The sequence below is a fragment of the Berghia stephanieae genome, chromosome 14 (genome assembly GCF_034508935.2).
Source record: "Berghia stephanieae isolate SIO BIC M18660-M18661 chromosome 14, UCSD_Bste_1.3, whole genome shotgun sequence".
In the NCBI taxonomy this organism is placed as follows: Eukaryota; Metazoa; Mollusca; class Gastropoda; order Nudibranchia; family Aeolidiidae; genus Berghia; species Berghia stephanieae.
In genome coordinates, this window is record NC_088373.1 from 424,479 (window position 1) to 496,567 (window position 72,089).

At 36.2% G+C, this 72,089-nt stretch overlaps 6 protein-coding genes across 12 annotated transcripts; 1 reads left to right on the forward strand and 5 right to left on the reverse strand.

Moving 5' to 3' along the window:
• Window positions 1-5,281: 5,281 nt before the first annotated feature.
• Window positions 5,282-19,521, reverse strand: LOC144959380 (uncharacterized). 4 transcript variants are annotated; one of them, XM_078891950.1, is made up of 3 exons: window positions 19,323-19,521; window positions 14,012-14,497; window positions 5,282-10,595 (listed from the first exon to the last, which is right to left on the reverse strand). In XM_078891950.1, exons 2-3 carry the CDS (start codon window positions 14,448-14,450, stop codon window positions 8,713-8,715), a joined length of 2,322 nt encoding a protein of 773 aa, XP_078748076.1. In that variant the 5' UTR covers window positions 14,451-14,497; window positions 19,323-19,521; the 3' UTR covers window positions 5,282-8,712. The 4 variants fall into 4 exon arrangements, with proteins under 4 accessions (XP_078748076.1, XP_078748079.1, XP_078748080.1 ...); XM_078891953.1 differs by having other exon boundaries at window positions 5,282-10,592; window positions 19,323-19,493; XM_078891954.1 differs by having other exon boundaries at window positions 5,282-10,592; window positions 19,192-19,493.
• Window positions 19,522-22,007: 2,486 nt separating this feature from the next.
• Window positions 22,008-34,180, reverse strand: LOC144960024 (N-alpha-acetyltransferase 50-like). Its single transcript, XM_078892967.1, has 5 exons — window positions 33,974-34,180; window positions 28,816-28,952; window positions 27,002-27,121; window positions 25,290-25,356; window positions 22,008-24,870 (listed from the first exon to the last, which is right to left on the reverse strand). The coding sequence occupies exons 1-5, from the start codon at window positions 33,979-33,981 to the stop codon at window positions 24,666-24,668; spliced, it is 537 nt and encodes a 178-aa protein (XP_078749093.1). The 5' UTR covers window positions 33,982-34,180; the 3' UTR covers window positions 22,008-24,665.
• A 7,836-nt stretch (window positions 34,181-42,016) lies between these two features.
• LOC144959415 (phosphatidylglycerophosphatase and protein-tyrosine phosphatase 1-like) lies at window positions 42,017-53,200 on the forward strand. 4 transcript variants are annotated; one of them, XR_013642621.1, is made up of 5 exons: window positions 42,042-42,328; window positions 44,488-44,565; window positions 46,031-46,222; window positions 47,797-48,033; window positions 51,329-53,200. XR_013642621.1 is itself a non-coding variant. In XM_078891994.1 (4 exons), exons 1-4 carry the CDS (start codon window positions 42,125-42,127, stop codon window positions 47,929-47,931), a joined length of 609 nt encoding a protein of 202 aa, XP_078748120.1. In that variant the 5' UTR covers window positions 42,017-42,124; the 3' UTR covers window positions 47,932-50,677. The 4 variants fall into 4 exon arrangements, 1 of the variants encoding a protein (XP_078748120.1); XR_013642622.1 differs by having other exon boundaries at window positions 47,797-48,028; XR_013642623.1 differs by having other exon boundaries at window positions 47,797-48,023.
• A 5,962-nt stretch (window positions 53,201-59,162) lies between these two features.
• On the reverse strand, window positions 59,163-62,644 carry LOC144959626 (uncharacterized). The gene is made up of 2 exons (XM_078892265.1): window positions 60,810-62,644; window positions 59,163-59,244 (listed from the first exon to the last, which is right to left on the reverse strand). The coding sequence occupies exon 1, from the start codon at window positions 62,415-62,417 to the stop codon at window positions 60,855-60,857; it is 1,563 nt and encodes a 520-aa protein (XP_078748391.1). The 5' UTR covers window positions 62,418-62,644; the 3' UTR covers window positions 59,163-59,244; window positions 60,810-60,854.
• Window positions 62,645-62,658: 14 nt separating this feature from the next.
• Window positions 62,659-64,076, reverse strand: LOC144960062 (uncharacterized). Its single transcript, XM_078893009.1, has 3 exons — window positions 64,058-64,076; window positions 63,602-63,833; window positions 62,659-62,874 (listed from the first exon to the last, which is right to left on the reverse strand). Exons 1-3 carry the CDS (start codon window positions 64,074-64,076, stop codon window positions 62,802-62,804), a joined length of 324 nt encoding a protein of 107 aa, XP_078749135.1. The 3' UTR covers window positions 62,659-62,801.
• A 792-nt stretch (window positions 64,077-64,868) lies between these two features.
• Window positions 64,869-66,303, reverse strand: LOC144959627 (uncharacterized). The gene is made up of 2 exons (XM_078892266.1): window positions 66,188-66,303; window positions 64,869-65,222 (listed from the first exon to the last, which is right to left on the reverse strand). The coding sequence occupies exons 1-2, from the start codon at window positions 66,225-66,227 to the stop codon at window positions 64,894-64,896; spliced, it is 369 nt and encodes a 122-aa protein (XP_078748392.1). The 5' UTR covers window positions 66,228-66,303; the 3' UTR covers window positions 64,869-64,893.
• Window positions 66,304-72,089: the final 5,786 nt, after the last annotated feature.

Genomic DNA, 72,089 nt, shown 5'->3' on the forward strand with positions numbered 1-72,089 from the left:
GATACTCGCAGATTCCACTGAAAGAATCATGTAAGAAATACACAGCATTTCAATCACCATTAGGATTGTTAGAATTTAACTACTGTATATGCCATTTGGATTATCGACAGCCGCATCGACATTCCAAAGAATGATGCGTATGTTATTAAAAGACATCCCGTCTACACTCTCATACTTCGACGACGCATGTATTTTCTCAAACTCATGTACTGATCACATGACAACCTTAGAATTAGTGCTTGAAGCATTAAAACGTAATTATTTAACAACAAAACCGTCAAAAACAAGCATTGCATTTTACGAAATTGATTTTCTCGGTCATACCGTTGGTCATGGGACACAGACACCCGAGACAGAAAAACAAACAAAAATCGCACAATTGCAACCACCTAAGACAAAAAAAGAAGTACGCAAAGTACTTGGGCTCCTAAATTTTTACAGGAAATACATTTACAACTTCGCGCACATCGCGACACCGCTAACAAATCTGACAAAGAATGGGTCACCGAACAAAATTGTTTGGACAGAAGCATGTCAGAATAGCTTCAACCAATTAAAGGCATTACTCTGTTCAGAACCTTTTAATTCAGAAAAGTGAGTGGAGCAGGCACTTATGTTGGTAACAACAAGATATGAAGTGAGTAGAAAAGTGCCAGAAGACAATAGAGAATAAAAATTTTTTCGCGGCGGTGGTGGGGTTTGAACCTGCGACCTTATTGGTACGACAACTCCGCCTGGCAGGTGAGAGCGTGGCTCTACCGTGTGAGCTATCCACGAACACAAAAATATTCGTTTCAAACCCAAAGTCATTTCTAGATCCCTCTCCACCACTTCTTGAGACCGCCGATTCGTTCACCACCATCGCGAAGTAATTTTGACCAGCAGTTAAGCTTAATAGCCAATATTCTCATCACAAACATATAACAAAAAAAATATATAAAAAAAAATTTTTATTCTCTATTGTCTTCTGGCACTTTTCTACTCACTTCATATCTTGTTGTTACCAACATAAGTGCCTGCTCCACTCACTTTTCTGAATTAAAAATTCACCCCATACACCGGAGCATACTCAATGTCTCAATCGTTTCTATGTTATATGTTTGTGATGAGAATATTGGCTATTAAGCTTAACTGCTGGTCAAAATTACTTCGCGATGGTGGTGAACGAATCGGCGGTCTCAAAAGTGGGTGAGAGAGGGATCTAGAAATGACTTTGGGTTTGAAACGAATATTTTTGTGTTCGTGGATAGCTCACACGGTAGAGCCACGCTCTCACCTGCCAGGCGGAGTTGTCGTACCAATAAGGTCGCAGGTTCAAACCCCACCACCGCCGCGAAAAATTTTTTATTCTCTATTGTCTTCTGGCACTTTTCTACTCACTTCATATCTTGTTGTTACCAACATAAGTGCCTGCTCCACTCACTTTTCTGAATTAAAAATTCACCCCATACACCGGAGCATACTCAATGTCTCAATCGTTTCTATGTTATATGTTTGTGATGAGAATATTGGCTATTAAGCTTAACTGCTGGTCAAAATTACTTCGCGATGGTGGTGAACGAATCGGCGGTCTCAAGAAGTGGGTGAGAGAGGGATCTAGAAATGACTTTGGGTTTGAAACGAATATTTTTGTGTTCGTGGATAGCTCACACGGTAGAGCCACGCTCTCACCTGCCAGGCGGAGTTGTCGTACCAATAAGGTCGCAGGTTCAAACCCCACCACCGCCGCGAAAAAATTTTTATTCTCTATTGTCTTCTGGCACTTTTCTACTCACTTCATATCTTGTTGTTACCAACATAAGTGCCTGCTCCACTCACTTTTCTGAATTAAAAATTCACCCCATACACCGGAGCATACTCAATGTCTCAATCGTTTCTATGTTATATGTTTGTGATGAGAATATTGGCTATTAAGCTTAACTGCTGGTCAAAATTACTTCGCGATGGTGGTGAACGAATCGGCGGTCTCAAGAAGTGGGTGAGAGAGGGATCTAGAAATGACTTTGGGTTTGAAACGAATATTTTTGTGTTCGTGGATAGCTCACACGGTAGAGCCACGCTCTCACCTGCCAGGCGGAGTTGTCGTACCAATAAGGTCGCAGGTTCAAACCCCACCACCGCCGCGAAAAAATAATTATTCTCTATTGTCTTCTGGCACTTTTCTACTCACTTCATGTCTCTGTTCAGAACCAATTCTTAAATTACCCGACATGTCAAAAGAATTTGTTGTGAGAACTGACGCGTCTGATAAGGGCATCGCAGGTGTACTATTACAGGAGCATGAGGGAACTCTAATGCCTTGCTTATATGCAAGCAGAAAATTATTGGACAGAGAATCACGATACTCTGTAATAGAGCGTGAAGGACTGGCCATCGTCTTTGCTTTAAAGACATTCAGCAGATATCTACTGCTAAAAGAGTTTGTGGTCGAAACGGACCATAAACCACTCACGTACATAAGAAATAACAAAATGAATAATAGTAGAGTACTAAGGTGGAGTCTATTTTTGCAAAATTACTCTTTCAGTATCTCTCACATACCATGCTGTGAAAATATTCACGCCGACCTACTTACTCGATTAGTGTGAACACGTGAGAAGGGTATAACTTAACCTCCCATGCATACTGTTAGTTACCTCGCAAACTATGCCAAATCAGAACGCACAAATTCGATAATTTTATTTGTAAACATGATGACCCAACTTAATATAACATTGAGTATTGTTTGGATATATATACCATACCCATTCATGATTTGGGAAATCTTCTCTTTATCTATTATTGTTATGAATTTTCACTCATTTATGATTAATAATTGAAATGTCAATATTCCATTTACATTTTCATTCATTTCATTCAGTAAATTACCTTCATATCATCGACTTAAATCATGCTTCATTGCCATCACTATTGTTTATCACAATGATTTGTAATCACAATCTTTCATTGTTATTGTCACCCATTCATATACCTACGTTAATATAAACATTTCCATGTCTAGTTAATAAATAATTTAATTGTAGCACAAATCATAACAATGGATTAATGCTAGAGTATCATGATAGTAAATTTACTTCCGTTTATAAAATCTATCTTTCCCATAATGGTTAAAGAGTATATTTTAAACGTGGGTGGGGGGTGTCACAGTAAAGGTTGTTCACAATTATCTTATTAAATTTTATTTTATTAAGAACTGAATTCATCTCACTCCAGTTATATTTCGGTAGGCTTAGATAAACTTTACCTTCTTATATTAGATCGTCTTTCCTTTTATAGCCTTCCCTCGAATTAATTTCTAATTAGTGAATACTTTTCGTTCTACATTCTGTCACGTAGCCACTTATTATAAAAGCTGATAGGTCTAACATTCGACACTCACTTCTCTTCACAATCTATGCCGGACGGCCAGTCGCTCTATTCCTTCTATATACTGGAAGATTTTTATCTTTTGGGACTTTGTAGATATTATATCTACACCATTAAGACGCCGGAGCTTTTAACTTTGATTGTATAATCTTCAAGGATCAAACCCGAGCCCGCTGTCAAAGGATTACACAATAACCCCTTACCAATTGCCTGGAAGTGGAATTTTACGAGCCCGATCCTGTTATCAGAGGAATAGATCATCCAAGCCCATCAACTGCCTGGAAACGTAAACTTACGAACCTGACATATTATCATAAGTTACGTAAAATATTCATATCTCTATTTGTAACTGCCACGATCACTGTTTATCTCTTTTAATTAAATTTCATCATTATTTTTATTTCATTGTAAACAAATCGTTCATTGTTTTTCATTTATAGTAACTAGTAAATTCTGGGGCCTCACTCTACATATATCTTTATGCATAGTCGAGTAGCTCTTTACTCACTTGAGACCATGACAATGGTTCACAATGATAATGTTACATGTATAGATAGTATGAAGTTGACGTCACTCATGTCTTTGTTGTTATTGCTTTTTGCCATCCTCGTGTGATAAGTAATTCTCACTAAACTGTGTTTTAATCAGATTATAAATGTTCAAGGTTACACAAAGTCTTGTGTGTTGGTCCGTTAGGCGATATTACAATTTTTTTCCCCACACAGACAACGCTGTTGATGGCCAGATACTCATTCTACAACTGAGTATGGTGAGAGAATGTGAGTAAAGATCCTTTTCCAGGAACTCAACTATGCGCCAAGGGAGGCTCGAATCCAGGACCTTCTGATCTGAAAGCGAGTGTTTGTTTTGTTGGTTTTTAAGGGTTTTACGGCGCTTGCAACACATTTAGGTTATATCAGCGCCAGTAAAAAGGAAGAAAATGGGATAGTAAAAAGTTCTAGAATTACAATTAAAGCACCCAAGAAAAAGTAAGACAAAGGGGAACTGGGAACAAATAAGGATCAAATGTAGTTTCCAAGAGCATACCACCAATGTACTTAGTTTGAAATCACCTACAAGTCTCATCCAGACACAAGCACAAAATCCAACAAAGAGGAACACACTCAAATGCTTACATTATACATTCAAAATAAAAATAATAATACATAAGAGAGAGATGATTTACAAGGAAAAAAATATCATCTCCCAAAACAATAACTATGCATTTGACTGTTTCCCTCCCAGCCAGGACTCCGACCAGGGCCAGGAAAAAACCAAGTAATCTCATTCCAAGACAAAGGCAGAAAGCATGTTGGAAAACAGATATAAGGGGATAGAAGACACAGTATGTACCTCCCTGCCCGCTATGGGAGGTCAGGATCCCCACCCAGAAAGCGAGTGTCATAGCACAAGACCACATAACCCCACAATATATAAGCTTATGTCGGACGACTATTTTAGTGATTGCAAAAAGTAAAAGACAACTACTCATTCCTAGATATCAAAAGACCAGAAGAAGAAAAAGAAAAAAAAACCCATAAAAAAGAGATTTTATATAGCGTAATATCAACTGAACATGCTCAAAGCACTTTACAATAAATCAGAATCAGACATGCCAACCCTTCACAATCCAAAAGTGAATCAGAACGCCTGAAAATAGCAATTAGAGACAAAAAATAGGAATTTCACCCTTTTAACAACCCACCCCCCCCCCCCCCCCCCCCCCCCCCTTCTCTCTCTTCGCTCTTTTTTATTCTTACCATTATCATCATCTTTTAATTTTAATTTTAGAGAAAATGGCCGAATAGTAAAAATAGAAAGAGTGAAAATAGGAAATGATTCCGCGAAAAAACGGAAGGGTTGGCAGGTATGAATAAATATAATACATACATAATGAGTCAAGATGAACTCAAAATAGAAACAAAATCTATTGTCTGTAATTGCTGGGATTTCTTCGCCCAATTTAAAAAAATAAATTAATTTCATTATAAGACAAAATATATCAACGTTCTTCGTCAATTTCATCCCCAGTCAAAGATTTAAATATTTCAAAATAATTATCTTCTGGAGTATATATATGTAGAATTGATATTGACATTCTGATGTCCATAGTTGACAGACATACGGCAAAAACATCCCTATATCTTATGAATTGAGAAATATGGAAACTTCAAGAAAAAGAAATTGTATAATATTCTCTAAAACAAATATTACATTTCCACCCTTTTTGTTTGTTTTTAAGTGTTTTACAGCGCTTGCAACACATTTAGGTCATATCAGCGCCCATAAAAAGGAAGAAAATTGGATAGTAAAATCATTCTAGATGTACAATTAAAAAGGACTTGAGGAAAAAAAGTAAGACAAAGGGGTATTAGTATTAGGTAGAATAAGGAACAGACGTAAATTCCAAGAGCACACTATCAAAGCACTTAGTTTGAGATCACCTTAAATATCTCATCCTGACACAAGCACAGGTCTCCACTAAGAGGAACACACTCAAATATTTACAAATCATGTATATAAAACAAAATTAATACAGTGCATAACAGAAAGATGATTTACAAAACAAAAAATATCATCTCCCAAAACTCTAACTGTATAAAGTTTCCCTCTCAGCCAGGGTATCCGGCCAGGACCAGAAATCTCATTCCAAGACAAAGACAGAAAGCATGTTGGAAAACAGATATAGGGGGATAGAAGACACAGTAAGTGCCTCCCTGCCCACTATGGGAGGTCAGGAATCCCACCCAGAAATAAGAAATAGATATACACTGAAACCCTGTTATACCGCCATGTTTGGGACCAAGACACAATAGGCGATATAGCGAATTTGGTCAATGTCGTGCAGGACTCAAAACAGTATTTGGAATTTCTGTCTGAACTCGAATTAGAAATCTTACTTTTAATAACTAGGTCTAAACAGCCTGTATACAAAAAAGAAAAACCAACATGAAAATGGAAAGAATTTAAGATTTCTTATTTTTTCATTGTGATAAAAAACTTGGAAGACAATTTTGTCGAGTAGCATTGGTGGTATAACGAGTATTTTTTCTATTATTTTTATATAAAGCGTTCTCATTATTGGGTTGGCGGATGGAGCTAAAACGAGGTTTTTGGCATTTTTATATAGATAAACGATCCAATCCAGACAAAAAGTTGGTGGTATAATAAGGGGCCGTATAATTTATAAAGAAGTTTGTGTGTAATTCAATTCAATTCAATTTGAATGCACATTCATTTTTTAGTATAACAATACTAACTGCGTTCCAATGACTATTCCAAAACTTCTGTTCAAAAACAGTTTGGCCAAATTTAGCACCAAAATAAAAATAAACCCGTATACCGATTTAATCTGTGTTCGTGGCAGGACTTGCAGCAAGAGGTCACCAATTTGGTTACATATAATCTAGCTGACTACTTTTCAAGATATTTAATCTCCATGTGGTTCTTGTTTTTTTCTTTTTGACAGACGAAGTCAGAGTCCGAGTCAGAGGCGTCATGATTCTTCATTTGTAACCGAATAGGATTCAATAGTCTGATGTCACGTCCACCCAGCAACGAGTAGCTTGGTTCTAAACAAACAAAATCGGTACTTTTAATTCTTCATGCTGGCTAGAACTTTTTTATATGTCATGTGATCAGAATACAGTATATAAAAGTCAAAACATGATCAGATTTATAATGATTTTCTCCTTTGGATACACTTTTATGATCGTCGGAGAAGTATTTCATAAGGGCGTCTGCCATTGTTCAAATAGTTTAGAACCAGTTACTAAGTTACTCTGCGTCATTACGAGGGAAGTGACGTTACGACTGTTGAAGCCTATTCGAAATTAGGGCATGAGGTAGAGTCATGAAAATGATAAGAATAGGAACCATGAAGGAAGGAAATGTTGATTTGTCTTTATGGTAGCACTTTATCTTCATTGTTAAATAAATGATTTCATTATATCAATTAAAGCAGAAAAGTCTTCAAATAAGTTGCATTTAGTTGTAACAGTGGACATTTCTTGACATTTTCAATGAAAAGATAAGACGTGTACATTATATATATATTTTTGGTCCTGGAACTCCCTCAATTCGATCATGTGTTTCGGTCCATACATTCTTAACACTCTAAAGGGGTTGGACCACATCTAATTTGCTAGGTTGTTTTTAAGGGCTTCACAGCACTTGCAACATATTTAGGTCATATCAAAGCCAGTAAATAGGAAGAAAATTGGATTAGTCAAAAAATTCTAGAATTACAATTAAATCATCCAAGAAAAAGGCAGACAAAGGGGAATTGGTTGAAATAGGGAACAGATGTAGATTCAAAGAGCACACCATATCAAAGTACTTAGTTTGAGAAGTCTCAGCCAGACACCAGCGCAGGACCCACTAAAAGGAATACACTCAAATGTTTACCAGATATAATCAAAAACAAGAAAAAAAAAAATAAATAAAATAAAATAAAACTTGAGCTTTTATATTGCGCAATATCCACTTAAAGTGCTCAAAGAGCTTTACAAAAGAACCTTATGATCGATTTACAAGGAAAAAAATATCATCTCCTAGGCTAACTGACCTTTGAATACCCGGTGTATTTGTCACTATAAAAATAATCAATAAGAAGTAGATATAGACTGAAACCTCATTATACTGCCATGTTTGGGACCAACACAATTGACGATATAGCAAATTTGGTCAATGTTGTAGGTACGGGACCCAACCAGTATTACTTTGAATCTGTCCACAGAAGAATCTTTTGTTCCATACTTGATATCATTCCAAAGTTTTACAAACTTCTGTTAATAAAAAGAATTTCCCCTTATGCTAGCTTTGTATCTGTCAATAACAATTTTAAACCGGTCTCCTCTGGTAATTTTTGTACTCAAAAATATTTTTTTAAATCAGAAGAATCCATGTGAACATTTGGGGGGCCAGGACAAAACCAAGTAATCCCATTCCAAGAATGACAGAAAGCAACTCAGAAACCCGGCATAGGAGGGAGATAGAAGACACAGGAAGTGACCTCCTGCCCATCATGGTGCCTTTCTACTTTTTGCCGGAATGGGGATTGAACCCACCACCTTCAAATCTGGATCTATGTAGGTATTTTTTTAAAAAGATGATATAAAACACATGCTTTTCTATCAGAATAGAAATCCAGCCACTCACATAACCGTCGCACTTCGTCAAAACGTTGCTAAAAATAAATAAATAAACACAAAATGAGTTGAGATGAATTCAGAGTAGAAATAAAATCTGCCATCTGTATTAGCTGGGCTTTCAAACAATCTTAATCTCCACCAAAGTTTTAAAATAAATTAATATCATGATAAGACATTAAATGTGATAAATCTATCAATGATCTTCTTCCATTTCCTCACCATTCAAAGGCTTAAATGTATCAAAACAAATATCTTCTGGACTATATGTAGAATTGAAATTGACATTCTGATGTCCATAGTTGACATTCTGTTGAAGTTCAAGATTGACATTTTGGGATTGTGCAATGTTGTAATTGACACTTGGACGAAAACCAACAGCTTGAGGCACCAATGGGGTGCCAAGATTGATGTTCATATTTTGCTGTGGAATGTCCATTCCCTCTGAATTCACATCTTGAAATTGATTGTCATCACCTGTATTGTCGTATAAATGATATCCGCCCGCATTGTGGATGCCAAAATGTTGTTGTTGCGTGACTGCATTGTCAAAATTGATACTTTTAGGGTCTAGAGAACCACGAGCACCCTTATTCCCAACACCCTTACGTCTACCACCATCATCATCATTCGCATTGTCCTTTTCTTCTTCACTCCGATGTGTCTTCATGTGTTTCCTCAACGTGCTGCTTTCCGTAAAAGCCCGACCACAGAGATGGCAGCTGTGTGGTTTCTCTCCCGTGTGAGTCCTCATATGTTTGTATAAGTCTCCACTTTGGATAAATTCTTTTTGACAGACACTGCATTGATACGGTTTCTCCCCGCTATGGATTCTCATGTGGTTTTTAAGAGTGCTTCCTTCACTGAATGACCTATGACAGATCGAACACTCATGTGGTTTATACCCTGTATGTGTACGCATGTGTTTGTTTAGATTACTCCCTTCGCTAAATTGTTTATTGCACACATTACACACATACGGCTTTTCACCCGTATGGGTTCTCATATGCCGAACTAGATCCCCGCTTTGACTGAAAGCTCTATCACACAAGGAACATTGAAACGGTTTTTCTCCTGTATGGGTACGGACGTGATTATTTAATTTTGTACTATCCCGGAACGATTTGTCACACATGGTACACTGATGTGACAACTTTTCACCCGTATGGGTTCGCATGTGACTCATCAAACTTCCTTTCTGGCTAAACGCTTTGTCACAAAATTCACACCTGTGAGGTTTAATCCCTGTGTGGGTCTGCATATGCATACGCAGGTGTCCACCTTGTCGAAAGGCTTTGTCACACAGTGTACACGGGTACGGCTTTTCTCCTGTGTGTATCTTTATATGAATATTCAAATGATCCTTCAGTGCGAAATCTTTTCCGCAAACAGAACAGTGGTACGGCTTCTCCCCGGTATGTTTTTTCTTGTGGCTGCTTAGTTTACCACTCTGGGTAAAACTCTTATCGCAAAGGGGACACTTGTATTTCTTCTCCTTTGTGGCACGACTTCCTCCTGGACTCTGGCTATACAAGGCAGGGGTGACAATGTGGTTTTTTAACGGCATTGCAGAAGAAGCAAAAGAATCCATGTACACATTCAATTTATCATCCGACGTCGTGTGAGTCTTCAACATGTGTAATTTGTAAACAGCTTTGTAGCTGAACCACCTCTGGCAGACAAAACACGATGCATTGGATAAACTCACCCCCATCCTAGACTTAATCTGATTCTTCAAGTATTGATTTCTGAACAAATTCCTTACAGACGACAAACACTTTCTTTTCCCTTGTCCTGAACTTGAAGTCAAATGTCGTTTTGAGTTTACATTTCCTTTGGAAGACAATCGATGTGTGGACTTTGATTTGGAAGACCTGAGTTTTCTAGAGTGAGATTTAATATGCCGATTAAGTAGAATTCTAACACTGAATGCCCTATTACAAACGGGACATTTCCTGGCTTTTTTCACAGCAGTGTTGCTGGCATTTGCTGTTTTCATTTTCTTTGGAAAGGCCACACCACCGGTTTTGGTTGATTCACGGTGGAGCTTTACTACATCATTGACACTACGCTGAACTTCTGTTTGAAAAAAAAACAAGAAATGAAAATAAAAACATCTGAATTCCGAACGTATTGAGATTTTGTCATTATTTAAAAGACAAGATGTGTTGAGCTATGGATTGTAACAAATAAAATTTAAAAAACAAACAAATATATATTAGGTTTCTTCTTCTTCATTCGGGTAGCCAACACCATCATGCTGATGACAAGCGCTGCACCAGGTTGTCACATGAAATTAAATAGTAATTTAATAAAGAAAATTTCATTGAAAGATGAAGAAAATAATAATAATAATAATAATAATAATGATAATAATAATAACAATAATGCAATAATAATAATAATAATAATAATAATAATAATAATAATAATAATAATAATAATAATAATAATAATAATAAGAGCATTATCTTCATAGCAATTTGATCTCATCAAAGACACGTTCGAATTGTTCATTGGGAACAGCATATAGTATATGCACGATTGAAAGAAAATCAATACAATGAATCTATTTAAGTTATAGCCAAGGCTGAATTGTTGGAATTGTCCGCAACTATTTAGAACTTTACCTGACTTCATTGCTCTTTTCTATTTGACCAACAGTCCACAACACTTTCATGAAATTTTTATTTTTCGAATTTTACACCCAAAGTGTAAAAATATAAAACATTAGAACTCTATTTTCTCATAAATAAGTCTCAGACCTGCCAAATTGAAAACTTTAAATTTAGTAATTTTTATGTAATTTTTTAGTAAATTGACAAGGAAATTCGTAATTTCTGAAATTGTGTACGAACAACCACAATATTATTATCATAATTATAGTAGTAGTAATAGTAGTAGTAGTAGTAGTAGTAGTAGTAGTAGTAGCAGTTGTTCTTCCTATCATCTTTATTATTATTATCATTATTATTATTATTATTATTATTATTATCATCATTATTATTATTATCATCATTATTATTATTATCATTATTATTATCATTATTATTATTATTATTATCATTATTATTATTATTATTATTATTATTATTATTATTATTATTATTATTATTATTATTATTATTATTATTATTATTATTATTATCATTATTATTTAAGTATTACTAGGAATTAAAAATTCTTAATTTTCCATAAAATTTCGTATTTGGCCATGAAATTTGTCTAAAATTCGTAAAATTACGAAAAATTCGGCAGGTAAGAAGTCTTCTTTCTTTATTAATTAAAAAAAGATTTAAAAACATCCAACTGGGGAGTTGGGGCCCAAGAAAGGGTTAGTTTAGTTCATTCCATGGGGTCAGGTCATGGTGAAACAATAGCTTATAATTAATTTAATTCAAAGTGTTAAAACTAACCCAAAATGATGATCTTTTAAATAAAACAAATTTGATACATACATATACATTAAGAATGATTTCATTTACTGTTGTGGACAAAACAGAAGAAACCGCTTAAACAGAAAAGAAATCAAAATATTGTCATTTTTTCCTCTTTGTTTTTGTTAACCAGTGATTGATAAAGTTCAATTCCATGTGTTTACTGACGCAACAATCACAGCAGTCATGCTTATCTCAAAAACACAATTTTGATGACAGAGAATTCATTTAATGACGAATAATCAATGTGGATTTTATTATCTGTTTAACATCAACGTTTTATTCCCAGGTGACAATTTTTCTTTTCTGAACTGACGCAAACAAAGACAACGCTCGTTAACGAAAAATTCAGACTCTGTGTGGATTCATTAAAAATTCTCTGAAACTTTTAGGATCTGAAGTCTCAGCATAACTGTGGTGATTTAACACTCCTTGCAGTAACTTTTTAATGTTAAAGAAATAGATACGGGTTGTTCTGTGGGTTATGACACAACATGAGGCAGTAACTGATGAAACACACGCTGAATAGTGAGCTCAAAGTTAATAATCAAGACATATTGCGGAGTAGTATTAGTGTCATATACTAAGCATATATGATTTAAAATACATAAAAGTTTCAAGAACGATTGAGCAAAAAAGCATGTTTGTAACTGTCTCCCAGGCAGACATTTTCGTGGAATTGCCCTAAACTCTCGTTAAACCGAAAAGGCAATGCCAAATAAATGAATTCTAAAAATTACTGATACCCTGGGATCTATCTAGGTCCCTTTGCATGTGAAATGATTGATCTACCAACCATACTATCAGGACCACCCCCCCCCCCCCCATCTACTAGATAAAGAACAGAATCTTTATATATTTCGGGATCAACGAGAAGTGTTCATTTTATGCTAATTCTACTGTACTTCAACCACAAAGTCACAAAATCAGTGTTGATGGTGACAAAAATGGAAAAAGGAGGAAAATTATGAATGGTTTTATTTACACCACATGTTTACTTCACTAACCTCCACATTTAGACCCATTGAGATGATAAACTACTTTAGCTATCTTCTGGATAGTGAGGGAAACTGCACCAGTTTGTTCCACCACACATCAAATCTCTCAAATCCAGAAAATTTGATAGAGGAAAATGTCTTTTTTTAAAGGAGGAAATTCCTCCTCTGACACAAAAATCGCGGATTTCCGCGGATCGAGGAAAATCATCAGCACTGTAAAATGGAAGACTTTGATCCAATGCACGCAATACGACATCAGGATGAATAACAGCAATGGGATAATAATGCAGCTTGAAAATCCTGGTAACTTTTTCAGGTCTGCTTGAATTTGAAATAGAATATCAAGTCCCTTTAATTTCGGTTTAATCGGTTTTTACTGTAATAACAATCTCTTCAAAATTTAACCTATTAAAGTAAACAACACACTTTTTTTCATTGAAAATCTTTAAAAATAATGATTGAAAATTATAAATTTCCATCAACACTCTGTACACATTATCTGTCATTGTTAGGTTTTAATAGCTTTTCTAATTAATTTCTTTAATGAAATAATTAGAGCTTTTTATATAGCACAATATCCACTAAACATGCTCAAAGCGCTTTACCATGGATCCCTAGCCAACAGCAACACTTAAAATGTAGGACGAGACATGGTACCTCTTAGGGGATATTACAATTCTTTTCAGACAGATACAACACCGTTAACAGTCAGGTGTTCATTTTTACACCGGAGTACGGTGAGAGAATGTGAGTAAAGAGCCTTTTCCAAGGACTCGACTATGCACCGTTTGGGACTCAAACCCAGGACCTTATGATCTGAAGGCGAGTGTCATCCCACCAGCTGCACAAATACAGTAAAAAATATACTGACAAGTTTACATCTTGGTTGTTTATTTTTACATGTTTGTACATTTGCATATATATTATATATATATATATATATATATATATATATATATATATATATATATATTCTTTTTTTTTTTTTGATGAATAAAGTATGTATGTATGTATGTATTATTATCTTATTTTCAATAACGTGAGATATTGTGAAACATACCCGTCTGATCAAACGAGCCTTTCCCCATAGACTTGGCCATGAAAGGATCTGCAGTCACCAGGTTATTGCCCAGGGACGTATTATCATTAGGATAATGGTCAGGAGGTTCAAGCTTGACCCGAGTGGTGTCTGGGTAAAACGGGATCGGCATGGAATGTCCCATCAGCCTCTTCTCCCATTCTATATCCATCATGACACTGCGATCGTTCTCTGACATTTTGTTGTCAGAATACGATGAAGGTCCGTAAATTGACAGCAAATTGCTTTTCCCTTCCCACTCCTTTTCTGGCTTGATGTTAGTCTCAGAATCAAACTCTTCATTGTGAAGATTGTATGGTAAGGTTGAAGCATCTGCTGTCGATGCGATGAGTCCACCAAAGTCAGAACCTGTTCTCGATACATTTGGACGTTGTATTCCTCCAGGCATGTCTTGTTCCATTTCTGTCAAAATGGTCTAGACCCCCAAAGTGAAAAAGGCAAAAGTGACTGGAAAGAAAGAAAGAACAAGAAACATGACTTTGTGTGGAGAATTTTTTTTTTTTTTTAAAGAATTTAAAATAGAACGGACCAAAAAGCATCATTATGTGAGAATTAACAAGACTTTGAAGAATAATAATGTGAGTATACAACAAAAATGAAAAAAAAATTTTTTTATGAAATGCATTTTGTCAAAACGTTCTTAAAGTCAAGATATGAAAAAAGATATCCTGTGGGGCGGCAAAAACTGGTAACTGGTAATAAAAACAGAAAAAAAAATAACATGGATTAAACAGTGGATTATTCTGTGTTCAGGCTAAAAATAGCCACAAATTGACCAGTGATTAACGAGAGGTGTGAAAAACAAACCACAATCCACCTCACGATTCATCGCCTTTGGGAGGGAGGGGGTGCTTCAAAGCATTGATTTTATTGACCTAAGAATAATTCTCTGAGGGGGGGAAAAAAATAATCCACAGCATTTTTGTTTTTAGGGGGTCCATAACCGCCCAGGACTGATCGGGAAGCTGGGTCCGTCAGAATGGCATGAAAGTACTTTACGAAAGACTAGCATCCTATCCAAATGGTAGTGAGCAATTGTTATTGTCCATTTTACACAATATAGAAAATGGGATAAACTTTGGCTCTATCAACATCATGCCTCAGCAGATGCACTAGACATCTCTCTCTCTCTCTCTGTTTCTCCCCCCCCCCCCCCCCCCCCCCCCCCACCAGTCAGTGGATGTCATATCAATTGGATCCTCCATATTTCAAATCATTTCCATTTACCAAAACATTCATCATTACATGTGTGTTGCCACGATACCAGATACAGATATAAAGAGAATGTGTGACTATATTTTATTAAATTTCTTAAAATTCCCATGTCACCTAATCTAATGTCTTGTAAAGCGCCGTGGAATTCGTAAGGTGGAGATCAGCGCTCTATAAATTTTATTATTATGTGATATTATATTACATCTCATGATAACGATATACTCTTATCATACACATTCACCACCTATCAGTAAGGCATCCAGAAATACAATGAAGAATAAAGGGAAATCTGTTTAACTCACTCAACCCTAACACCAACTATATCCGTTGTTTACCCAGGTTACTCTTACCGATCAATAACAATTGCTCACTACCCCTTAGATAGGACGCTAGTCTCTCACAAATTACTTTCATGCTATTCTAACGGACCCAGCTACCCAAACAGCCCTGGGTGGATATGAGTGTCAGTAAAATCTCCACTTCACACCCAGGATCGAACGTGGTCCCCTTGAGTGTGAAGTGAGTGCTCTACAATGAATCTTTAACTGAGACAATAATATGGGGATTAATTGAGTTATTACTTTTCGCCCTTCTTCTGATTCTCCTCACACACAGAAAGAGTGGTCACAGCAGACATAGACAACAGTCAAGTCACCGAGAAAATTATTTTTTAAAAACCATTTTACACGACAGTGAAATTTCAGTTTCTGAATTTATTTTCTCATTAATTAACAATTTTCTGAGTTGTATTTTCTCATTAATTATCAATGTTTCTGTCATCCACTTGTGACAGTTCTCAATTTGACTAACATCTTGAATACACTTTCTGCCCCCTAAAAAAATTGCCTGGAAATCTGTGAGATGTTTAGGTCCTGTGAGCCCTGGTAAGGAGTCACTTGGACAACGTCCCCCTGAAGCTGAAGCTTTTTCAATACAACATGAGCAAAGATCCCCATTTCCCGGAATATTTTCTTAGAATTTTATCAATTCAATAGGCTGTGAAACAAAACGAAAATTTTTTATTTTTTTTTCCGGTGAAGCGAAATTGCCGGCAAATTTACAGGCCTGATTGTTGTTGCTGTTTACAAAAATCAAAAATGGGTATAGTCTTAAACTATGATGAGAAAATGTCATTAAATCAATGTGTAATTATTTAAAGGTCTGATAACCCATATTGTTATGGGCTCATTGCTGTTATGGAAATATTCTCAAAACAACACAAAAAATTGTCCATTACAACAATGTTAAATCAGACCCATCATTGCCTTCGGTTACTAGACCAGGGCGAGAAGTGATTCGGGAAAATATTTTTCCCTGTTATTTTCCAGGCTCTGGGAAGAATTTTAAGGTGAACTTTATGCAGACCACAACTCCCAACATTCAACAGTTGAAGATCATGATCAGTTGAAAGTTTGATGCTGACTTTGTCATAGAAACATTTGACATTTGGGTCATCCATTGATAGCTGAATCATGTTTGCAGCATTCAGTGATATGTTGCCTCTTCATATGCAGTTTGCATGTCAGCAGCTGGATTTTTCTCATGGTTTTTTCCCGGCCCAAGGCAATTTTCACCGATTTTCCCAGTCGGGAATTTTCAAAATAAAACTCCCGGCTTTTCCTAGTTTTCCTGGCCCACTTCGAGGCCTGCCAGAGCCACTGATTTGTCCACCTTGCAATATATAATGTTGAGAAAAATGTTGCAATGACCTCCCAACAAGAACCAGGTGAATTAAGCATTTGATTTTTGATTTATTGTATGATTTTTGGGACATTCGAAATAATGTGTCATTTTATGTAATTCTTCTATATTTACTCTTTTCAAAATATGTCTCACAAAAGGCATCAACTATGCACTTTAAAATATTCTTCTTCTTTCTTTAGTCCTTCAAAACCATTATACCCATGAAGCCGGAGTTTATCTGGGTTTCTATAGTATTAAATGGACAGTAGCAATTATTGCTGTCCACCCTTTGGATAAGACCTTGTGCCTTGTCTTTCAACTAGATCTAATAGCCCAGCTACCCAATCATTGCTGGGTGGACGGAGAGGTCAGAAACCAATCTTGATTACACCCGAAAGCGATCCAGACCACTTTGCATGTGAAGTGATTGCTTCTACTTTTACCGATTGAGCTATCGGTGACCCCATTTTAAATATTATAATATTCCTATGAAAATTTTGATACAAAACTCTTTGACAGTTAAGTGTTGTTCTTTATTTATCTTAATTTTCAAAGCAATTAATACAATATCTAATATCACCTAAGAATTATTTAGTGTTAACAATCAGGATTTTTTTTTCTTGATCCCCAAAAATAATGAGCATTATTATTACTATTACTCAAAGCCGTTATTTGGAACGCCTCTTTATTGGAATAGCTGCTTATTTGCAAGGATCTTTGAAAGAATTTTTTTCTGTATAATTTTCATTGTTTAGGTAATGGGAATGCATACCGGTTAATTGGAATTGGAACAATTTCAAGCTTGAGCAAATGTCATCCCATGTCTTCAATATTTTTTTTTTTAAGTTGGTCAATTAACAATATAGGAGTCTATCACCACTCATTTCCATTTAATATGGTAATCCGTTATAATTTAGCCAATTAAACTTAACTAATTAAACAACAACAAAAAATAAATAAAATAAATTGCCAGTCTTAGTCTTACTTTTAGTGAGCAACAAATGATTAATTAATGAGTGTACAGATAGTGATCAAATGGTTGATCTGCTTTTTGGCGAGGCATGCCGCGTTCATTCAAAATTATATATATATAACGTGTTGTGGATTATTGAGGAATTGAATTCATGTGTCCTTGTTTCATTTGGTCTCATTTTCGAGACAATGAAAGTACAGTGACAATTCCGTATAGTATGATTATGATGAGCGTGAATGTGTAAGTTATAAATTAAACGGTAACGCATTATTTTCTACTTCTATCTTACTCTTATGGTATGATATGATATGATATAAGTCCAGATTTATGTAGGCTTTTACAGCCTTTTATCTGCTCTTGTGCATTCGTGAACGTATATAATTCAAGTCTCTCAAAACTGGGCATGCCACATGGTGGAAGGAGGTGTCTGAATTTAACTTTACAAACAGTATTTTTCTGTTTCAAAATGAGCATCAAGACAGCACTTGAATGCCTGCAATGAAGGGGCGTCAACAACTGTTGCAGGCAGGCGGTTCCATTTGTCGACTACCCTAACTGAGGAAAAGTTCTGCCTAAGGTTTAGAGAACACCTTTCTTTGGAGAGTTTGAATCTGTGTCCTCTGGTGGTGCTGGTGGAATCAAGATTTAGAGGGCTCGTGCTAACATAGTATAAATTATGTGTGTATTTGTACGCTTCAATTAGGTCTCCTCTGTCTCTCCTATACTGCATGCTAGGTATTCTTATCTTTTTCAGTCTTTCTGTGTATTCTAGATCTTTGAATCCCGAAATGACCCGAGTTGAGCGTCTTAGAACACTTTCTATGAGGTCTTTGTTTTTCTGTAGTCGTGGTGCCCATGCTACATTGCCAAATTCCAAGTGGGGACGTACAAGTGCAGTGAACAATTGTCTCATGTTATCTCTATCAAGATGAGTGAACAACCTCCTAATGAGGCCAACGATTCTGTTTGCTTTATTACCATCATTCATGACGACAAACATGTAAATGTTAAATGTAGCGAAGAATGGAAAATAAAAATATATAGAAACAAATAAAAGACTTGACCCTACCACAATTAATTATATTAATATTATAAACTCTTCCTTTGCCATGCGATCCTCGGACCGTTCGTCGTCTATCGCAATCGCACTGTACTGAACTGCGACTGTACTACTGTACTGAGAACGAAGCGGCAACTAGAAGACTAATGCATAAAATATATTTGTTGTGCTTATACCTATTATCCTAAATATTTAATCAGCCATAATTACCGATGTGTTGACCATCTGCAGGAAAGAAAACTCTCGCATTACCCGTTACCCTCCAACAATGACATGCGGAGATTGTCTCACTCGACCCTAGAGTCTCGAGTTGATGATGGAGGACCAAACTAAAAACTAACCTGTGGGTTTAGCTCCTAACGACACGGGATCAAAGGGATTCGCAGTATGCGGTTTTAAAGCTCAGACATAACAAAATACATGAGTTCTTTTCGAAATCCAACTCGGCTTCCTGATTATCATAATGGCGACCATTCTATCAACGATCGAGTCGAGTGAGAGAAGTGTGAAAGAACGAGACAAACGATGCCAGATAAGTGTGACAAAAAACTGCAAAAGATTTATATTAAATAAATATACGAGAATTTACGAGCCAAGTTTTCGAAACGGCGAATACGTAAGAATTAAAAAGGGATATAAATTGTCAGTTGTAAATATCGACTGGAGTCAGATTTAGATTTAGATATGACTAAAAGAAAAAGGAGAGGGAAGAAAAGAATACCGAAACACCAAAAACAAAATTTATTGCTTTCAATACAATCGATTAGAGTCCTATCTGGCATGTTGGGTCCTTGAAGAAAAAAAATATATCGATACAAAGTCGAATTTAAAATTCGCCTTATTATTACCGTATTAGGTGCTAGCCATGCAAATTGTATCCAAGTCGACGTGTACATAATATGCAGGTCTGGCATCCGAACGCAATTATGGACCTAGTTTAAAATAATTGTAATGGACAATAATTTGCGTCATTTTTTTTTTAGTTTTTAGATATCCTAACAACAATGAGCCCGTAATGAATTGGGTTATCAGACCATGCAAGTCATTAAAAATTGTAGCACGAAACCAGTACAAAGGCAATGGACTGTAACAAGGCCTTCTATATGGAACACTATATAGGGGGCCTTGACTGTAATCATTAGGCATTAGGGTTTATTTTATAAATATATTATCATATAGTTGTCTGGCTTTAAAAAAAAAAGAAAGAAAAGACAATTGATGTTGCTCCATCCCATCGTGAACGAGAGAGCTTGATGCTTCAACTGCATCCCAAATAACAACAGGACCTCTCTAATCGGGAAATGCCAGTGGCCTCCAAAATTGTCCCGATTAGCCGGGTTTACTGATTTGCCGGGAAGGTGAAGATTTCTGTTGTCCCACAAGCTTTGAAGTATACTAAAGCCGTGCTTCACGTCATCGTTCTAAATATGTAGCTTTGAAATGGGCTGGGTGTAAAGACCTGATATACCAACGATAGGCTAGTAATTCTCTCGCTCTCTTCTTTTTTTAAAATAGTAGTAGGAGGAGGTTTGTTTTAAAGGTTTTTACGGCGCTTGCAACACATTTAGGTTATATCAGCGCCATTAAAAAGGAAGAAAATGGGATAGTAAAAAGTTATAGAATTACAATTAAAGCACCCAAGAAAAAGTAAGACATAGGGGAACTGGGAACAAATAGGGATCAGATGCAGATTCCAAGAACATACCACCAATGTACTTAGTTTGAGATCACCTGTAAGTAACACGAGCACAAAATCCAACAAAGAGGAATACACTCGCTTACATTAAAAATTCAAAATAACAAATATAATAATACATAACAGAGAGATGATTTACAAGGAAAAAAAATATCATGTCCCAAAACAATAACTAGGCATTTGACTGTTTCCCTCCGAGCTAGGACTCCGGCCAGGGCCAGGACAAAACCAAGTAATCTCATTCCAAGACAAAGACAGAAAGCATGTTGGAAAACAGATATAAGAGGATAGAAGACAGGGTAAGTACCTCCCTGCCCACTGTGGAGGTAGGGAACCCCACCAAGAGTAGGAGGAGGAGAATTACTCCTAACCGTGGATGGCAAAAAACAACAGACCTGAGTGACGTCAACTTCATTATATCTATATTACTTCATGGAATGTCTTAGCTATGTGGTCTGGAGGTACAACACTGGCCTTCGTATCCTGGGTTCGAGTCCCTTCTGAGCAGTGCATTGCTGAGTCCTTTGAAAAGGCTCTTTATTCGCAAAGCCAGGTGTAAATTCAGTAAATTCAGTAACTGGGCATTAACAGTAGCATTGTCTGTTTTTGTTTTTAAGGGTTTTACGGCGCTTGCAACACATTAGTAAGAAAAAGTAAGACATAGGGGAACTGGGAACAAATAGGGATCAGATGTAGATTCCAAGAGCATACCACCAATGCACTTTGAGATCACCTATAAGTCACATCCGGACACAAGCACAAAATCCAACAGAGGAATACACTCAAATGCTTACATTACACATAATAACAAATATAATAATTAATAAATACATAACAGAGAGATGATTTACAAGGAAAAAAAATATCATCTCCCAAAACAATAACTGCATTTGAATGTTTCCCTCCCAGCCAGGGCCAGGATAAAACCAAGTAATCTCATTCCAAGACAAAGACAGAAAGCATGTTGGAAAACAGTGTATAAGGGGATAGAAGATACAGTATGTACCCTCCTGCCCACTATGGGAGGTCAGGAACCCCACCCAGACAGCATTGTCGATGTCGGAAAAAAATTGTAATATCGCCTTACATTTACATGCATCTTGTCTCATCCTACATGTTAAGTGTTGCAGTTGGCAGGAAACCGACCCCCTTGTAAAGCGCTTTGAGCATGCATGTCTAATTGATATTGCAATATATAAAAACGCAACTTATTTTTTAGACAATGACATCTCAAGATTCCGGGCAAAAGGAAAGGTTAACTTTTTCCTCTTTGAAATAAATATGAAAAACCCATTATGCTGAAAAAAAAAGAAAAACCCAACTACTTATACAATTTTTTAAATAGTCTTTATTATCAACGTCACCATTTCAATAACAATAACATCACTATTGGATTATTGGACTATTGAATGATAACCAGGCTGCCAGTCAATGCCAGCATTTCAACAACAACAACATCATCGTCGCCATGGAAACGGATCATAACACTGGATTGAGGTTGAAACTCAAAGTATGTGTAAGAAAAAAAAAAAAAAAAAGGAAAAGATCGAATATTACCAGACATGACAATGAATAAGACAAATTTAACAATGATGAATATGGAATAATGATGACCCAAGTGGCTATTTGTCAGCACTGACACAATAATTTAAACAAAAATAAAATCAAGAAAAGTCGTAATGAATTTGACTGTTTCCCTTTAGGTAATAGATCTCAGCTGGTGATGGAGCAAAACCAAATAGTCTCAATTGAGATTTTTAAAAAAGCAACAACAACAACAACAAAAAAACCTTGAAAATGACAACGATGTAAGAAAGAATAAAAAACGTAAATGGCATGTCACCTGATATTAAAAAAATAAAAAGTATAACTCACTTCAAATTTATAATAATTCTTTATCACACTTCTACACCATCAACAAATATCCGAGAATCTCATTAAGCCACATTTCAAACCTTACACGACAAAACAATACAATGCAGGAAACAAACAAAAAAAGATGTAGGGACATAACATGGAAATGTAAGAATTGATAGCAATCCAAGTTACTGTACAAATTGAAATTGACACACTCATGTCAGAAATAGAACACATTTCACTATAGACTCGTAATCAAATTTTTTTTCTGGCTGTAAATTCATTTTTCAGCAACGATCTCAACATAATACTGTCTTGAGAAGATTGGTCACATTTGTCAATTCGAAATTTAAAACAAAAACAAACAAAAAAAATGTGAAAAGTTAAGGCAAAATGTCACATAGTTGATTTGATCTAATTTGAACCACCTAAAACATGAAACTCAAACTGGACAGATGTTCTCTGTTGTAGCACAATAACTAGTCCAGAAAATAACAAAAAACACTCGTATTTAAAATTCTGGCCAGCAAACTAGTCTTTCAAATATTGACCGATGAAAATGGCCCCATCTTTGCTAAAAACTCTCAAATCTAGAATTTCCTTGAAGACGTTTTGCAAAAGACCCTACAATGAAATATGAGGTCATTTTAAGATCGATTTTTGAAGGACGAGTTTTATAGCCAAAATTATAAATAAATGTATTTTCAGGTTAGGGAAATATAGTGGTCTGCTCATGCAACGTGGCAGCAGAATTCATGACCAGAGATAGCTGTAATAGAAACCGTTGGTTACACAGTTCTGTGTCCGGGTAAACCATTATCATATGTCAGGGTATATGACATGTTGGGAATTGATTTTAAAAAGTTACTGTAAATGAAATTTGAAATTTCCTTTATCAAGGAGATCTAAATTTCTAAAAATACAAAAACAAACAAAATAAAACAACAAAACAAACAAATCTTAATTTAAATTTTCCCACATTAACTGTCTTACCCTGATTGACCACCAGTTTGAGAGGATGGGTTACATATATCGTTCTCAAAACTTTCGGTACATTAAAAAGGTCCTTGAATTTATGTGATTGATAATGAAATGTAGTGAAAGATGAGGATTATAATACAAGGGATTCAGTGTACAGAGGGTAAGGTGGGGGCAAAAATAGGGAAATACAATGTAAACCGGTTAACCATTTATCTGCTTGACTCTGGAAAAACATGTATTTTAAAATTTGGCCAGAAAACTCGTCCTTCAAATATCGGATCAATTTAAAGGACCCTCGTCTTGGCAAAAAACTCTCAAGCCTGGGAATTCAAGGAGGAGCTCGCAAGAGCCCGGGTTTGAGGTTTGGCCAAGATGAGTGTTCTTTAAATCGATTGATATTTGAAAGACGAGTTATATGACCAAATTTTAAAATACGTATGTTTTCCAATGTATAATAGTTAACTGGTAAAAGCAAAATCTGATGTTCAGAAATTCTCATTTATGCATTGTGAAGTCAAAACAAAACCATTTTGGGGATTTGCTAATGTTGTCTATTGTGCACAGCCTCCCAAATGTTTAAACTATTTAAAAATAAACCATAATTTTGCAGACTCAACAGCCAGTACAAAACATTTCTCAAAACTATGAATGTTTGGCACCAACTGCACAACATCATAAGCATCTCTAACCCATGAAACTTATTTAAAATGAAAGTCTGTTGCATGTTAGTCACGCTGAGGACAAAACATATTCATTAATAAACTGAGTTAAACCGAATATTCTTCTCACAAACCTTGGATTCAGTTGGAGCACAGCCTGTGTTTCTAAAGACAAGCTTTCTTTCTTTCTGATTTCTTGACATTGAAAACAGTAAACGAAAGGCAATTTTATTCAGCTCTAAAAACAATGGAAATTCGTGCGTGCTTTCAGGGTTTGGAGTTTGTTGATAATAATTCAACTAAATGCCCATTGTTTAAGAATTTGTTGGGGTTTTTTCTTGTCTTTCTTTTTTGAATGGTTATTTCAGTTTTTACATTTACTGTTAAACCGGTTCACATTGTAATGAGTGTCATTTGGAAGGAGACTGTTTATGGAAAAAAGAAAAAGTAAAATAATATTTTTTTAAATGAAACATTCTGTTGCCCTTCATCTAAGAACAAGCGGCAATATCACTGCTTTCTTCTATTGGACAGTTAGGTGTGGTGGAATTGGCTGGACTTTCCTTGAAGCATTTCTGTAACACGTAGGCGTCTGCAGGCTCGATTCGCTTGTAGTAGTTTTTCTTCTCCTCCACAATTTTGAATCCAAACTTCTCGTAGAAGCGAATGGCCCCATCGTTATTTACTTGTACATGACTGAAGATGGGAAAAATATAATAAATGTGAGGCTTTATTAAAATGCAACTAATAGATTTGACAAAATAACCCAACCATCCGGTTTGTGGAGAGTGGAAAACTGCACCAATTTGTTCCACCGTACATCAAGTAGTCTCCCACTACAAGTATATTTGATTGGGGGTGGGGGTGGAATGTAATTTTTTAAAAAGAAAGAAATTCCTCCTCTGGCACCAAAATCATGGATTTCCGGGGATCAACAATGGAAACCCATCAGTACTGTAACACATAGAACATTATTTCATCATGAATAATTTGTAAATTTCTACATAAGTATAAACATCTTACTGTGAGTCTTTCTTTCCCCTTCTGAGTACAATTTAAGTAACCACGCACAGAGTCATTGAAAAAAACCACCCCAAAAAGACATGACTACTTACAGAAATACATTGTCTATCTTTCCATCCTTGTCACAAATCTTTAACACGTGTTCTAGCATGACTGTGCCTAGTGGGGAAGACAAAAAAATATATACAGATAAATTACCTATACAGAGGATAGTGTATCCAGTGGAGTTGAAGTCAGAGACAAGAGGCGACAAACAGTCACAGAGAGCAAATGAAGGGGACATAAGCAAGCAGGCTCATTTGGTAAACAACTTGGAGCAGGCACTTATGTATTGGATACAAAAAAAAAAAAAAAGAAAAAAAAAAAGACCATGTCATTTTCCTACAATTTGTTCATTCTTGTAGGAAAGACTGTAAACCATCCCAATTTATCTTTTCTTTACAGCAGTTTATTTTTTTTTTTTGGTTAGGTCCACCCGGCATATTTAAATTTTCATTTTTTTTTCCTCCATAAAGTTTGAAATAGTAGCATAGACTATCCATATCTACATAAAGTCATAAAGTGTGCTGAATATCAACTTGCTAGCATCATCACTATGATATGTAACTTGTGTAGTGAAACAACCTGTAATCACAGATTTGCCCCTCGACAGCAGGGTAAAAGTAGTGCCTGACACTCAAGAGATTAAATACACAATTCCATACTGATTCGCAAGCCAGTAGAATGAATATAACAGCTACAAGTAAGAACAAAATACCCAACAAAACATTTCGGGGTCAAAACCCTTCTTCAGCCAATAGCAAAAATAACAATAAACATGAATGCATCTCTCGAAATCCTGATAAACAAATCTGATTGTCAAGATCAATTTACTTGCAAAGAGGATGTGCCAATATTTCTCTGCCGTCCATCCCGATGTCAAGTGATGTATTTGTGTTTTGATTGTTTGTTGTTGGCTGAAGAAGGGGTTTGAGCCTGAACGAAATGTTGTGTTTGGTATTCTGTTCTTACTTAACTTGAAGCTCTTATATTCATTAATATTCATTACCTTTAACAATAAAGACCAAATTAATAATAATAATAACAACAACAACAACAACAACAACAACAACAACAACAACAACAACAACAACAACAACAACAATAATAATAATAATAATAATAATAATAATAATAATAATAATAATAATAATAATAAATGGCATTTATATAGCGCTTTACCCTGTAGTCACAGGCTCTAAGCGCTTTACAGTGATATAAAACAAAACATATTACAGTGAGACAGGTGTGAAGGAAACGTGATACGAATTCAATTTAACAACAACAAAATATGAAAATAATATTGCAACATTATGACGTAAAAAGATAAAACTTTAAGCGAGATTTGAACGTTGTCAACGAATCCGAGCATCTCACGTTTGATGGGAGAGAGTTCCAAAAATGGGGGGCCGAAATTTGAAAAGATTGTTCACCTATTTTACGCAATGGCTTAGGTTTGACAAGGATTGATTGGTCATTGCTTGACCTCAAGTTTCTATTGGGGACATATATGTAGACAACAGTACAAATCTTATAGGCAACTCTTTTTTCCACAGGAAGCCAATGTAACTCACGGAGAAGAAGAGTTGCTGACGGGTATTTTTTGTTATTGCGTACAATGATCCTGGCTGCGTTATTTTGAGCAACCTGAAGTTTGCTAATTTTGTCTTTAGCTAAAATACTAAAAAAAAGAAAAGAAAGAATGATAAATAAAATGCATCACTGATACTGACATAGAGAGAACACAAACAATTCAGTATTTTACCTATACCAAGCCGTCGGTAGGGAGCCAAACAACCCAAGGTCATGATATATAAACGTCGCTGGTTCTCAGACCTGTCGATACGGCAGCAGACGGCACCAATCACAATGTCATTGTAGTAGGCTGGGGGGAAAAAAATTGATAACAATAATAAACTCAGAGAGAGAGAGAGAGAGAGAGAGAGAGAGAGAGAGAGAGAGAGAGAGAGAGAGAGAGAGAGAGAGAGAGAGAGAGAGAGAGAGAGAGAGAGAGATAAAGACTTGATATATCAAATGATAAAGTAACCATAATAAAACTACACTCTGAGATAATCACAACACCTTTGGATCAACGAAACTGTTACGATAACAGAAGTTAAGTTTCCTGTCAACTTTTCACCAACTATCACCATTTTCACTTGAGTTGACACTCATTTGTTCTCAACATTTATAAAAGTCAAAGAGATTAGCCGTGATGAGAGACTTCAAGCTCTCACCAAACCCATTGGTCACAATGCACAGTTGTCAATCCCAAAACAAAGGATATCGCCCAGTCTCTCTTTACAATTATCATCATCTACCTGTTGTCTAGACTGTTCCCAGCCCCCTCGCCTCCTATCTAATGATCACATGACCATACCGCAAAGCCCCGCCCACTCTCAATTCTTCAACCTGTCATGATTTCACCCATGATGAAATTTAATCATATTTTGCTCTACTGATTTCTTGAATTTGTCACTTTTTGAGGTGATTTTTTTTTTTTGTTTGCGATTAACCAGTTATATAGGACAGATTCCGTTTCTTGGGAAATGTTGTGATTTGCAATTATCCGGAGGACTGTAAAATCAAACCAAGATCACGAACATCTAAATGAAAAACATATTTTACTATAACATTAGTCATGTAATCCATAGGTGGGCATTTAAAATGCTTTGTCTCATAAAGAGAGGTTAAGTGATTTGATATGAAACGAATGAAATCAGGAGTCACTGAGGATGTGCCAAAAGGTCGTATTTGTCACATTTGACACATAAAAACATTGACATGAACTTAGGGAGCAGGCACTGGTGTAAGATAAAGTCCTGAAAAAGTGTGTATGAAACATACATTTTCAGATCTTTAACATTAACTTTAATTTGAAACACGAAGGAAAGATTTTGCTTTTGTAAGTCTCTTTAGGTTGATTTAGTGAAAAATAATTTTTAAAACCGACGGCCTGCTACCAAGTTTGGTTTAACAGTAAGTCAGTAAGAAGTGAGCCTCGGTCTGAATGACGATTGCAGAGAATTGTGAGACTCAGCCACAAAGTTTTAAAATTCGAGGAGTAATGCTGCTCTCTCCATCCATATTGTCAATTGTTTACATTGGTCAGAGTTTTGAGGCTGACAAGATCTTGTGACTTTAGTACGGAAGGACTGCAGTTTTTCTTAGATCTTCAGGGATTAATTCAGCCTCATCTGAATTCAGAAATTTCTGATATGTAGAGAGATCTTGATTCAGTGTAATTATTATTGATAATGGTTCTGTCCGAAAAAAATTGTAATTTCGCCTTACAGGCGTCATGTCCCATCCTACACATTAAATGTTGCGGTTGACCAGGGACCCCTTGTAAAGCGCTTTGAGTACGTTTAGTGGATATTGCACTATATAAAAGCTCTTTTTTTTTAACCCATAGAAACTGACGAAAACTAAACCGTTCCAAACTTTTCCCTGAAAAAAATTACATATAGATGTCTTTTGATTTTACAACAAAAAAACCCCCCAAAAAAAAACCAAAAAAAAAAAACCCAAAGAAAAACGCCCCTCTGGCACAGCCTAAGCTATAACAATGTAACTCACCAAGTTTGGCAAGCTCCCCGACTTCCAAGACATCTTTGTAGAATTTGTCGTTGTAGGTGACTGGGAAAACCACCTGATTTAAACGCTTCAACTGCTTGATGTTGTGCGGGGTGATTTCCCCAAGGTCAATACGGCCCCTGCAGGATTGATAAAGATATATCATTCAAGGTCAAGCCCAACATTTCAGCAGGAAAAATTGAGTCTGTCTATACGTGAATTCTATTGCCGTACTCCGACACATAATATTTCAAACTTTGGCCAGAAAACTCATCCCTCACATATAGATCAATTAAAATGATTTTACGAAGTCCCAGGTTTGAGAATTTTTGCCCAGAATAACAGATGAAGGATATTTTAATTGATCAACATTTGACGTACTAGTTTGCTGGCTAAAATTTTAAATACATGCTATCCCAGTCAGCAGCATACTCCGATCAGTCGAATGAAATTGCAAATTGAGTCAAAAGAGGTAAAATATTGAAAAAGAAAACAGAAGAGAATATCATCCAACCTTCAACGTAAATTCTGTTATTAATTCAAATTCCATGCTTTCTTTCTCTATATGTGCTAATTAAGGTGCGGCTAGTCTTGTCACAAAATCAACGATGCAAAGCATGGTCTGGGACTGGATGGGTGACAATGATCATAGAAACTTCTGACTCAGCTCAAATGACTCATACCCCTACTTTGGATTGTAGAAGGATTGTTGCCTGTCTCACACTATCAGAATTTGTAATTTTTAAATTATGTATTTTTGTCTATCAGAATATGTAATTTTTAAATTATTTATTTTTGTCTATCAGAATATGTAATTTTTAAATTATTTATTTTTGTCTATCAGAATATGTAATTTTTAAATTATTTATTTTTGTCCTGATTTCAGTTGGACATTTTTTATGTTGTTAAAAAAGCTTTTCATTTAATTTATACCAGTTACTTTCACTTTGACTGACATTTGTTTCTTTAAATTTCTATCTGGACTTCCAATTGATCAATGATTTTGATTTTGTCTTTCTCGTCAAGCGGGTTTAGACTATCTGCTGATAGTTACTAAAATCCTAATTTTGATTTGCATTTAAATTTATGTAAATTATCAATAGAATTAAAATATTTTTAATAACAAAAAACAAAAAAAAAAACCCCAACAAACTAAACTAAAGATACCTATATTCCCACGGGAGACTATTCAGACTGCGTCCAAATGATGGCTGCCTCTATTCTCATCCCCCCCCCCCCCGGCTGATTGGATTACCGAAAAAAACGTCGCCGGCTTTTTGCGATTTGGATTGGAACTGTGTTTTCAGTCCACCAGTGGACTGAAAACACAGCAGTGTATTCAGTCCACCGGAAATAAAAATCTTTAAAAGGACCAAATATCGTATATAATTGATACTTTAATCGATAATGAAGACATTGATATTGACCCTATTATAGGCATCATCAGAAATGGACAGGCATATAATTTATGGCAATTCAATGGCTTAATAATATCATTTACAGCGTTTTATTTACTCTCGGGAAGTCTTGATTGAGAGTTGTTCGAAATCCGGCTCCTGAAACAGATCTCAATTCTCGATACCGATATATCAATTATTGATGAGATTCTTAGCTTGCTGCCATATGACCATGGGCCTGGCCAATTTGACAAACAAAATTGGCCACATAGAGAATAGTGTTTCTACAATTAATTTAAATTAAGATTTATATCTATTTTTAATTTTACCTAGGCGGTTAGAATTTTTGTGATTATGAAAACCGATGAGTTTTCCAAAGAGATCAGTTTTAGCATTGTTTGCCCATCTAAGGTTCTATTTGGTCACTTTTCACATTGATCACTGGCTTTGAGCACGCCCGTACCTTGAGGCCTAAGGCCTTCATCCCCTCTCACCCGCCCCAGTCTTGACTTTGTCATCTTTCAACATCCTTTCTTTCAAAACCATTCCGTGTCCTTTGTCTTGTAGAGCTAGTCCATTGTTCATTGTCTATCATTTGAACAATGGCTACTCAGACGCATGAACCCTCGAGTTCTTCGCTTGATTTGTATGTTGGAAGAAAGATTAAAACATTAGATGAATTCCTGAAAGTTCTCGAGCCAAGGAAAGGCAGAGGTGAAACGTGGGTAAAAGCAACGGGTGGCAGCACTGTATCCTACGCAAATAAATTCATAAAGAATGATGAGCGGCATTATCCGGAGGGTCTTAGGATCAAAATAGGCAACTACAAATGTTTGCACGGTGGAACCTGTTCGTCAATCGCCAAGGATAGTTCCTGCAGCTTTACTATTATTTATATTGCTTTGTTCATGTACCACATTTTTTTTTTTTGGTTAGAACAGTTTATTTGACGGAATAGCAAAGTTGATTTGCCAATAAGGAGCTTTCAGTCTCGCTGCTAGGACAATGCTTTGCTCTTGGATCTATGTTATACCTACTTCTTTTCTCTGTCAAATTAGTTTCCCTTTGCTTTAAATTTTCATTTCGTGCGTTAGTAGGTAATTGCAGGCTTGACATCTGAGTGCAATTGGAATGGACTGTTTGAACATTATTATTACGGTATTATTATTACTATTATTATTATTATCATTATTATTATTATTATTATTATTATAGTTGTATTTTTTATTACCATGCACTTTTCACTACATTTTGTCTTGCCTTTTGAAATAAGGTCGTTTAATAAATATTGGACTGAAATCAAACTACATACATACAACCTATTTGTTTAATCTTTTCCCTCATTGTTACTTTGATTTTATGTCACTCGTTGCATTTTTGTATTCTGTTCTCGGATTCATGAACAGCCACTTGACTATAGGGGGATAATTAATTCCAATAGACATTGCTGTGAAATTTTGTCCTCATCCTGGAGTACTGTGGGTGGAATTCCCCTTAGGGTAGGGGAAAGCTGACTGTCTTGGGTGGTTGTTGATTGGCCCTTTACTTTGCTGTCTTCCCCATCGCCCTTTTATCATTTATTCTTTCCATGTTCTTGTTCTGGAACAGAATTGAGACCATGTGGCTCCCCTGCCTGGAATCATATAGTAGGAGAGAGATAGTTAAATGACTTTGCCCAGCATTTGACATGTCTGTGAGAAGTGATACTTTTATTTTTTTTTATTTTTGTAAATCATCTCTCTGACTCTGAGTCTTGATCAAATATGAGTATGAATAACCATCTAGTATTTATCTCCTTTTGGCGAGAAACCCCGTCTCAATGTCTGTGTGTGTGTTGATACTTGGTGGTCATACATTGGGTAGACTGCTGCTGTGACATATTTAGGCTTTATTCTTAGGTGCCTGTGACCCAAGATTGCAGGGATTTTTTATGTTTTGTGTACATTTTTCTCTTTCATTAAAACGACCGCAAAACGTCATAATCACACCCCCTCTCGGTGGACTCTTCATCGGTCAACATCCTGACTAAACTATCACTTTTTCCCTCTATACTAGACCATTTGGAATCCATGTCATTTACTGTCACCTCTATGTGTACAGTTCTTCGGGACCATTTTGTTTAGCCTGGGCCTGGGATCTTGAACGAAACGGTACATATGTTAGCTTTTATAATAGTTTGCATTTGCACCCATTTGAGTGTATGATATGCTATCTACGTAGGCCTTTTAAATGGCGAATTTGTCCCCAAGTGGTAATTGACCCCCCCCCCCCCCCCAATCATGAACAGGGAGATCACTTGCCATTCCCCCCCCCCCCCGCCTATACGTTTTTGCTCCTGTCTTGGAATAAAATTATTTGGTTTTGTTCTGGCCCTGATCGGAGACCTTGGCTGAGAGGAAAGCAGTTATTTGTGTAGTTAGTTTTTGGAGATTATGGGGTTTCTCTCCTTGTAAGTCACCTCTTTGTTTTGTAATTTATGTAGGGTTGTATTTTTGTTGTTGTGTGTGTATAATGATTTGTAATCGAGTCTATCTGTTTCAGTTGTATCATGTGCTTGTGTCTGGTGAAACTTTTGGGTGATCTCAAACTAAATACACGGATGGTCCGCTATTGAAATCTACATCTGTTCCCTTTTTGAACCATTTCCGTTTGCCTTATTATTATTAATTTTTTCTCGTGAGCTAATATAACTTTCTTTCTACTATCCCTATAATGACCTCAATGTTTTATAACTATTATAAGTGCCATCAAACTTTCAAAAACAAAGTCCTTGAAAGAATGTTTTCCCTGCGGCTCACGCCGATATTGCATAAACCAAAAGTGTCCCAAGCCCGTAACCTTAACTTATAAATAAAAATAGGAGCCAAAATTTTTTTTTTTTTTTTAATCGTGCGGGTGCAAGTAGCTACAAAGCAGTCCTTAATCTCTCTCTCTCTCATGCTCCGCTCCCTTAAACATATTCAAGACCCAATGACTATAAAATTTTGTTCTCTTTTCTTTTTTGTTGTTTTTGTTTCGTTTTTCTCAGGACTCATATTGCCACGTTACAAGAAATGCACACGGCAATAAATTTTGACGTCTCACTGTGTCCTAAATTAGAATAAAAACTTAAAAGTGAGAAAAGTAAATAAATAAAAAATGTTAAAAGTCAATCAAACTTCTCGAGTCACCAGGAATGGTGTCAACGTATTGAAGTTGAAATTAAGAAATTTTTTGTTAAGGAAGTACAAAACAAAAAAAATAAAATAAAAAAAATTAAGGAAGAAAGAAAGAAAATATGCCTAGAAAAGAGCTCAGATCCCTAACTCACCCCACCTGGGTTACAGTTACGCTGTGCTAAGCAGTCGGCCACCTCGATTTCTCGCGCTAGGTCAAACAGCCCGTGCCGTAAAATCTCTTCCGGTGGACTGAAAACACAGCTGTGTGTTCAGTCCACTGGTGGACTGAAAACACACTTCCATTTGGCTTTGATTGATTTTTTTTTTTTAATTGTGCAACTTGTGACAAGAAACTTAACAAATTACTGCATTACAACCTTTGGTAAACATACAACAATTGTGGACTACTATTATGAAGACTAGCATCCTAGACTAGGGGGATGAGAATAGTCACTTCGCCAAATGATTGCACATTCGGATTGGAATTTGAGACCGAATAGCATCGGAAGACTCTTCAGACTCGAGTCCGAATAACCGCAGCACGAATTGGAAAATCGTGAAATGAGAAGGGGGAAATGCAAAACGGTTTGTAAACAAAATACTCACTTTGTCATTTCACTCTTTTTCGAAATAAAAATGGAAAAAAAATAACGTTTGGCTACTTTTTTAAAGGCTAGCCATTCACCTTAGACTTAGAGCTAAAAAACACTTGGTTATTCGAATCGAGCTAGAGATTAGATTGAGGCACACTTGCCTCTTTGCCTTGCCGCTGTCACCGGAAGTAAATTTTTCCGACAATTTTGTCGTCTCGTCGAAATTCATTCCGAATTTTTAGTAATTTTGAGGAAAATGCCAGTTTGTCTTTTCAAAAACCAAGTCGTCAAAGGGCAACATTTTTCTTATGTTTAAGTTGCTTTTTATTGCTTGACTTAGCGCCTTTCGCGTGAAAGTCATACGGCTGGGATGCCTCGGCCGCCTCTGTTACCCCCTGTGTGAGATCCCTCCACTTTTCGTGGTCTTCTGTCACACATTTTCATTGAATCTATTTTAGGTTTACATGTTTTTATTGTTTGAGGTCTGAATCTGAGTCTGAATATTACTCTAAGTCGATTCAATTCTGAATATTATTTGTATTCGAGGGCTGAGAGAGTTGTTGAATTTGAATGTGACAGCCATTATTGGGTTTCAAGGTGCAGTAATTTGATGATCTTCGCTTGAGGGTGTCTGAATCTGTTTTGTTTACACATGGTTCGAGATGAGCGTTCCGGTCTTTTATAGTACAGGGTACAAATGAGTAATTGAAGTTGAAGGTGTTTGAGTTTGCACATCGGTGTTTTCGTGTTTTTGAGTGGGTTTTCTTTGAATGCATGAATTTCGTTGTACGTCTAGCTGTTCTAGTTAGATGGCTGTCATTTTGTTTGTAACTTTGAACATAAGAGTTAATCATTGTTCTTTCCCCCTGCCTTGTAAGGGAGTCCATCCAAGCTGTGTGATTATGTCTGTTACGCTGCTATGGGGTCTGAAGTGACTGGAGACAAATCTTGCAGTGCGGCACAGGACAGCTTCAGTTGATTTTATTTATGTCAGATTGACGGTGTGAGTCCCAAACGGTAGTTGAATAGTCAAAGATTGATCTTACGAGTGTAATGTAGGTGGTTTCTTTCGGGTTTTACATGGCAATGCCTCATGTTCCTTTTAACGCACTCAACCCTAACACCGACTAAATCCGTAGTTTACCCGGGTTACTTTTACTCCATCCTTTTAATTACAATTTTTCAGAGATAAATTATAGACGTAGTATCAAAGCTATTGTTTTTAGTTTTTGCATGTGAATGATAGTTGAATAAAACTGTCTATGTACATGCTCATTCTTAATACCTTTTTTCCAATTTTGAAAAGTAGCAAAAATCTCTAGGATTGAGTGAGTTAATGAACCCTAGCGCGGAATTTGCTTTTATTTATTAGGTTCCTGCTTAACACGGCGTGGATTGTTATGATGGTCGTCCTTTGTATCACTTTACTCTTATAAGTTCCAACATTTAGACACGTTTCATTTTCTATTGAACATAAATAAATAAATAAAATTACCTTTATTCATCCCATAGTGGAAAATTGTCTCTTGGTTCTATTCCAAGGGAAGACGGGAATAACCCAAGCGTCAGCCGCAGTGCAGCGCCGCAAATTGAGCTAAGGCGAGGTGACTTGCTCAATGCCACACAGAGCAGCGGCGGGTTGGCGGGTGATCGAACTCGATACCTTTCGGGTAGGAAGCAAAGACCGTACCGCTGAGCCACATAGAGAATGTAAGAAAGGCGTGACGATTCACTGAGCCAAAGTGCCAACCATATTGATTGTGTTCTTCCTTTTTACCTTAAATAAAATAATAAATGTGAACATTTATTCAATGTACTGTGCATTTCCATGCGATCATCATCATCATCCATCCGGACTCTGACCATGCCCAACACTGCTTGACACAAAGAATAACATTTAAATACACAATCTTGAATTAGATCATTTACAGGAAAATATAGACAGAACGAAATGAAAGGAAAGAAAAAATTATAAATAACATTATCTTATTCTCCCGTAAGTGATGAATTCCCAAAAAGCAGAATGGCTCTTGATCTACGTGCTCATATTTGCAGGTCTGATAACCAAACGTATAATGGGCTTGTTTTAACATTGATGTGACTCCGCCTAGACAACTATTATTCAATTTGTGTCTCTTACAAGTCCGAAGCCTGGATAAAGAAGGAAGGTTGTGTGTAGGGCTAGTAACCCCACCACGTCAAAATTAACAACAACAACAAAAAAGAAGAAAATTGCATGTTACAGAAACACCAACGAAAAACCAAAATATCTTACTCAACCAGGGAGAGGAAGAGACTTTTATTAAGAGGTCAAGACTTTGTCTGTATTGTTCCCATACGAAGCCTCTCCATTTTCACTCTTTCGTCAGTATTAAGAGATCCATGACGTCTGACAATGAAAGCCAAAACGGAAGCTGTTATGCCGAATCCCCTTCTCTCGAGCAGGAAAGCAATTCGAATTGCTACTTGGAATGTTAGAATCAATCATTGAGTACAGACGATACCAGTTATTTTGCATTTTATTTTATTTGTTTTCCACGTTAATTTGTGTATTGTTGTGCTGCGCTGATGAAGGGTTTGTACCCGAAACGTCCATTGTCTGTTTTGTTCCCATACGACGCCTCTCCATTTTCACTCTTTCGTTAGTATTTGGAATGTTCTATGTTCGAAACTGGGCGACAACAAACAATTCACGCAAACATTAGGTATCCTTATGTCTATTATGTACTTTCATTTTCGGTTTTAAACTACCGACAAGAGACTCCTGCAGAAGTAAAAGAAATAACAAAGAATAGATTTCTGATACTTCTCTGGGACATCTGGGAAATATTGAAGAGCAGAAGAAAAAGAAAGCTTCACTGAATAGCAGTCAGACAAGAGGTCCTATTTTGTAAAATATGGGAACAGGAAAACATCCCTAAAGAATGGAAGGAAATAATCCTCATCAAACTCGCTCTCTCTCTCACGGCGAATTACCAAGGCACTACATCAGAAGATACAGACCTGTCTGAGTTCCTGTCTGCGACAAATGTACAGTGTTAGATGGCCTGAAAAAAATTAGCAATGATGAACTGTGGAAGAAAGCAAAACAGGAGACTTTCAGTGTGATAATCACCAGTATCACTACTACTACAACGACCACTACCACATCATCATCACTACCACTACTAGTACAACCACCACATCATCATATTTAACAAGTAAGAAGATGAGCTTAAACAGCAGTAGTAGGAAAGGTAGATCTGGCAGTGCCAGTACTAGTAGTGGCAGTAGTAGGAAAGAAAGCCCTGCACCGATGAGTACAAATAAGGCAAAATCAAAAGCTGAGACTGAGACTTGCGGAAAATGTGAATATGTATGCAAAGAGATTGAGAAATGCTTACAGTGCGAGCTCTGTGACCAGTGGTTTCATACTTTGTGCAAAAAGATAGATGATGACACCTATCAACTGTTGAAGAAAGACTCAGAAAAAGAATGTCCGCTGCTGCATTACTACTGCTCTAAGTCCTGCAACAAAGTGGCCTCAAAGTTCTTGGGCAATTTCATGCAGCTTGAAAAGGAAGTAGATAAACTCAGGAAAGAAGTAGAAGATGTTGATAAAAGTGTGAATATCATTCAAAAAGGTGAATTCACAGAGGAGACGATAGAAACAGTGAAATCAACAGCAAAGGATGAGATAGAGGCCTACCCTAGGTCTGAGGCGAATGAGATTAAGGAGCGACTCAAGAGAAGTACAGAAGAAAAGTCAGATAGAGTAAGACAAGATAAAATGAATTGAGGAAAATTAATGAAACTGAGGAGAAGAAGCAGGCAATGGTGAAAAAGAACCTTGAATTAGAAGAAGAGAGAAATGAAAGGGCTAAGAGAGTGAAGAATGTAATTATGTACGGCATACCAGAAGCAAAAGATGGCGACAACAAAGAAGACATAAGAAAAGCCCAAATGGTACTCAAAGAGTTGCAGGTTCATGGAGACAAAGACAGCCCAAACCCTATAGAGCAAGTGATCAGATTGGGCAGAAGAGAAGATAGACCAAGACCCATGAAAATAAGTCTGATGTCAACGGATCAGCGTAACACTGCTCTTAGGAACAGCAAACAGTTGAAGGACCATAAACGGGAATGCTTACAGAAGGTGTTTATTGGAGCTGACCAAACAATTATGCAAAGAGAGCAGGCCAAGGAATTAAGAGAGGAGCTGAAGAGAAGACGAGAAGCAGGGGAAGATGTGGTCATATATAGGAAAAGGGTCATCTTCAGGGAAAAGTTTAGTGAACAAATAAGAAAGAGAGACAGCGATGTTGGAGGAAATGACTGGGACTGGGACGAGGAATGACTATATTGGAAACGTGTCAGTCCAATTGCCCAAAATGTTTCTGAGCAAGGATTCGAAGACAACAAGAAAATTCAGAAAAGAGAAGTACCGGTAAATGATAAGGAGGGACAGCACGTGAGTATGAAAAATACTCTGAAGTTCATGTACACGAACGCAGACAATGTGATGAATAAGAGAGAGGAGCTAAAGGCTATGGCAGAAGAAGAAGATCCAGATGTGATAGCAATAACAGAAGCTAAGCCAAAGAATGCAACAACACACCCGACCATAGCAGAGTTAGGTATTGAGGGATACACTATAATAGCTAGCAGAGATTTTGAAACTTCCGGCAGAGAAGTATACTTATTGGTGAGGGAGAACCTCAAGGTTAAAGCCATAGAGGAACTCACAGATCACGACTTTAAGGAGAGCCCTTGGTGCTCGATTGGAGTAACTGGACAAAGTCAGATACTAGTAGGAGTGATTTATAGGAGCCCAAATAGCACAGGAGAAAATAATGAGAGAATGTTGGAGATGATAAGGAGAGCATCACTAAAAAAGCATTCAGAGATAATTATTATGGGAGACTTCAACATGCCGGAACTGGAGTGGAAAGGGATGGACGAACCAAAAGAGGGAAGCCTTGAGGAAAGTTTCATAGAAACCATTGAAGATTGCTACCTACAACAGATAATAAAAGAACCCACAAGACAGAGAAAAAACCAGAAGCCCAACGTATTGGACTTGATATTGATGGGGGAAGAAAATGACATTATCGACCTAAGACTGAGCCACCCACTGGGAAAAAGCGACCATGCGACCATATTCCTAAAACAGAGGGCGACATCAGGGACTGTAGATGAAAAACTGACACTCAGATATAGGAAGGCTGATCTAGAGAGTATGAAAGAGGAACTAGGGCATATCAAATGGGAGGAAATACTAATCGAGGACACCGTAGGAAACAACTGGAGTAGATTTACCAGAGTACTTAACCAATGCTTCGAGAAAAAAACATCCCGAAAAGCAGAGGGAACCGGGTTGGGAGAAGAAAGCAACCTTGGATGACGCAGGAAGTGAGAGAGGCATTACGGAAGAAGAAGGCAGTAAATAGAAGATACTCTAGAAGCAAAAAGGAAGAGGATTGGGACAAATACAAAAGAGTGAGAAACGCAACTACTAAAATAGTCCGACACGCGCATCGAAAGTATGAGAACAAGATAGCAGAGGAAACGAAAGAAAATCCTAAGGTATTCTGGAGTTATGTAAACAGTAAAATGAAGACAAGACAGGGAACCTGTGACATAAAAAAAGAAGATGGCACTTGGGCATCTGAAGATGAAGACAAGGCAGAGGTGCTAAATCTCTTCTTTGCAAGTGTCTTTACAGTGGAGAACCAGAAAAACTTGCCAGATATTGCTAAAAGAAGTAATATAGATACTACACAATGGCCGATTACTGAAGAGAGAGTAATGAAGAGACTACAAAACCTAAAGGAGAGTAAATCACCTGTCCCTGACAAACTTCATCCTTACATTCTAAAAAAACTTAGCAGAGCAGCTAGTAGAACCCCTAACCAAGATATTTAACCAGTCGATGAAAGAAGGAAGACTACCAAGGGAATGGAAAGATGCTAACGTCACAGCCATATTCAAGAAGGGAGACAGAAAAAATCCAGAAAACTGCAGACCAGTGAGCCTGACATATGTCGTCTGCAAGCTCATGGAACAGCTGATTAGAGAAGAAATGGTTGATCATATGACCAAGAACAAACTATTCAGCAAAGATCAACATGGTTTCATGGCGGGAAGGTCTACAGTATCAAACCTACTTGAAACAATGGATGACTGGACGAGAGACCTGGAATTAGGTAACAATTTAGATGTCATATACCTCGACTTCAGAAAGGCATTTGACAAAGTTCCACACTGGCGCCTAATCAGGATATTGGAACAGTATCAAATTAATGATCAGACAGTCAAATGGGTCCGAGATTTCCTCAAAGATAGAAGACAAAAAGTGATAGTGAATGGAACAGCATCAACGGAGAGACTGGTAACAAGTGGAGTTCCGTAAGGAAGTGTAATGGGACCAGTTCTCTTCCTGATTTATATCAATGACTTCCAGACAATCTATCATCTAAATGTAAAATCTTTGCCGATGATACTAAGCTCTATGGAGTAGCTAATACAGAAGAAGAAAGAAACACCTTACAACAAAATTTGAAAAAGCTTGAAGAATGGTCCGAAATATGGCAGATGGAGTTCAATGTAGATAAATGTGCAGTTGTTCACCTAGGAAAAAACAACAGAGAAGCAAACTATATAATGAAAGAAAAAACCCTGCAGAAATCCAATGGGGAAAAAGACCTAGGAGTATTTTTTGATAGGAAGCTAAACTTCAAGAAGCAAATTCAAGATGTTCAATCTAAGGCTAGTAAAACACTCGGAACAGTGAAAAGAAATTTCAAGAATCTGAAAACAAAACACATGACTACCATCTACAAGACTATGGTTAGATCAAAGCTGGAATATGCTAACTGCATATGGTATCCGAAGTTTAAAGGAGACAAAGACTGTTTGGAAAGAGTGCAAAGGAGAGCAACAAAACTTATCACACACCTGAAAGACAAAACCTACTGTGAGAGATTGAAAGAATTAAATCTCCCGACCTTAGATTACAGGAGAAGAAGGGGAGATATGATCCAAACATATAAAATAGTAAAGGGAATAGACAGGGTAGAGGCAGGATTTCTTAAACCAAACAAGAACATTCAGACACGAGGAAACAGCAAGAAACTGGAAAAAGAACGTTTTAAAACAAATGAAAGAAGGAACTTTTTTTCATCTAGAATTGTAAGTAACTGGAATAAACTGCAAGAAACCACAGTATCAGCAAAAAAATTGAATAAATTCAAAGCAGAGTTGGAGATAAGCAACACCCTAGGAAACAAGTTCAAATATAAAAATTGGTCCAATCATTAATAGATGAGGAGGAGCGAAGGAGACTACACCAAGTCTAAAAGCTCTATACAGAGGTATCCAGAGGTATCCAGGAAGGTATAATCCAGCGCAGGAAATGAAGATGGGTTGGGCACACGCTCAGGAAGTGACCGAACAACATCAACCGACAGGCCCTTACATGGAATCAGCAAGGAAAGAGAAGATGGGAAAGGCCCAGAAGCACATGGGGGAGATCAGTAACAGAAGAGCTGAAGAAGATTGGCATGAACAGGAATGAAATGGAGAAAACGGCCCAGAGCAGAATGAGATGGAGGATGACAGTTGACGGCCTAAGCTCCATAGGGAGCCCAAGAAATAAAAGTTAAGTAACTTTAATACTGTTATAATGGACAATATTTTGCGTTTGTTTGAGAGTATTTCCATTACATCAATGCGTCCATAACGATTTGGGTTATCAGACCTGCAAATAACTACATGTCGCTCTAGATCCAAATATCTTACTATCTTGCTTACTCTTAGTCATTAAGAATGGCAAGGTGAATGTATAGTCACGCGTGTCACTATTTTCGTAATGACTTTTTAAAAAAAATTAGAATTCTTTTAGAATATTTTCCCCCGAATCTAGGCAGTTCATTTTTTAAATATTTTTTTTAGTTTATCAAAATGAGTTTACCAAAGGGTCAAAGTCAGTTGTGTTTGGTCATGCGATGTTTTATTTGGTCGCTTTTGAAGTAAAAAATGGCTATTAAAAAAACTGGCCATCTGGCAAAGATCCTTTCAACCGAAAAATGACGGAGAGGGCAGTGGCCGTTGGCCGTGGGTGGGACTTGGGACGCGGGAGGGTTTAAGCTGTCCAAAACCACGACAGCCACAGTATTAGGTTTTAAATGCCTATTTGTTTTAGATCTTCAAGTCCTGTTGAGTCTAAAGCCAATACGCCATTGACAATGTCTCTACTTGCTCGTGTCATGTTTTACCCATCCCTGGCGTACACTGTGGCAATGAACAAAGTTACAACAAGAAAATGGTATGACCGAGTAGATGACACTGTTCTGATTGGAGCTTTACCGTTAAAACAAATCGCCAAGCAGGTGTGTTTCTCTAAATTTGCTGCATAGATTTTAAATATTTTGTGTAACTAGAGGCAGAGGGCAGAAAAAGTAAAAGTGTCCAAGTATAGGAACGTATTTATCGCTGTGTTTCATCAATGTGTTCCAGTTTGTTGTGAATTGTTCTCATGCTGGGTAACCTTGACCTTGGGTGTCATGGTGAGTTCCATTCACTGTTGTGTGTTGTTTCTTCCCGTGAGTTTGTGACGTCACAAGGGGATATAAAAACGGGGTTGCCTTCATTTTCTAAGCTCTTTTTTTTTTACTACGAAACGGGTAATGGATATTTGATTGAAATTCAAGTGTTGACTCTGTTTCTTGTACTTTGTACCAGACGAATATACCCGGACTAATCGCGTAACGACCCACTCATGTGGAGATACATGCCTTTTGCATATTATTTATTTATTTTATTTTTCATCGTGAATGAGATGTAAAAGTCTATTCACGACATAAGTGACTAACTTGGCTAGTCACTAAGGTAGTAGAATGGTCTATCTAGGTAGATATCTGTAGTCTACAGACTACAGAGGCTAGTCTGGAGTCCAGAGTTTGCAGTTTGATTTAAAAAAAAAAATTGATTTTAATTTTGTATTTTTTTTCCAGAGACATAGTGGCGGGAGGCCTTCTGAAAGCTACATGCCCGGTATTTTTTTTTTTTTTTTTTATAATGTCAATAATGTTCTGTAGGGGCTTTGGGAAGGGGGGGGGGGGGGCTTTAAAAAGGAAAATAAAAGTTTCCCCCCTCCCAAATCCTCTACTAGAACACTATTGTTTAAAAAAAAAAAGAATACTGGGGATGTAGGAGCTTTCGGAAGGCCTCCCATAGTGGTTTTAAAAACCATTTAATATGATTATGATCCCTTACTTCTTGATCTAGGATAAACAGTTCCCAGGGTGAGAATAGAAAACCATTCAAGCTCTCACCTGGGGTGAGAAAAGAAAAAGCCAATCTCTCACCTTGGGTGAGAATAGAGGTAGTCGCATCTTCTCGCTATTCTCATCCGGTTTTAACCAACAGATAGGATTAGCCTAGCTGCCGCCCCTTCTCGCTATTCTCACCAAGTGTTACTAGCTGTCGCCACTTTTCGCTATGGCTGTGCAGCTATTCTGACTCAGATTCCAATGCTCATGTGCAATCCATCAATTATTCAGACTCAGTGTGAGTAGTCTTCCGTGGCAGTATAGTTTTTGCCTTTTAAAAAAAAAAAAATTTTGATTGATACAGTCCACTCTGGATAATCGCAACTCGGTTAATCGCAACATTTCCCAAGAAACGGAATTAATTCTATATAAAAGTCACTGGTTAATTGCAACAAACTTCGGTTAATCGCAACAAATTTTCGACCTCAAAATGGGTAAATTCAAGAAATCAATTTCATCATGGGTGAAATCATGACGGGTTAAAGAATCGAGAGTGAGCGTGATTTAATGCTACAATAGTGTGTCACCACCTTATTAGAGACATGGGAAGGCAGGGCTTTGCAGTATGGGTTTGTGATGTCATCTGTGGCCATTAAATAGGAGGCGAGGGGGCTGGGCATTATCTGGACAACAGGCAGACAATGACAGCTGTAAGGAGAGACTGAACGATATCCTTTGTTTTGGGATTGACTGTGCATTGTGACCAACAAGTTTTTGAGAGCTCTCTCACATCACGGCTAATCTCTTTGACTCTTACAAATGAACAAAAGAGTGAAAGTTAATCCAATCTGAATAAGACGTCGACTTGCATCAAAGCTGCTTTTGCTTAACAAAATCTAAAAAGGAATGCCATATAGTTTTCATTTCAATCATATTGCTCAGTCTGTGATGGACTAAGAACAATTTTTACAACAACTGGTTTGAGTTTACCATATTTGTGTAAAATGTTGTAATAGTAGACAGGACATTCAACTTCGGTTAATCGCAACATTTTCGCTGATCCCAAGCTGTTGCGATTATCCGGAGTAGACTGTAATTGCTTAAAAATTTATGCAAATAAAAATTTACTATATTGTAGTAAAGTTGCAGTATATTGCTTTTAGTCAAAATTAATAGTTATAGAAAAGAATTCATTTCCTGTAAATGTAACTATAAGTATCAGATGCTAAAACTATTCTAATTTATAAATGTGTTTTTTGATGCTAATTCTATTTCAGCTTATTGAGGAAGAAAACATCAAAGCAGTCCTGTCTATGAATGAAAACTATGAGCTAAAACTTACCAAGTCTTCAAAGGTTTGTTTGTTTGTTTGTTTTGTTTTGTTTTTTTAAATCATTCCATTTTTATTTTGAAATTGAAATGATTAAAATGCAGGGCAGATTTTATTTACACCACTCAGACGGCGGATTTTATTGACACCACTCAGACGGCAGGTTTATGTGCAGACCTGCCAACCGTCCCCGATTGTCTGGGACAGTCCCGGAGTTCAAATTTTGGGGAAAAGCAAAGAAACAATATATAAAGAAATAAACATTTAAATACGATTAATTTTTTTCCTGCAAAATTTTAATCTACCAGTCGTTCGTTGCTGAAGTCTTTGATCGATTTTCTATATTGTTTGTAATACTTATGCCTTAGCTTATTTTCATTTTCTGTTGGCCTGAACTTAGAAACGGTTATATAGACTTGTACAATGTCAGACAATCATCAGATTTCTGACTGTATCACTACAATTTCTGCTCTTTCCATTCTCATTTCGCACTCTTGTGTAAGTGTATTCACTTCAAACAGACACACTCTGTGTTCCATGAAGATAGTTTTTTTGGATGCCACTTTTAGTGGTTTTTTAGAGCCTTTAGGCCTATGGAGCTGGAGTTCATCCCGCTTTCTAAAACATGAAACTGACAATAGCAATTGCTTGCTATCCTTTGGATAGGATGCTAGGCTACCGCAAAGTACTCTCCACCAGATCTAAAAGACCCAGCTACCTAATCACTGCTGGGTGGACACTCGTGATGTCACCTGGGATCGATCTCAATTCCTTTGCGTTTGAATCGAGTACTCTATCAACTCGGCTATAGGTCCAGCTATGAATCTTGCTTTTTATGTTGATTCAGATTTTTCTTTTAGATTTAAAAGAAGGAATTTATACCTGGGTGGGGTTCCTGATCTCTCACAGTGGGCAGGGAGGCATTTATTGTGTCTTCTATCCCCCTATATCTGTTTTCCAACATGCTCTCTGTCTTTGTCTTGGGATGAGATTACTTGGTTTTGTCCTGGCCCTGGCCGGATACCCTAGTTGGGAGGGAAACAGTCAAATGTACAGTTAGAGTTTTGGGAGATGATTTTATTTTAGTCTTGTAAATCATCTCTCTCTTATGCACTTTATTATGTATTGTTTACATATAATACATGATTTGTAAGCATTTGAGTGTGTTCCTCTCAGTGGGGACCTGTGCTTGTGTCTGGATGAGACTTTTAGGTGATCTCAAACTAAGTACTTTGATAATGCGCTCTTGGAATCTACACCTATTCCCTATTTGAACCAATTGCCCTTTGTCTTCCTTTTCTTAGGTGCTTTATTTGTAATTCTTGAACTTTTTAATATCCCATTTTTTCCCTTTTTACTGGTGCTGATATAACCATTAATGTGTTGCAAGTGCTGTAAAACTTAAAATAAAATCATCAAGGAATTTATACAGATGCTACATTTGTTATCTGTGGCTGATTTAACTTACTAAATCTTTCTTATTCCTACAGGAGTGGGAAAGTTTTGGAGTGGATCATCTACAGTTGAGTACTGTAGATTTGGTGGGGACGCCGTCATTAGAAAAGATAGGGAAAGGAGTGAATTTCATCATGTCTCATCGCGATGCGGGAGAAAAGGTCTATGTCCATTGTAAAGCTGGCAGGACAAGGAGTGCCACCGTTGTCTTGTGTTATCTCATCAAGGTAAGTAACGGTTTGGTTTAACACGGGTAGTCCCAAAAGCTCGCTTGGTGGAGCTCTCACATACTTGCCTACTTTTCGGATGGTCTAAAATTATAACAAAATTTGGTGACAATTACCGGCTTTGGTTTCACCGCTGTTTGGTCACAGTGTTGAAGGAAAAGGTGTTTTTTTTTCTGAAGTTACTTTAGTGTGAAGCAGTGATGATAATCTTCTACAGAATTCCGTGATTTTAGGATCTGGTTTGCTGTGTCAAACATTTTTCTCAGATAAAAGCTCAAGTGGTGGATCCGTGGAATATCACCTTCATGTCTTGTGTCATATTTTGACACCTGTGCTCAGTTGCATGAATTTTGGTGACACTCCCATTTTTGGCGTCAGTCTAGACAAACTGGTGCCAGATGTCAAAAGTGAGACAAGGCAATTGATGGTCAAAAAGGATGGGGATGGGGGAGGGGGTAAATGAGTCTAGATTTTATTTGTAAGTAGGTCAAAAGATACTTATTGTACCTTCCCCCAATTCGAAAAAAAGCCCCATCAATTAAAGCCACTCTCTCTTCCTCTCTCTCTCTCTCTCTCTCTCTCTCTCTCTCTCTCTCTCTCTATCTCTCTCTCTCTATCCCTTTCTCTCTCTCTCTTTCTCTCTCTCTCTTCTCTTCTCTCTCTCTTCTCTCTCTCTCTCTCTCTCTCCCTCTCTCTCTCTCCCTCTCTCTCTCCCTTCTCTCTCCTCTCTCTCTCTCTCTCTCTCTCTCTCTCTCTCTCTCTCTCTCTCTCTCTCTCTCTCTCTTCCTCTTCCTCTTTCTTTTTCACTCTCCCTCTCTTTCACTCTTTCTTTGTCCCTCTCTCTCTTTCTATCTTTTCCTTATCCATCTATCTCTCTCAACCATTCTTCTATATCCATCTTCATGTTGACTTTATAAACGTCATCTGGTTATAGAGAGATGTTACTAATCTGTTACAATGTACAATTAGTAACATAGCTAAATCAATTGCTGATGCGTAATACAAGGCGTCAACAAACGAAATGTTTTTCCTATTATAGGTTGTTTTTTTTTTTTGGCTTGTTTAGTATTACTGCAGTTTTACAATTTATTACTGATTGATTTTGTGTTGCTTTCTGACTTTGTTGAAATATGTATGCAGGTATCTCCTCATCTCACAAGCAAGGGTCTGGTTTTGGATGAGGGTGCAGTTGTAGTTGTAGAAATGATGATTATATAATACATGAAAATCGTCTATTATAAATTATAAATTATACCCCGTGTGGTGTATTGAGCATTGTTGGAAATTGAATTACATATTTCATAGGTTCCTCTTTCTAGCGTTCTTTTTTTAAGAAGCAACCGAGCCGTTTGAGAATTTTCTCAGATAAACAAGTTTTCTATTTATAGCTCACTATTCCAAGATGGCTGCCGGTCACATGATGTGACCTTGAAATCAAGCCCAATATAACATTGGGTTAAGGGCATAGGTGGTGGGTCAAATGTTATTTTGTTGTTTCTTGTTTTATTCTAGAATTTTACAGCTATAGTAACATTTGTTATATTTTTATTCCTTTTTTTTCATCTGCAATTCAGCGACACGGCTGGGATCCAGAGACAGCATATTCATATCTTAAAGAATGTCGGCATCAAGTGTGGGTGAGAGAGAAACAGATGGAGACGGTGAGAGCCTTCCATGAAGGGTGTCATCCCAGTAGACCTACCCGTTGAGGTTTGATGAATTAGCTCCGATTTGTCTTGAGGAGAAAGAAAGAAGAAATACAAGCAAAAAACAACAGCCAAGAGACTGACATCAAATTACAGTATAGTAATGTATTGAAAATCATTAACTGATGTCTCCATGAATACGATCATATTTTACACTTTTGTACAACATATAGTTGCTTTCATGATGTTATTGTAGCTTCACATTGGGAAAAATATTCTTAGAATGGACGGTGTGATATATGTAATATGGTCATAGTGGGTACCACAAGTAAAAAAAATTCAATTGGTTTAAATGTCACTTATGTTGGTGTAACCAAACAGAGCTTGGGAAAACACGAACACAGCTGCTTATTTCATCAAATTCGAAAAAAAATTTAGGACGTTTATGACATTTCAAATATTGTTCGGTCCATAATGAGAATTTACACCGAGCCATGTTCAGAAAGAAAATTATTCAAAATAACTATTTAGAGTAATTACATACAATTTGCAAAACTGTAACAGTGCCTGTGAGAACCTTTGACATTTATTACATTTCTGATTTTGAAGAGGGGGTCATAATCAGGGTCACCACTCTGAGGCTGTTGACTTGTGTATCCCGACTGTGGAAATACCTGCTCAAGTTTTTAAATCAGTTGATAGTTATGATCGAACTGACATAGGGGTCCCTATGTATTTTATTTTATCCTCCGACCAGTAGCACCGCAGACGAGGAATATTCCGAATTCCGAAAACGATTTGAATTCCCAAAAATGCTCGTAGTTCATCCAGTGTCGTCTCATACTATGCTGAGATTGCTGATGTCTCCATACACTGCTCAGCATAGCGGTTAGGCTCTTCGACTAGGGTGCTGATGAGGGCAAGGGGAAACATGAGAAAAATATAATCCAAGGGATGAGCTGATGGTGTTAAGGCATGTCGTGGTCCAGAGTTAAGAATGAAATTTGTTATGAACACGTCTGAACATTCTTCAGACCATGTTGCATCTAAGAGAGGAAGTTCTGGTTGAGAAGCAACATTGTATCTGTTAAATAATGATATGGACGTCAGTGTAGTTCGTTTGATAAGAAGTTTATTGGACTGAAGATAGGATAGATGCTCGCCATGGAGTTATCGAGTAAGAGAGAGAGATAGCTGTAGTATCGATTACCTTTCATACTGACATAGTCGGTAATCGCATTCATGCTCACATTCATACTAACTACATCAACATCCTTTCTTTTTTCAAGATTATTTTGTCATTCAATTGATTCCTCCACGGCCTGTTGTCGGCTGTTGAATATGAAGCGCTCATAGCATTCATTTGTTTTGCCAATACAGAAAGATTCAAATTGAGATGTTATGTCATCAAGGGTGCGATGATCTTCATCAGTTGTAAATTTGAATCCATCATAAACATTCATAGCTTCTCTGCCGATGCAGGTGAGGAGAGTCGCTATGCGTATCCGTTGTTGTCCATTATCAAGTCCAGTTGCAATTTCATAGTTTCGCCAATCTCGTTTGAAGTGTCTCCAGTTAGTGGCGATATTTCCTTCCATATTGAGAGGTCTCGGTGGCGGAATCGACTTGTTCGTCGAGTCATTCCTACTGGAACTCGCACTACGATTTGAAGCCATAGTTGAGATTGCTGCAAATCAAGGGATATAATCATAAAATATGACCTCCAGTTTGACGGGTTTTCGGTAGAGTCGTCTTCTAGTATTTTATTGGGTTGCGCCCCTTGTAACAGTAACTTCGTATTGTTTGTTGGCTATCGATAACAGGTCATGTACACTATAAATAACACATATGAGGCTTAACTCATCTGATTTATAGGTTTATATAGTTCACTGTACTGTTCACAATAACAAGAAGAATTCCACCGCTGTCACCATGTTAAATAATGATATGGACGTCAGTGTAGTTCGTTTGATAAGAAGTTTATTGGACTGAAGATAGGATAGATGCTCGCCATGGAGTTATCGAGTAAGAGAGAGAGATAGCTGTAGTATCGATTACCTTTCATACTGACATAGTCGGTAATCGCATTCATGCTCACATTCATACTAACTACATCAACAGTGTCCGTTTTGAATCAAAATAAAAATTGGTAGATTGAAAAAATGAGTGAAATGAGTAATAATACAAATCTAAATGAGAGCGACAGAGAGAGAGTGTGTGTGTGTGTATGGGATCCAGGATAAATACGAAAAAGAAAGTAAGTAAAATTTAAAATGCAATACGTGGACAGCAGCAACACTGTTAAAAAACGGAGTGATTGGGCATGTCACGGTAGCAAGATCGTACCTACATCTCAGATCAAGACACAAATTACTCCTAAATATACTGTCCCCGCGGAATTATGCCATTTTTTGGGCAATATTGTGCCAAAGAAAAGGCAAATTATGCCATAAAATCGACATTATGCCAAAAACCCGACATGTATGCATGTTCTTGCGTGATTTTGTAACCCCCAAAACCTAATTTTCACAATAAATATGAATTCTTATAGGTTTAAAAGCTACATTAAGTTGTTTGGTTTCATTAAAAACAACTAAAAAGCAGAAATATATACCAGACTACTTGACAATGTAGAAGTACACTATTTTAAAGAACATTGATTTTAACCCTTAGCATGCTACACCAACCTAGCGTGTTAAGAATGGGTTAATTAGAAAATGTCACCTAAAATAGCTAACGTTTACATGGTCAAATGATGAGGGGGAAAAAACAAACCAAGATACACATGACAATGATAAATAAAAAGAAACGAAATTCCAACAATATTTTATTTTTTTACTCTAGTAATAATAATAATAATAATAATAATAATAATAATAGTTGTAATAATGAGTTCAAGGACACGCCGGTATGCTATCATAAGCATCATTGCCGCCATCATCATCATTATCATCATCATGAGCAATAGTAGTATTAGTAGTAGTATAGTAGTAATAGTAGTAGTGATAGTCGTAGTAGTAGTAATGTAGTTGTAGTAGTAGTAGTGTAGTAGAAGTAGTAGGTGTTGATGTTATTGTAGTAGTGTAACAGTAGTAGTAGTAGGAGGAGGAGCCGTAGTAGTAGTCGTAGTGGGAATTATTTAGCTTTTTTACTGAGGGATGCGGAGTTGGATGTGGAGGGACAGAATATATTTTTTAAAAGTAATAACTGAATAAACTAGCTTCATGTAAATATATGTTTCCATATTATAGTATATTCATTCGTAGAACAGGGAGTGTTATCTCTTTCATTTATCACATCAAACTTGCCCTCACACTCCCATTGTGCTGGGTCAGCCAACCGTTCAGCTGTGACATAGTCACAAGTTCTGACACTAAAGGAAAGAAAGAAATAAAGTAAAATTTTAAGAATTTAAAAAAAAATTACTATGTCTATCTTCAATTTCAATTTCATTGTCCAGATTCATAATCCTGTTCTACGAGGCTGTGGACCATAGCTCTTGTCAAGTGTCTGTCCAGGTCTGGACTTGGCAACTACAACTACCCATAGTTGGTTCAGCCAACCATTCAGCTGTGACATAGTCACAAGTACAACACAAAAGGTTTTTTTGTTTGTTTCTTGTTTGTGTTTAGGTAGGGTCTCTCTTGGTTCCTTGGTTTTTGGGTTTGTCTTTTTTACTTGACTCATTTGGGCTTTTTTTTAATACCCTCTTTAAGTCAGTCTATGGCTTGTGGCAATGCTATGCATTCGTTTGATTGATTGGTCGGCATCACTGACTATATCCATAGTTTACTTTTTCCCCATATCTCTTTATTACATTTTTCTCAGACAAATTATAATTATAGGCGTAGTATCAAAGCTAATGTTCTTAATTTTTATATGTTAGTGGTAGTTGAATAAAACTATCTTTGTTCATGCTCATTTTAATACATTTTTACCAATTTTGAAAAGTAACAAAATTCTCTAGGATTAGTGAGTTAATAATAAGACCAAACAACAAATATTTCAAGGTTCAACATCTGACAACTGGACCTTAAATTTATCTTGATTTTCATCGTTACTTCACAATTCCGACAACAGGTCAATATCTATGGGTGTCAACCATTGACATCTCTGTCAACCAATCAGGGAAGGGAGGGATGATGGACACAAATCGAATCAGTTGGATCTTTCCACTATCTATACTATAATATACCATCAGTTGATCTTTTCTGATTATAGAATACATTGATTTCATGATGACCTTGAATTGTCTGCTTATGAGTTAAATATACTATACTGGGTGGGGTTCCTGACCTCCCATAGTGGCCAGGGAGGTACATACTGTGTCTTCTATCCCCTTATATCTGTTTTCCAACATGTTTTCTGTTTGTCTCGGAATGAGATTACTTGGTTATGTCCTGGCCCTGGCCGGAATCCTAGCTGGGAGGGAAACAGTCAAATGCATAGTTATTGTTTTGGGAGATGATATTTTTTTCCTTGTAAATCATCTCTGTTATGTATTATTATTGTTATTTTGAATGTGTAATGTAAGCATTTGAGTGTGTTCCTCTTTGTTGGATTTTGTGCTTGTGTCTGGATGAGACTTATAGATGATCTCAAACTAAGTACATTGATAGTGTGCTCTTGGAATCTACATCTGATCCCTATTTGTTCTCAGTTCCCCTTTGTCTTACTATTTCTTGGGTGCTTTAATTGTAATTCTAGAACTTTTTACTATCCCATTTTCTTCCTTTTTAGTGGCGCTGATATAACCAAAATGTGTTGCAAGCACCGTAAAACCCTTAAAAGCAAAAACAAAACAAATATACTATATTTGTGTGATTTTGTATTTGCAAAATGTGTGTGCGTGTGTGTTAGAAAAAAGCGAGAGAGAGAGAGAGTATGTATGTGGGTGGGTGGGTGTGTATGTGTGTGTGGGCGTATGTGAATATAACTTTACTCACTACCTAAGAAATGAAAACCGATAAGGGGAAGGGAAACAGAGTGGAAGGGAAGGGGAAGGGAGAGGCAATTTATCCCCTAATAATATTCCACTTTAACTCTCTACACATTATATACCCAGACCAAAACAAATCAAAACTAATATATTAAATGATGATGATGATGATATTTATTATTTTTATTATTATTATTATTGTTGTTATTATTATTATTATTATTATTATTATTATTATTATTATTATTATTATTATTATTATTATTATTATTATTATTATCGATGTGCTTATTTGACAAGTATAATATAACTATGATTTTCCTCGAGATGCCGCCTGACTATGTGATGATTTTTTGATAATAAATTGAATAAATAAATGACATCAAAAACTAATGTGACTGTTGTTTGTTTGTTTTTTTTTTTGTTTTTTTTTTTTTGCAGGCTAGTGATATTCTGGGGGACTAGGTGGGGGTCTGGGGTCTTTAGACCTCCCATGGTGGGCAGGAGGTCTTTTGCTGTGTCTTCTATACCCATGTTTTCCAACTTGCTTTCTGTCTTTGTTATGGAATGGGATTACTTGGTTTTGTCCTGACACTTGAGGGGATCCCGACCTCCCATAGTGGACAGGGAAGTACATACTGTGACTTATATCCCCAATATCTGTTTTCCAACTTGCTTTCTGTCTTTGTCTTGGAATGAGATTACTTGGTTTTGTCCTGGCCCTGGCCTGAGTCCTAGCTGGGAGGGAAACAGTCAAATGCACAGTTATTGTTTTGGAAGATGATATTTTTTTTTCCTTGTAAATCATCTCTCTGTTATGTATTATTATATTTGTTATTTTTAATGTATAACTTAAGCATTTGAGTGTGTTCCTCTTTGTTGGATTATGTGCTTGTGTCCGGATGAGTCTTTTGGTGATCTCAAACTAAGTACCGTACATTGATGGTTTGCTCTTGGAATCTGCATCTGATCCCTATTTGTTCCCAGTCCCCCTTTGTCTTCCTTTCTCTTGGGTGGTTTAATTGTAATTCTAGAACTTGTTACTATCCCATTTTCTTCCTTTTTACCGGCGCTAATATAACCTAAATGTGTTGCAAGCGCCGTAAAACCCTTAAAAACAAACATAAACGTACACACACGTATTTGAAATTATGTTAAACAAAGTTAAAGAAAATACATGGATAAATCATCCAAAAGAAATAAATGTATTGATAAGATTTATAAATAAAAACAAAAAACAAAGTAAATTTTAATTTAAAACTGATGCAACGCGAGGCAGCTAATGAAGGTAAACTCATTTCTTTATAGGAGGGCTCTTAGTGAAAACGGCTAGAATAGTTGTTATATTAATATAAATGTTGCTGCTCGAAGCTCGAAGAAATAAATAACAATGTGAAATGGAATGTAAGCTTCAATTTGATTTCGAAAACAGATGAAATGGACGTTTCGGGTTTCCCCTTTATCAACAAACAGAATGAATGAAACACTACAGACGAATGAGATAACATTATCTCATTCATTTGTAGCGTTTCATTCATCCTGTTTGTTGATAAAGGGGAAACCCGAAACGTCCATTTCATCTGTTTTCGTAATTAAATTGAAGCTTACATTTAATTTCACATTATTATTTATTTGTTATATTAATATAACACGTAGCTGGGACGGTTCATTGAACGTGATAAGTCAATCAACTCAAATGTATGATTCAAGTGTTGAATAAAATTTGAAATCAATTTATATTGCCTTAATAAACAATACATTTTTCGACTTGGTAAGAGAACTCCACAGAGCTTTTTATTTGGACACGGAGATGTATGTTATGAATGTAATATCTTGTACATTTCGATCACTTCTCGTAGAATTCTCTCCAAATGTCAAAGGCGGAAAATGATTTAATATAAATTTTAAGGATTCAAAATAATGGGAGGAACCACTAACTGCTATCGATCCAATGCAAGTACTCCTACATCATTGTCATACTCGCTAACCGGATGTTGACACACAATCCACGTGCTAAAAATGATGGCGTCTGTTTTCGATGGGATAAATTAGATTAAATATTTGATTTTTTAAAGAAAAAATCATTACGATGTCTAATCAAGCTCATAATACACGGAAACCATTTTCATGCAAATTGTAAATACCATGGAAAATTTGGTGACGATTGGTCCAGTGGATTCGGAGCCTTAGTGTTACAAAAAAAAAATTAAAAAAATAAAATTTGTCAAATATACAATAGAGCAGTAAAATTAGGTGCCCCAAACGTAAACAAAGGTCGAGAAGCACATGGCAAACCACATGTTCCTGTCTTGACAGCTCACGTTCCAATGTAAATAATAGAAAAAAATAACCTTTAAAATTTGGCTGTTAGGTGGCAAAAGAAACACATATTCATAAATACTCGATCATGCATCAAATAATGACTAGATATGGATATTTTATGGAACAAAAGGTAAAATTTACCAAAAGTTAAGTCTATCTATTTTTAGACCAGAGCAAATTATTGCGCTGGTGTGAACAAAACGAGAATTATTCGGAGCCTGATTTTCATAATAATTTAGCCTTATATTATTATTTCTGCAACTGTTAGATTTTATGTAAACATATTTTCAATACTGAAAGTGTATTGCCTACAACTCAAACTACAAAATTGGGAGACCTATATTGTGCGTAAATTATTCCGGTCCCTAACGGAAATCACTAGCAACTTGTTTACGTTTGGGGCACCTAATTTTACTGATCTATAACACTATGATCCATTATGTAATTGAGGATTGGGGGGTTGAAAGTTGAAAGTGAAAGCAATTTCGTTTTATATTCAGACAATAAAAGTTACCTGGCTATGCTTGTAACTTTTTGAAATTTTATTTTTCAAGCTTCTAAAATGGGATTGATATAAGATATCAACGATTAGCATAGTTGAGTCATTGGAAAAGGCTCTTTACTCACATTCTCTCACCGTACTCAGGTTAAAATGAGTACCTGGCCGTTAACAGCGTTGTCTCTGACGGAAAGAAATTGTAATATCGCCTAACAGGCGTCATGTCTCGTTCTACACGTTACGTGTTGCTGTTGGTTAGGGACCCTTTGTAAAGCGCTTTGAGCACTTTTAGTGGATATTATGCTATATAAAAATCTCAAGTTAAAGCTCAAGTTGAACCCGAAGAGAGGAATGTGTGACGTCACCACTTCTGTGTCCCATTCAAATCATGGTTCCTTCGTTATCTCTCTCTATTGTTTTATCCTCTCTCAGTCTTGGTACGTCATAAATAGCGTCCCCGTCATTCACAGAAAGATTTGGTAAAGACGTCATGAAACGTTGTGTTGTTACATCATCATTGCTGGCTAGACATACGTCACTGTGGGATGCCACTTTTGACTTCGATCTCAGTTTTGGTGGAAAATCAAGACGAGGGGAGACAACTGTTAATCGTTTGTTGTAAAAATATCTACGAATTGAATTCTGACTTGCATCCCTTCGTAATGTGGTATTTGTCGGATTATCTTCTCGTTCGTCAGCTCCGCCATTCTGCACGGAACTACACACAAAAGCATCGTTCATCATTGAATCGACTTGGCTTGTGCCATGTGTGTGACCACCCATGTCACTTCCGGCGTTTAGAATCTCAACAATGTCATTGTCGTCGAAAATCCGAAGATCAGGAGTACTTTTATAATAAAACAAATCGTCATTAAATGTCTGCATTGGTTTTCTGGATAGTGTAGTATTAGAGCCATTTGAATTCGTGTGTATTATTACTTTGGGAGTTTCCTTCAAAACAGGAGTGGCTTGCTGTTTGGAGTTGATAGCGACTGATTCATTGCTGGCTGGTTCAAACCCTTCATATTTGCCCATGTTTTTGTCACACAAAACTTTCTCAGCATCAAACGCTATCAAATTAACATAGGCGTGGTGGTTCTCTGAAGGGTTTTTTATTCCGTGAGGGTTTTTTGGAATCTTCCCTCTTCTGGGAACACAGTTTTCGTCTCGTGTTTGATTACACAAAGAACTCATTACCAAATACCCATCGTTTTCCATTACATTATTTTTGCTATCAGCATCAGTCTTAGTGTTTCTCCTTGATTTCAACTCCTTCCCACTGAAATCCCGGACATGATACCCAGAATCAGTTCCTGACAAGGAGAAATCATTTTTATTTGTCGTGGAATGAACATCCGATATTTGAGATTTTATGCCTGTAGGGTTTTGCTTCTTTCCTCTTGCGCTGATGTTACTTGGGACGAACCTCTTGTAAAATGAGTAATTTTGATTTGAAGAAAGAGGATCTGACCCAATCTCAGTGTGTTGATATCTTTGATCGTTGCAATCACAAGAGGTAGCAGTCTGCTTGTTTTGGTGGTACGATTATGATCTGACCCAATGTTCCGAAGTGATTGAATTTCTGTGAGTATTGTTATTATAATTGCGTTCTGGAACAGAGGGAAGGTCAAGGTTGTCTTCGATAATTGTGGACAAATGATTCACATTTCCTTTTGCAGCTTGCTTTGTAGCAGGGGTGGAATTCAAATGCGCTGAACGTTCTCTTCCATTGACAAATGAATCTGAACAAAAATGCATACATGAATAGATAAATATATAAATAAATAGACAAGCAAATAAATAAATATAATAATACCGTATTGATAACAACAACAACAATAATAATAATAATGATAATGATGATGATGATAATAATAATAATAATAATAATAATAATAATAATAATAATAATAATAATAATAATAATAATAATAATAAATAATAATGAAGATGAAAAGTAAAACAATAATAATAATACCGTATTGAGATAACAACAACAAAATAATAATAATAATGATAATAGATGATGATAATAATAATAATAATAATAATAATAATAATATAATAATAATAATAATAATAATAATAATAATAATAATAATAATAATAATAATAATAATAATAATAATAATAATAATAATAATAATAATAATACTAATGAAGATGAATAAGTAAATAAATAAATAAATAAATAAATAAATAAGTAAATAAATAAATAAATAAATAAATAAATAAATAAATAAATATAAATGTATCAGGGACAAATGTTGCTTTTCAAATACACATTGATTTGTGGCTTTATGATTTTCTTTTACTTTTAGCTTCAGAGTAGACGTTATAGTTCTAGTGTACAAATGTGTGTTCAAGTCAACGTGGACCTATTATCAGGTCTGATATCCGAACGGAATTATGGGCTTGATTTGACATTGTTGTGTAGTAAACAATATTTTCGTGTTGGGTTTGATTGAGAGCATTTCCATTACAATTTTTGTAATTAACAACAACAATGAACTCATATCAATTTATGTGTGGCTATGTGGTCTAGTGGTATGATACTCGCTTTCGGATCGGAAGGTCCTGGGTTCGAGCCCCGCTCGGCGCATAGTTGAGTCCTTCGAGAAGGCTCTTTACTCACATTCTCTCATCGTACTCAGGTGTAAAATGAGTACCTGGCCGTTAACGGCGTTGGTTCTGTCCGAAAAAATTGTAACATCGCCTAATAGGCGTCATGTCCCGTCCTAAATGTTAAATGTTGCTGTTGGCCCGGGACCCATTGTAAAGCGCTTTGAGCACATTTAGTGGATATTGCTCTATATAGAAGCTCATTAAAAAAAAAAGAAGTTAAATTTGGGTTATCAGTATCAGACCTTCAAACAAGTGCATGTCAGTCTTAGGGAATAGGTAGTATAAGTAAAATAAGTGTAAACAATTGAAGTTAGGAAGACAGAGCGCATTCAATCTTTTTTAGATGGATTCTGTCCAGTTTTACTGTTGCTGTTGTTTTTAATTATTGGTTTGTTTAGTCTTGATTTATTTAGTTGTTTTTTTTTCTTTCATGCGTTTTATTTTAATTTACTATAGGGCCTATTTTTGTTTTGTTATTATTATATTATTATTATTATTATTGTTATTATTATTATTATTATTATTATTATTATTATTATTATTATTATTATTATTTTTATTATTATTATTATTATTATTATATCATCATATTATTATTATTATTATTATTATTATTATTATTATTATTATTATTATTATTATTATTATTATTATTATTATTATTATTATTATTATTAATTAATTAATTAATTAATTAATTAATTAATTAATTAATTAGTTCAATCATTAATTCAATAATTATTTGATTATGTTTAATTAAATTCATGACACGACAACAGAAATCATTCGGGGTAAAGATACTTACCTCCTACAACAATTGACCGTTTTCCCATCAACACTGCCTGTCTCTTTTTCACTCTCCAATAGTAAATGACTATGATGATGACGATAACGATGATGAAAACGACGATGGCCGTGGAGACTCCTATGATGACGATATCTCTGTTTGTTGTGTCTTCCTCTGTGTCGTCGTTTAACCTTGAAGGGTGGCCTGAGGGAAACAATGAACATGAACAATAATTATTAATTCAGATGAGCTTTTTCATTCATTCATTCATTCATTCATTCATTCATTCATTCATTCATTCATTCATTCATTCATTCATTCATTCATTCACTCATTCATTCATTCATTCATTCATTCGTTCGTTCATTCATTCATTCATTCGTTCATTAATTAATTAATTAATTAATTCATTCATTCTATCAGTTATTATTTTATTTATCTATTTATGTATCTATTGTTTTAATTATTATCAATTATTAAGTATTAGTAATTATTATTAATTATGAAGTATAATTAATTATCATTTTTAAAAAATTATTATTAATTACCATTAATTAGTAATTATCATTAACATCAATTATTTTGATTATCAATCAGTATTAATTGTTATTAATTATATATTTCAGCCATCATGAAAATTCTTGAAAATTTATTTGCTTTATTGATTACTCAAAGGCATTTGATAAAGTTATACATTGTGAGCTATTTAATATCCTTGAAGGACTAGACATAGACGGAAAAGATCTTAGAATTATTAGAAACTTATATTGGAAACAACTGCAGCCGTCAGGATTGAAGGAGAATTAAGTAAATATATACAAATTAAACGAGGTGTTAGACAAGGATGTGTTTTGTCACCAGACCTTTTCAATATCTACAGCGAAACAATTATTAGAACTTTAGGAGATAGCCCAGGCATTAAGATCAATTGTGAGAATATCAATAATATAAGATATGCAGATGACACAGCACTAATTTCAGACTCAAAAGAAAATTTACAACTACTCCTCAATAAAATAGTCACAGAGAGTGAACGTATGGGTTATACTTAAGGGGGGTAGCCATGCTTGACCCCCAATTTTTTTATTTGCAAGCTTGTTGCTATTTTTAATGAACAGACATATTCTTATGACATAAATTTGACAATAAATATGTTGATAGACACTTTCTACTCATTGACTTTGGTTTTACACGATATTTTATATGCTGAGTCAGCAGTTTTTTACATAATCTATTTTAATTGGTGTCCCTAAAAGTATTTAAGATACAGAGTTAATATTCAGTATGATGATAGTAATCATTATTTTCTACAAACTGACAGAGCAATTTTAGTGTAAATGAAAAACTTTTGGTGCTATGCCTATGTAAGCCAGGTACATAATTCATGTAACGCAAATAAGAGGGATATAAACACATATTTTTTTTAAAAATCAAATACTTGCAACATACCACAAAATGCTGTTGACAGTTTGTTAACAAATATGCATAGATCACTCTGTGAAAATTTCAGATGATTTCAACAATAACTTTTGGAGTTATGGATTAAATTGTGATGAAAATATGCGAAAAGCGGAATGTTGAGAAAAATGAAAAAAAAGAACAAAAAGGGTTAAAAAATAACAAAAATGTCTCAAGAAAATTCAAATGATTATTATCTAAGCTAGATTATCATCATACTAAACAAATTCAACACTGCAATAATTAATTTAACATGATTTTCATTATCTTTCTTCAAGATCTCTATCCCTTCCCCCTAAAAAAAAAATTACCTGAAATCGACAATTTGTCATCGTAACACGCCGTTGCCTCTAATTCTAATCTCCTCCACCCGTTAGGTAAAACTCCCCAAATTTCTCCTTTAGCTTCTGTTCTTCTATCTGCTTTGCCTCTGCCTTCAACTTTCTAAATTTCTTTGCTTTTTCTGTCACTGCAGCTTCAGCCTTGCGTGTTCTTATTTTGTCCCGTTTGTCACCGCGCTTTTTTGTTTCGACACCACAAGGGAGGTTTAGTGATGCAATAAATTCTCGCGATGATGCAGAACCAAAGTTGAATTCTGCAACACCTATGGCGACTGCAATGCAGAGTCTGTTTCTATTAACGAAGAGGTGCTTGGGGCAACGAGCCCATATGACTGCATGGGCAGACTCGTTCGTGTTCTGCGTTGACTGGAGGACGCACCTAGACAGAAGGTCATCTGACGCCATTCTTTCAAAGACCGGTTGAATACTGTCTGCAACTAGCTGGCAGATGGGGGTTCCCAAGTTGTCCATATGGCTACCAGGTTCGAGTCCTCTTGCCTCTGCCCTCTGCACAAAACACCATGAGTCTTGTCCTTCCGGGCATCCCTGATGGAGAGGCGTATCGTCTGTTGACCGACAGTGATCCAGGATGGCCATGATAGCCTTCTTCATCCCCGGCACAGTTGCATTCCGTCTGATGGCATTGGAGTAATACGACGTCAGTTTGGTTATTACTTCTGGTCGCAATTTTCCATCACCTTTACCACCCAGAGTAATTTTAGGGGTCTGTTTTGACTTTTCTGCGACCAAATTCCGAAGGGCAGTGCCAAGTCTCTTGCCGACATGGTTGATACACTCATGTTTGGTGACTGAGGTACCTGGGTATGGGTTGAGTTGATGGATTTCTGTGATAGTTTTCGCATCCCCATCACTGATGAGGGTAACATACCGCAGTTTGTTATTGAGAATAGAGCGGCTCCACATGCGTAAAGCGGCTTCCTTTTCCATACCGCCACTTGGTCCTTCGTAATTGGCATCACAGTCTTTTTTGTGAATTGCAAGCCAGCGTTCATACTTCAGAATGTTTTCTTGCTGCATTTTTTTGCCAGTTGTTGTGCAGATTTGACAGTGACTCGTAAGGATTTCGAAATCAATCACCAGCCCAGTGCGCTGCTCTATAACAAGGCCGATCCCGGATTTCGAAGTGTGACCTCGCTTCTGCCAGCTCCCGTCGAAAGAAACGTTAATGTCCTTCACTTCACTGTCTTGCTCAGCAGAGTATGATTTGTGCACCTGTTCCACAGCCTTGGCGAGACTGTCACGTGAAAACAAGTCGCACTTCTTTATTACTTCAACATGGCAGTCAAAAGTTCTGTGATGAAGTGAAGGAATATTCATAAGTTCTGTAAAGTTGCAGAGTCCTGCATAGCCCATCCCAGTAGCACAGGCAGCGGCAACTGCTCGTCTGTTGACATCATAAACTTGAGTGTCACATCTAGTTGATGTTGTTGTAGATGAGACCACTTTGTCACACAGCTTGCATTTCACCTGTAGAAAGACTGCAAGGCCAGAATTCCGTGTTGCATCACCAGATAGAGTCAAGCTTGGTTGGGCGCAAAAAGGACAAAGAAGTCCCATAAACAATGGAGAGAGCTTTTCCAAATCGACAATGGTGGATGGTAACAGCTCTGGGTCAGTTTCTGCTGTGACGGTTGGTAGAGGGCCTAAATATGACAGCTTTCTCTTTGAGGCGGAGATGGAAACGGGCTTGTCTTCTTTTGGCTGAGGGGTATCTACCGTTGACGTTGATGGTAGGTCTTGAGTGGGGGTGTCTGTTGCTGAAATTGATGGTAATGGTAGGTCTTGCTGAGGGGTGAGTTTGGAGCTGGGATAGGTGAGCCTCGCTGAACAATGGCTTCCGCACCTGTAATCGATGAGGTTGACCGAGATTGAATTGGTGAGATCAGCTGGTTAGATTTCGAAAGCTTGCGTTGGTTTCGAGCCGCCTGCAACTGTGCAGCTCTACTCTTCTTGGGCTTGCCATAGCATTGGGTAAGACGAGTACCTTGCTTCAACTTTGGTGGCATGATGAGATCTGTGGACAGTACAAAAACAAAGATTAGACTAATCAATCAAAGTTTATTTTTAAGCCACTGGCCAATATCAAACAAAGGTCATTAAATTGTTGAAGTAACACATCAAATTTGAAATACAAGAACATCATTGGAAAGGGAAAAAATAATAATAGATGAATAATAATAGGACTAAAATTAGAGAACAAAAGAAAAGGAAGAATGACTAAAAACTAAAAATATAAAAAATAAAGAATAAATAAATATACCCATAAATAAGTAAATATATAAATGAATGAATAAAAGGAAAAAGAACAGATTAGGCAAAGAGAAAAGATGAAAAAATAAGACAAAAGGGGAAACTGTAATGATAATTGGTTTAACTTCAATTTTTTTTCTTAGTTAACTTAATTATTATGTATCTACTGGTTGATCTGGGCGTTGATCATCCTAACAATAATAGTGATGATATTGAGGACGACAAAGGCGATGATAATAATTCGAGATGTGTTGCGGTGTCAGTGCCGCTGATGATGACGATGATGCTGCTTATGATGATGATGGTGATGATGAAAAGAAGAGAGATGAATGGGCTGATGGAAAGAAGATCGAACAGATAAGAAGAATGGGGTCATGTTGTTGTATCACTGACCTACATAGAGTTCACACCGTAAAACTGACATACTTAGAGTTCCTACGTTATACAAACAAATGACAGACACAATCCACATTTCTATTCTATTAACTCACCTGTTATAATGATTTGGAGACTTGAAAATACAGTTGGAAAAGATAAATAAGGCAAAGACGATCAGTTTCTGTGAGTTGTCGAACCAGTATAAACAATTTTCAAAATGGCCGCCATAGGGGATTCCCCTCCGGTTACCAACGTCTGAGCGAATGAAAACTAGCGGTTTCGTCACGTGATTGAAGCAGCCAACCAGCGTAACGCAAGGGGCCTTCACATATGCAAATACTGGGTCTTCGGTAATTTCCGTACATGAATGAAACTTTGTCAATCGGAAAGTCCCGATCGTGACCTTTCCAACGATACCAAACTTTAGTGGTTAGTACTCAAAGGGAATCGCGTTGTCAAGGAGTAAAGTTTCGTAATTTTTCAACTTTTGCATCTAATTTTTCTCATCCGTGACCCTTATAAACAAATATTTCTTTATTTTAAAATTTTTTAAGGGCCTAGACACCCACGAAAATGGATTCTACACATATTTTTCAATGTAAAGAGGCAATTATAAAAAAATCGATTTTTTTTTACCGAAACTCAAAATCGGACCCGCGGATCCACTTAAATGTAAAAAAGACAGAATGCATGGTTGTATCAATCAAGGAGAGAAAGAAATCCAATATGCAACTTAATAAGCAATGGAAAAACTACAAAACAAGTTCAGGCATTTAAATATCTTGGATACATAATAACTTCAGATGGCAGATGCAACACAGAAAGAAAACGAAGAATTGCAAAAGCTAAAGATAGTTTTAATAAGATGAGTCTAATTTTTAAAAACCACAATATCTCAATGACAACAAAACATAGAGTTTTGAAGGCCTACGTATGGTCAGTATTATTATATGGCTGCGAAAGCTGGACAATTACAGAAGACATTAGAAAGAAACTGGAGGCAGCAGAAATGTGGTTTCTTAAAAGGATGTTAAGAATCTCATGGACAGAGAAGAAAACTAATGAAGAAGTATGAGAGCAAGCTGAAACTAAAAGGCTATTAATTCGTACAATAAGAAAAAGACAAATGCAATTTTTAGGACACCTAAATCGACATAAATGTATTGAACATCTTGCTCTCACAGGAAAGATAGAAGGTAAAAAGAGTAAAGGTAGACCAAGAAAAACATATTTGAATAGTTTGAACCGCTGGGTGACAAAGAAAGAGAAGAGTAATATTAGTTTTTTGAGGTTATCTGATCAGAGAGATGAATGGCGTATCATGATCACCGATGTCTGGCAAAGACTTGGTACTTGAAGAAGAAGAATTATATATTTGCCCCAGTTGTTGTTGTTTATTACTTTTTTAGTACTTACGTATTGAGACACGAATCTCCTGTCCACAAGATCTGGCTTCCTCCAAGTACACACTGACGCAACACACCTGCAACCAAACTGTCCTGACGTCACCAGCTGCTTTCGTCTGCGCCAAATTCAGACGTTCGAGAACGTTTTTATTAATGTCAAACATGGGTTTATGTGAAGATGCCAGTGTTTTCGATCCCGTGCCTGGGGTTATCTCGATGAGCTTGAAGACCACGTGACCCAAATCTGTGACGTCATGGTAGCATTTTACAACTTGGTGGATTATGGCCAGTCTAACTTCTTGACATTGTCTTGGTGCCTGTGGCATTTCTAGATATGGATTGGATAATTTAACATTCATTAACTATTGACATTTGGAGAAAAAAAATAAAAATAATAATAGTAATAGTAATAATGATTAATAATAATAATAATAATAATAATAATAATAATAATAATAATAATAATGATGATGATGATGATGATGATAATAATAATAATAATAATAATAATAATAATAATAATAATAATAATAATAATAATAATAATAATAATAATAATAATAATAATAGTAATAATAATAATAGTAATGATGATAATAATAATAATAATACTACTACTACTACTACTACTACTAACTACTACTACTACTACTACTACTACTACTACTACTACTACTAAATAATAATAATAATAATAATAATAATAATAATAATAATAATGATAATAATAATAATAATAATAATAATAATAATAATAATAATAATAATAATAATAATAATAATAAAACTAATAATAATAATAATAACAATAATAATAGTAAATATAATAATAATAATAATAATAATAATAATAATAATAATAATAATAATAATAATAATAATAATAATAATAATAATATATAATAATAATAATAATAATAATAATAATAGGGGACAGCGTGGCTCAGCGGTACGGTCTTTGCTTCGTACCCAAAAGATACCGAGTCCGACTATTCGCCTCGTTGTGTGGCCTTGGGCAAGTCACCTCGTCCTAGCTCACTTTGCGGCGCTGCGCTGCGGCTGGCGCCTGGGTTATTCCAGTCTTCCCTTGGAATATACCCAAAAGACAAATTTCCCCTTGGGGATGAATAAAGGGAATTTTATTTTTATTATTAAATGTCCACTTGGTCAGAGCTCATGAGAAAGGGGAAGAAAAGCAGAATGTCAACAACAACAAAAATGGTTCCGATTTCAATAAAAGTGTAAAACTACTCTTCTGTAAAACTACTAATCTAGTTTTTTACGAGCACTTACCCACAACCCGTAATGAAAACTGCTTTGTCTTGGGGGTCATCGTCTCATTGTTTACAAACTGTTGCAGACAGGAATACCGTCCGTTGTCTTCCAAGGAAATATTCCGAACTGTCAATGTTGAATTTCGAGAATCATCAGACAATAGCATATCGTATTTTGATTGGCTGCTATTTTTATCTTGACCAATCGTAATCATATTGTCGTCTGGGAGACGCCATGACGTAGTAGTCATATTATGTGTAGAATCTGTTGCACACGTCATAGTCGCGTTGTCCCCAAGCAAACCATACACCACGTGGTTTGGGCCATTCTGTTTTTCAATTTTAGGAATGGATTCACAAAGACACAAACACAAAATATTAAAAATGATCAAGACACATCCTTGGGGAAGAATCATCTCTTTCTGTCTGGGGTTCTCCATTCTAATCAAGTTTAATTCTGAACCTGTCATAATAATAATAAATCTTTATTGTCCTAAAAAAAAGTGGCAATTTGTCATTTGGTTACACATTTATAACAATACAATATTGACATATACACACTCACACAGATGCACACTAGTAACATCGTAGTCATCGAAAAAAAAAATAAAATAAAAAAATAAGTGCTTCAAAGACTTGAGAGTTTCTAGAATTTGAAAGAACTCTCTCCCACTACCACGCTTCTTTCCCAGGCCCAGACTGCAACTGCAAGACTGTTTGAAATAGATTTATCACAATAAAATCGTTTAAGGAAAGAATTGTCCGGTTAACTGCCGTACCTTGGCAAAACATTTATATAAAAAGTTGGCCAGAAAACAGAAGTTCCAAGTTTTAGAGTTTTTGCCAAATTGTGGGTCATTTTAATCGATCGATTTTTGAAGGACGAGTTTTTCTGGCCAGGATTTTTAAGATAGACATTTTCCAGCCTCCGGCACGACAGTTAACTCACTCAACCCTAACACCGACTACATCCGTATTTTACCCTGGTTACTTTTACCCCATGCCTATTTATTACATTTTTCTGAGGCAAAATTTTAGGCGAAGTATCAAAGCTAACGTTTTTCCTTTTTACAAGTTTATGGTACTTGAATATAACTATCTTTCCACAAAGTCATTTTTAATATATTTTTTTCCAATTTTGAAAAGTAGCAAAATTCTCTAGGATTGAGTTAAGTTACGAATTCTGAAACATTCAAAGTCTTTCTTCTTGAGTGATGTTCTAACTCGTTTCTAATAATGAACAAAAAATAATAAATATCAATCAATACGAATTTTAAAAGTCGACAATGAGAAAATCAGTCATTCAATTAAATTTATAGTGCGGCGATGTGGTCTAGTGGTATGACACTTGCTTTAGGATCGGAAGGTCCTGGGTTCGAGCATCGCTCGGCGTATAGTTGAGTCCTTGGAAAAGGCACTTTACTCTCATTATCTCACCGTACTCGGATGTAAAATGAGTACCTGGCTGGTAACAGCATTGTCTCTGTCGAAAAAAATGGTAATATCGCCTATCAGGCTTCATGTCTTGTGTTGCTGTTGGTCAGGGACCCTTTGTAAGGCGTTTTGAGCACATTTAGTGGATATTGCGCAATATAAAAGCTCAAGCATTTTAAAATGTTACTATGAATAGACCACCACTTCGCCGTTGTGATTTACTTACAAAGCCTGCTCTTACCTCCCCCCCTTCCCCCCTTTCACATATTACGCCGAAGACACCAAAAGAAAGTGGACAATGAGATAATTATATGCCATTCTCGAATTTAATCGATAATAATACGGCTATCTGGTTTTGTTGGTATGACACTCTCCTTCAGACCGGAAGGTACAGGGTTTTAGCGTAAAGTTATAGCCTGACACTGACCAAAAAATGACGTCAAAATGCCAGTCTTTGGCCACAAAAGAAAACAAATCGTGAGTTGTATTCAATAGTTCAACCAATGAAATAACTTGTTTCCATGAGCTCTACTAACGACAACTCACTAGGCGGTACAAAAACTAAATAATGACGTCAAACTGCCAGTCCTTTTGGATTTCGTCAGGCTGTAACATAACGATGGCTACGGTTCTAGTCCCGCCTGAGAGGTGCAGAGATGAGTGTAAAATGACTACCTTGGCGTTAAGTTAACAGCTTGACTCAGTCGGAAAAAAAAAATTATAATGTCTCCCTACCATGTCTCGTTCTTCAATGTTAAATGTTGCTGTTGGCAAGGGTACCATTTTAAAAGTAATTTGATCACGCTCAGTGGATATTGCGCAATATAAATGCTCAATTAACTCTCGCCTTACCAGCTATTTTTAGAATTCACTCCCATCCAACACAAGAACAGACTTTTCTTACTCAAACAAAAAAGTAACACGTGAACTCTACAATACAGTGTTTAGTAATTATAGCTGTAATCAAAGCATTTCTTTAAATTTGTGATATCATGTACAAGAGAGATCAGAATGAGAAAATGATCTGTTGCATCGTAACAAATGTGACGATTTTCCTATGTGTGGTAAGAAGAGCGTTAAAATAAACACAGCGTCCACAAAGCACTCCACATTTTGTAAACAAAGAGCGATTGGTGTTGATCTCCCTATTTTGTATTCTTGAATGTATCGAGTTTTGCCATTAAATCAACCTTGGATGAATTTAAACATTTATAATTCTTCTGTCTTGGTGAAATATTTCATATGAATTTATACTCCATTTGTTACACAAAACGGCCCTACTCGAAAAACAAAAACAACGCATATAACAGCTACAAAAAAGAACAAAACACCAATTCCAATCACGGAACGTTTCGGGCTCAAAACCCTTCTTAAGCCGACAAAAAAAAAAACAACAACAAAACAACAAACAAACAAAATAACCCCCCCCCCCCCCAAAAAAAAAAAAAACAAAAAAAAACCAATAAAAACATAAATACATTGCTTATAAAACCCAGATTTGACGACTAAATATTAAGTCGTCGATCTGTTTCTTGTTTTAGTAATTAATGTAATTATGTTTTTATTCTTTTGTATTTTTCTTGGTTTTTGTTGGCTGAGAAGGGTGTTAAGACCGAAACGTTCCGTTTTTTTTTTTGTTTTTTTTTTTTTTGGTTCTTTTTTTTTTTTTTGGAAGCTGTTATTTTCATTCTGTTATTTAAGGTCCACAGCTTCTAGCAGCTCATTGTTACTTTGAAAAAAAACAAAACACGGTTTTTTTTTCTCTTCCACTTCCAATTTTGGCCAAAAATAAATAAATAGATCAAACGAAAAAAAAACTAAAACAAAAAACAAAAACAAAACAAAAAAAAAAAAAAAACATCACAAAAGCAAAACAACAACATAAAAAGCAACAACCTCCCCCCCCCCCCCCCCGCCCCCCCCCCCAAATAAAACCCACAAAAAAACAAAAAACAACAAAACAAAAACAACAACAACAACAACAACAAATATAACAACATAGTCTGAATGTTAGAATAATATAGTGATAACTAATCATTTAAAATCGATGTCTAAAAACAATAACAAGGAGCCGAGTGGCGTCAATTCCGTTCCATCTATATATAGAACGAAGTTGACGTCACTCAGGTCTTTGTTATTGTTTTTTGCCATCCACGTTTATGAGTACTTCTCACTAAACTGTATGAACCAGACTATAAAAGTCCATGGTTACACATAGTTTTGTGCGTTGGTCTGTTATACTTCCGGATGGCAATGTTGTGAGTTTCTTAGCCAAGCGCATACTATCTATAGTCTGAACGAAAGAATATAATGAAAACTAATCATTAAAATTGATGTCTAAAAACAATAACAAGGAGCCGAGTGACGTCAATTCCGTTCCATCTAAACAAAAATTCGATCACAAAGACAAAACAATAAATGATAAACATTTTTAGATTCCAGTAACCAAACGAAATGCATCTTAACAACGCCACTACCATATTATCTCATTCGTCTGTAGTGTTTCATTAATCCTGTTTTGTTGATAAAGGGGAAACTCATAACGTCCATTTTATCTGTTTTCGTATATTAAATTGAAGCCTACGTTCAATTTCACATTGTTATTTATTTCAAACGAAATCACAAAATTTGATTCCAATAACTTAACTCCTATTCATGTTTTCGTCCAACCGAGTCATCAATCACATGATTTGTTGCTGTCCAACGATTGGTCATTTCTGAACAAATGTAAACCCACTGCTTTGTTTATGAAAGTTGTAAACCTACCCATGTGTCAAGCTGAACACAATGACCAATCGGAATGTTAGATAGTTCAAAATCTCTGAACACTTTTCATAATGTAGGTCACTTTGAGCACATTTTGCAATGTAACCAATGACGTCGAGCACATGGAAAGTTAATATAGATCATGACCATTAAGGGAGGGGCTTTGACCGAGTCCGATGGTGTTCTTGTGTTCACTTTAGGCTTGGACGGAATGGGGCTGTGGGCAGATCAGTCTTTATACAGGCAGAGGGCAGTGCGGTATTTGAATATATATGTAAATAACCATCCCAAACCGGTAAAATGTCAAATAAACATCGAGAAGTGAAAATTGAATACGTCTCAATTATATATATATATATATATATATATATATATATATATATATATATATATATATATATTGTGTGTGTGTGTGTGTGTGTGTGTGTGTGTGTGTATTTATGAGTGTGAGTGGGTACTTGTAGGTACGAGAGGGCTCGATAATTTAGGTTAGAGCATATAAAAATAAATAAATTCACTCACGTATTTTAAGCCAAGACGAAAAATAAATAAACAACACAAAACTCTCGAACGAAAGACCATTCTACGTACAAATACCAACTGAGGAAATGAAGGACATTGAAACGTTCGTTTTGGCTTAAAAATACGTGAGTGAATTTACATTTTTTTGGCAAAAAAATAATAACAAAGACCTAAGTGACGTCATCTTCGATCTATCTATCGAAATATAGATAGATAGATTGAACGAAGTTGACGTCATTCATCTCTTTGTTATTGTTTATAGAGAGCCTTTTTTACGAGTAGTTCTAACGAAATTGTATCAATCAGACTATAAATGTTCAACGTTACACACAGTTTTGTGTGTTGGTCCGTAATACTTCCGGATGGCGGATGTTGTGAGTTTTCTGTATTTGACAAACGCAATGTCCTTCAAAGCCAATGGGTCCATAGAGCAGAAGTTTATCCCGGTTTCTATAGCGTGAAATGGACACTACTAACAATGCTTGCTGCCCTTTGGATAGGACGCTAGTCTATTTGCAAAGTATTTTCTGACAGATCTTACAGACTCGGCTACCCAATGACTGCTGGATGAAAAGGGCAAGGATTCCGGGAAGTCCCAGGTTTGAGTTTGAGGGATTTTATTTTCTTCTTGTTTGTTGACAAGATGGGGGCAATTTTTAATCGATTGACATTTGGAGGACGATTTTTTGGCCAAAATTTTTAATACGTATTTTTTTTTTTTTAGAGTAAGGCAATGGATGTCTGCCTTGAGTTGTAGAATGAATGAAGCTGACGTCACTCAGCTCCTTGTCATAAATGTTATACCGCCAGAGAGGTGACCAATTCATTGTCGAACGGATTATAAACGTTAAAGTAATCTATATGAGGTGAATGCGACGTGTACTTATACTTATAATAAGACTTATAGATCGTATGCGCTTGGCTAAGAAGCTCACGATATTGCCATCCGAAAGTATAACGGATCTCCACACAAAACTGGTTGTTATCTTTGTCGATTTTAGTCTGATTAATACAGTTTAGTGAGAAATACTCATAAACGTGGATGACAAAAAAAAAAAGCAATAACAAAGACCTCAATGACATCATTTTCATTCGTTCTATAGATAGTTCGAAGATGACGTCACTCATGCCTTTGTTATTGTTTTTGCCATCCGCGTTTGTGAGTTGTTCTCACTAAACTGTATTAACCAGACTATAAA

What these genes read in the sequence shown, in the direction of transcription:
- LOC144959626 (XM_078892265.1), bottom strand. Translation starts at nt 62,417, where the DNA reads ATGGGACTTCTTTGTCCTTTTTGCGCCCAACCAAGCTTGACTCTATCT.
- LOC144960062 (XM_078893009.1), bottom strand. An exon ending in TCTCCAAATCATTATAACAG is followed by an intron (nt 62,875 to 63,601) that starts GTGAGTTAATAG and finishes TACTGTCCACAG; the next exon opens with ATCTCATCATGCCACCAAAG.
- LOC144959627 (XM_078892266.1), bottom strand. Translation starts at nt 66,227, where the DNA reads ATGACCCCCAAGACAAAGCAGTTTTCATTACGGGTTGTGG. An exon ending in GTTTTCATTACGGGTTGTGG is followed by an intron (nt 65,223 to 66,187) that starts GTAAGTGCTCGT and finishes ATCCATATCTAG; the next exon opens with AAATGCCACAGGCACCAAGA.
- LOC144959415 (XM_078891994.1), top strand. Translation starts at nt 42,125, where the DNA reads ATGCCTATTTGTTTTAGATCTTCAAGTCCTGTTGAGTCTAAAGCCAAT. An exon ending in TAAAACAAATCGCCAAGCAG is followed by an intron (nt 42,329 to 44,487) that starts GTGTGTTTCTCT and finishes ATTCTATTTCAG; the next exon opens with CTTATTGAGGAAGAAAACAT. An exon ending in AACTTACCAAGTCTTCAAAG is followed by an intron (nt 44,566 to 46,030) that starts GTTTGTTTGTTT and finishes TTATTCCTACAG; the next exon opens with GAGTGGGAAAGTTTTGGAGT.
- LOC144960024 (XM_078892967.1), bottom strand. An exon ending in CGGGGAGCTTGCCAAACTTG is followed by an intron (nt 27,122 to 28,815) that starts GTGAGTTACATT and finishes TTTTCCCCCCAG; the next exon opens with CCTACTACAATGACATTGTG. An exon ending in AAGATAGACAATGTATTTCT is followed by an intron (nt 24,871 to 25,289) that starts GTAAGTAGTCAT and finishes TCCCATCTTCAG; the next exon opens with TCATGTACAAGTAAATAACG.
- LOC144959380 (XM_078891950.1), bottom strand. Translation starts at nt 14,450, where the DNA reads ATGGAACAAGACATGCCTGGAGGAATACAACGTCCAAATGTATCGAGA. An exon ending in AGGCTCGTTTGATCAGACGG is followed by an intron (nt 10,596 to 14,011) that starts GTATGTTTCACA and finishes TTTTTCAAACAG; the next exon opens with AAGTTCAGCGTAGTGTCAAT.